Consider the following 70,958-nt stretch of genomic DNA (forward strand, 5'->3'; position numbering starts at 1 on the left):
CTAAACCACTTTTCTAAATTTATTACATTTGACCTTGATGGTAACATGTTAACAAATCCTAGAATTGTGATCAAGTTAGACTACCACTTCTCCTTACGTTGATTCTGAATGGTGGTCAGTCTGCTAGCTTCTTTGACCTACTCCACAGCCAGGAATTTAGATTTTTTAAAAATTCTTCTGGCTCTTGGGGAGATCCACTATTACTGAGATGAGTGTGTAATGCTGGTACCTTCTCGTAGTCAGCCGTATTGTCGGAAACTAATTATTGCTTCTGCTCCTTCAGTATTGACCTCCAAAGGGAGAAAACTGCAGCTGCAACCAGCCAGCCACAGCAGCCAAAGAGCAGGCGCTAGTAGCTCTCCTGGAAGCAGAAATGGTTCTTGCGCGTAAGCCAGGGTGTGGGAGGTGGGGAGGAGGCTCGCGTGCTAAGCCAGGGGTAGGGATGGGGGTGGGGGATCATATCACGTGAGGCTCTGGAAATAAATTTTGAACAGACATCAGCTCTTCTTTATACTGTTTAGAATAGTTTACACTGAGAGAGTCAGGGAGGAGGCCAGCAAGATGGCTCTGTGGTGAGATGGCTCAGCAGATAAGGGCATGTACTTACCACCAAACCTGACGCTTGGATTCCGATCCTCAGACCCTCTGCTATGACACACTCACACTCATTTGTATACACACATACACACACACCAATCAATCAATCAATCAAATATAAAGAGGGGAGCTTGAACTACATGCTGCACGCTCATGAACTCAGGAGGCTGAGGTGTAATACAGCACGTTCATGGCCTGTGTGGGCTGGGGATATAGTTTGGTGGTAGGGTCCATTCAACATGTATGGGTCCTTGAGTTTAATCCTTAGTAACACACACACACATACACACACACACATGCACACACACGCACACACATGCACACACACACATGTACCACCACTACCACCACCTCCACCACCACCACACACATCCACACCACCACTACCACCACCACCACCACACACACAAACATACACACACACACACACACCACACACACACACACACACACCACCACCACCACCACACACACAAACATACACACACACACACACCCCACCACCACCACACACACACAAATATACATACACACACACACACCACCACCACCACCACTACCACACACTCATAAATACACACACATATACACCACACACACACACACACACACTACCACCACCACACTACCAACACACATACACACCACACACACACACACACACACACACACACATACCACCACCACCTCCACCATCACCACCATACACATACACACCACCACTACAACCACCACTACCACCACCACACACACAAACACACATACATATACACTACACACACACATACACACATATCACCACTACCACCACCACACACACACAAACACACATACATATACACCACACACACACACACACCACCACCACTACCACCACCACCACACTACCACCACACACACACATACCACCACCATATACACACCACCACCACCACACACACACACATACATACACACCAACACACACAAATACACCACCAACACACACACCACCAACACACACACAAATATACCACCACCACCACACACACACACAAATATACCACCACCACCACACACACACAAACATACCACCACCGCCACATACACACTACCACCACACACACACACACACACACACACACACACACACACACACCGAGAGGATTGAGTCAGGAAGGGCCTTTCTTCTGGTCAGTAGCTGGAGCATCCTAACAGTCCTTGCTTCCTGCCTGCCTCAGGGTTTTCCAGCAAGTTCCGGGAATGCTCCAAGTGGGCCCCTGAGAAAGACTTGGGATGTCAGGAAGTGCATCATGAGCATCACTGATCCAGGAGGAAATGGGAGGCTCCTCCTCATTTCCCTTTTTTGCAGGCCTGCTGTGGTTTTTCATGATGTCATCCATTCATCATTGTGAGCTGACTGGCTGCCCCTCAGGCCTTGGCCAGCTGCCCATGATCAGAAGGGAAGAGACAGATCCCAGGACAACTGTGCAGAGGGCCCCTGAGCATGTGCAGACATAATGACATCAGCTCCACCTAGAAAGTCTTGGTGGAAATCGAAGAAGACAGTAAAAGTGATAAGATCTTATCCACCCTTCCCTTCCTTGAATGCCTGGGAAAAATTCAGGGGCCTCTTGCCTGTGGATGGGGAAACGAACCCTGGAGTGGGCCTGGGTGTGCAAGAAGGACTCCTCTGCCAGATGGTTCATTCTCCAGAATTCAATCTGTTTCCTAACTCCGTGGTGTTTGAAAGCAACTTTGTCCAGGTACTCTTGCGTGTGATTTGGAACAGCACTCCTTGATTCTTCTAGATCTGTTCCCAAGATGCGACCAGAAGAGGGTAAACTGAGGCAGGAAAGCTAGTGGGCTTGAGACACAAGGCTAACCAGAGTTTCTCTTGTAAGGGTCCACTCGGTGAGAGAGGTCAGGCGTTCTTTGCTGAGTGAGGAATTAGGCATTGGAGCTCCCAGTTTGTCTTTCTTTGGTCTGTCACCTGAGGCCAAGCTAAGGCAGTCAGTACTGATTGGCAAAGAACAGGACCTAGGGGCCCAGAGAAACCTGAGCTTAGAGTCCAGGCTCTGCTCACCAGTGGGAAGGTGTCGTGCATGGAACCTGTACAAATCTATTTAAACGCAGCAAGCAAAGTGCACGGTCTAGCGAGTGCTTGGCTGGTTTTTAATCTCCCTTTATCTCTGGGCTCCCCTTGGACCAGACCGAACCTACAATAAACAGAAGGGCCAAGAGGATGAATGGTCTCTAAGCAAAGTGGGGAAGCTGCCAAGGGGGTCCACAGACACAAAGTAGATGCTGGGGAACCTCTGGATTATTGTTCTTGCTCTTGTGTTGATCGTGGGCCCTTTAAGTCCTATTGGAGAAATGCACATTGGTGGCTTAAGTCTGTAATGCCAGCACTCAGGAGGCCGAGACAGGAGAATGCCCTTGAGAATGAGATGAATTTGGGCTATAGAGTAAGACCCTTTTTGTTTAAATATAATATAATTATAATAATATTAATATTAATATTAATATTATTATTATTATTATTATTATTATTATTATTATTGTAAAAACACAGAAGCCCTTCTAAAGTTTCTAGACCAATACAGGTTAAAACACAGGTCAAAACACAGCAGTATCCCTCAATTCCAAGGGACATTGGCAATGTCTGCAAACATTTTCAGTTGTCAGAATTTGGGTGGGAGTTTACTGTAAGCATCTAGGAGACAGAGGCCAAGGACACTACTAAACTCCCCACCATACAGCATAACCTTCCTCCCACAAAGAAGCTAAGTGGCTCCCACTAAATGCCTTTAATCCCAACACTTGGGAGGCAGAGGAAGGCAACCTTTCTGGCCCTGGTATACAGAGTGAGTTCTAGACCAGGCAGAGCTATCAAAAACAAAATTAGTGCTGAGTGGAGTAGCCGGGCTAAACCATCCTGCTGCCTTTGCCAAATGTTCAGGCTGGGCCTGGGGGCTGCATTGCAGGTCAGAAGGAGCAGACACTGGAAAGAGATCTATAAGGCTTCCAACACCATGGCCCTTGGGGTGACCTCCTCCGTGCCGTGCCTTCCCCTTCCGAACATCCTCCTTATGGCCAGAGTCACATGGCATCAGGGGCAGAGCCAGACGTGGAACAGACCATCCACAGCGCCAAGGATCAACCTGAAGAGGTAACACCACCGAGGGGAACGAGGGACGAGACGGGCAGATCGAGGGGGAGGCTACGTGACATTGATTGGGATTTTTGGTTTGTTGGTTTCTGTTTTGCTTTGTTTTGGAAAGATTGCAATCTCTTATTGCTCAGGCTGGTGTGAACCCACTATGTAGTAAAGGCTGGCCTTGAACTCTTGACCCACCTGCCTCTCCATTCTGAGTGCTTGGATTACACATATGCACTATCATGTCCAGCTCCTAATGGCTCTAGACTGCAGAAACCTGAGATAGGTGGGGGCTGGGGAGACAGTTCAATCAGTAAAGCGCATACTATGCAAACATGAGCTCTATCCCCAGAACTCATGTTAAAAACGGGATGGGTATAGTCGTGCACATGCGTAATCCCAGCATGGGGGGAGGTAGAGATGGGTGGATCCCGGGGTTTGCAGCCCACCCAGTCTAACTAACGTAATAAGCTCCAGGCTTAGTGAGAGCCTGATTTAAAATCCAAGGTGGATAACACTTAGAAGCAACACTTGGGACTGACCTCTGAACTCCACAGGCATGTGCATACACACCTCCCCAAACATGGAGGTACGCAGATAGGATAGGGGTGGGGAGACGTCTGAGTGGGACAATGGCACAGTGCACAGGAGCATCTGCATTTAGGACCTCAGTATCCATGCAAACACCAGAGTACAGTGTGTGTCTGTAACCCCAGGGTGAAGGGGTAGGTAGAGGAAGAGAGGTGGATTCTAGGGACTGGCAAGTACCAGCCAGCCTAGACAAAAGAAAACCCATGAAATGTCCCAAAATTTTCTGGTGGAGTTTTTTGAGTGGCTGTCTCCCCAATTCATTGGCCTACTTGCTTCCTTGGGGTGCCTTTCTCTTTATTTATTTTTAATATTTTAAAGCAATTTGGTAATTTTATTTTATGCATGTGACTGCTCTGCCTGCGTGCACATCTGTGTGCCAGGTGCATGCCCAGTGCCTGTGGTTGTCAGAAGAAGGTATCAAATCTGCTGGAACTGGAGTTACAGGTGGTCATGAATCACCTGTGATTGCCAGGCCCTCTGCAAGAGCATCAAGTGCTCTTTTTCTTTCTTAAGAAACTGTCCCTATGAAGTACGGTGGGGGCTGGAGAGATAGATGGCTGAGTGGTTAAAGTCATGGCTTTCTCTTGGTGGCAGTCAGTAAGTCTCTGTAACTCCAGTCTCAGGGGATCAGGCATTCTTTTCTGGGTTCTGTGGGTACAGCATGCATGCAGTTTGCAAACATACATGCACACAGAATCCCCATGCACACACTCACATGTACACAGACTCGACATAAAATTTTAAACTGGGCGTGGTGGCACACGCCTTTAGACCCAGTACTCAGGAGGCAGAGGGAGGTGAATCTCTTGTGTGTTCAAGGCCAGCCTGGTCTACATAGTGAGTTCCAGATCAGCCAGAGAGCTCTCTAGAGAGACACTGTCTCAAAAATAAAAATAAACATCAATAGAGGAAGGCAGTGATGTTGACCCCCTGCTTCTACACACGAGTGCATGCACCGGCAAACATGGCAAGCATGCATGCATATAACACACACGAGTCAGGTGAGACAAGGCAGGTCTTTCGCTCGAAGGACAGATGATTTGGTGCGAAGGGAAGCTTTGCATGGACAGGGGTGGGGACCTGTTTCCAAGCACATTTACCGTCTTGCCTCAGTCTTCTGATTTAGCGGGAAACCTCTGAGCCTCTGGTTAAGGGGTAATGGGGCAGTGAGACCTGGCTTGGGAGAGGCATACTCTTTTCAGTCCTGGGTGTACAACTAACTAGATTTGACTTTTGTATCACAAGTCACTGGTCACGGTTTTTCCTCTATAAAGCAAATGGACTAAGTCCTACGTAAGTCTGTAGCGTACAGTAGCGTGCTGTTTGTGACAGAACTGCCCTTCTTGGATCTTGGGTCTCATTTCAGTCTTCTTTCTGTTGCTGTGATAAAATGCCCCAGCCAAAAAAGCAGGTTAGGGGAGAAAAGGCATAATTGGGCTTACAGTTCTGGGGTGGCTAGAGTCCATCATGGCAAGGAAGGGGGGACATGGCCGCAAGAGCAGGAAGCTGACCAATCACATTGCATCTAAACAGGAAACAGAGAACAGGAAGTGAAGCCTAGCTATAAAACCTCAAAGCTCTCCCCCACCCCCCACCCCCCACCCCCATCCCCACCCTCCAGTAAAGTACTTTCTCCATCGAGGCTTTGCCTTCTAAAGGTTCCATAACCTTCCTAAATAGCTCCACTAGCTAGGGGCCATGTTTTCAAACAAGTAACCCTCTGGGGACATTTGATATTCAAGTCACAAAAGGCCTCCTTATACAATCTGCAAACCATCTCAAGAATCTCTAAATGTTGCCAGAGGTCTAGGAAGCCCCTTATTCCTCAAGCTACCTCCTGCCAGAGCTCCCCATTATGACGCTGGTATACCTGTAACAAGTACTGCCCACTGCAGGTGACTAATACTAGATCTAAGGCAGGTCCTTGAGCCAACTCTTTTGGGCAGTCTAGGGTTAACGGAGGTTAATGAATGAACAAGCTCTGCAGGTGGGATTTTCAAGAAGGAAATAGCAAGACCCCATGTCTCCAACCACCTTATTCTTGAGCTGCATCTGTGGCACAGGACCCTGGATGCCGGCCTGGAGACCATGGCCTGGTAAGAGAGGCAGGTGCCAGGGCCACAGCCCAGATCGTTGGGATTGTCTTGGAGACTACATGTTAATTAAGTGCCCCAGGGAAATCTCCTTTCCTCAGAGTTTTGAGCACCACTAGCCAAGAACTCTTTCCACCCCTAAAAGTTCCCCATCCTTGAAGAGATGTATCAAAAGTGATGGGGTGATCCAGGTACCATCTTCTATGCCTTTAGCATGCTCCCTTTGAAGTTTGTGGAGCTCCAGATCTGGGACCACCGCGAACGCATCCTGCGGCTGAGGACAGTCACTGAGAAAATCTACTACCTGAAGCTCCACCCTGACCATCCTGAGACTGTCTTCCACTTTTGGATCCGCCTGGTTCAAATTCTGCATAAGGGTCTGTCCATCACCACCAAGGACCCTACCATCCTTGTCACTCACTGCCTGGTACCCAAGAGCCTTTGCAGCCCAGGTGGAAAGACTGAGGTAAGAAATCCCCATTGCTAGTCTTCAGCCAAGATCCGGTTTGGAGAAGGGTGACCTTTGAACCGCTGAGTGTCTTCTGTAGGTGCCCGCAGCTTTAACTCTGTTCCAGACACAGTAGCACTCATAAGCATGGAACAACCCATTCTAAGTACATATGCTTCAGTAAATGTACACAGTTATGCCACCATCAGCTATGGCCACAATTCAGTGAAAATGGACAAGAGACAAGGGGTCTTTTTTTGTTTATTTTTTGTTTGTTTGGCTTTTTGAGGCAGGGTTTCCTATAGTCTAAGCTGGCCTCAAACTCATTGGGTAGCCAAAGCTGACCTTGAAATCTCGAGCCTCCCTTCTCCAGCTCCCAAGTGCTAGGACTGCAGACAGGTATGTTCTACCAAGCCAGGCCAAAAGAGACTTCTGGGGGGGGGGAGAGAGAGAGAGAGAGAGAGAGGTGTGGTTGTATGCACTGTGAAGAACATGCAGAGGCCAGAGGAAGACTTCATGTATAGTTCTCTTTGCCTTATTCCTCTGAGATAGAGTAATTCGCTGAACCCGGAGCTTTGAGGGTTTTTGCTAGGCTGGTGGCCAGCAAGCCCCAGCAAGCCTCCTGTCTGCTCGCCCACATCCACCCCATGCTGGGGTTAGAGGTGTATCTGGCAGTGATGGATGCTAGGGATCTGAACTTGGATCCTAACTCTTTAACAAGCGTGTTTACCCTCCTGACCATCTCCTTGCCCATGAGAGAATGTTTTAGTGTCTTCATTTTCTGTTCTTACCTCTTTTCCATCTCTATAAAGTCATCTTAGACATTTCAGTTTTTGCTTGTTGTTTTTGTAAGAATGGAGTCTTAGGAAGCCAAAACTGCTTTCAAATTCCCTGCCTCAACTGGTCTTAGTGTTGGGATCATAGGACCAACCCCCGACTCGTGTGTGTGTGTGTGTGTGTGTGTGTGTGTGTGTTGGTGGTGTGTCTTGTTTGAGACAGTGTTCCTTGTTGTCCTCTGTGCACCCCAGGCTTTTTGTGCACCCTCAAACTTTGGGGGATTCTCCTGTGTCTGGTTCCCATCTCACCTAGATGCAGGAGCTCTAGGATTTCATACGTGAGCTACTGAGTCTGATTTTACATGGCTTCTGGGGCATGAGCTCTTTACTCATTAACATCATTTCTACATCGTCCATTGTTGTTGTTAATTGTAGGAGGTTTGTTGTGAAACACGATCTTACCCTAGAATCCAGGATGGCCAACACCTCCAGTTAGTCTCCAAATGATTAGATTACCGACACATACTACCATGTGTGGCTTTTGAACTATGGAGGTGTTTTGTTGAGTCAGGGTATCATTTATTTGTGCCTTTTGAGCGATGGTCGAAGAAATCGGGCATGTACAGCAATGGAGATTGGCAAATAGCTTAAGAAAGGGTTTGGGGAGGGGAGATAGAGTCTTCACAGAAACCATGAGAAAACCCAGAGTTTGGGGCCTTGTGCATAGGCTTTTGGTACACAAAAACAAACAAACAAAACAACAACAAAAACAGATGAACAGGAAAAGGAAAGGTTACATTTTCTGAGGTAGAATTTGGAGACCTGAGTGAGATCAACAGTAAAATTTTACAAGCAACCGTGTCAGGAGGGGCTCTTCTAGGAAGTAAAGGTACATTATTTATTATTGGGATAATTATTCTCCCAATCTTCTTAATATGTCTTCAGGTGAATCAGATTTTCTGATAGGTGGACTCCTGGTCAGGGGATTCGCAGGCCCCACTGGGGAAGATCGCTGGAACTTGCTGCCCTGCAGAGCCAATGAGAACCAGGTTCAGGGGCAAGCCTGCCTTAAAGTATGAAGCAGAAAATGATAGAGGAAACACTCAGTGTCGACCTGTAGCCCCTACATGTGCTCTCATGTGTGTGCATGTGCACCTATACACATTAACAGCTACAAATTCACTACACATCCACAAAGCATATAGGGCTTTTCTTAGAGGAATTGGCATTTCAAACATTAGCTTCTTATATACATTTGAGCATAAAAACAAGTAGCACTCACTGTTAAAATTTGTATTAACAAGTTAACTATTCTAAATCCACTCCAAGGCACTAAAGGATGCTGATACCAAACACCAACAAAGGAAACAGCTTCCATGAGTGACGTGAATGGCTGCCTAGTGGGAGAGTGTAGGCCCCAATGTTTGAGTTTAGATAGAGTTTGGTGTTAGGAAAATGCTGAGAGCCCAAGGCTTAACCTGCTGTCTTGTTTGTTTGTTCTTTTTCTATATAGTTAGTGCAGAAGAAATCTAAAGGCCTCCAGCCCAGTGAGAGCCTCACACGTCTGATGGCCCAGGGGGAGAATGAGACCCTCTCCCAGATCTTTTCCGACTTGCATCAGCAGAAACAGTACAGGTACATGATTTAAATCAAGGTAGCCCATACCACCCTTTTCTGTAGCCCAGGAGGTCCCAGAGGTAAGACCCCCAGTGAAGAAGCACAGTTAGGGATGTGATATACTGTCACACAGTACCTGGTGTCACTGCCATAGTCTCTGTCTACACACAACAAGTGAGGCAGGCCTGACTCCAGAGGAGTTATATAGAAAGGAAAATACTTCTTTATCAATGAAAATGAGTAACAGACATGGAAGAATGAAAGCTAAATACTAATCCAGTAGCTGATTCTATAGAGGTAAAATTACATAACCACATAACCACATAACCACATAGCCACATAACCACTTAACCATGGCTTTAAACCCTGCTGTATACTGGTTTCATTTCCTCTGATTGGACCTCTGTCTGGACTTTATAGAGATCCTAAGGTTGTTCCTAAAGTATAGCCTCCTGGGATGCTCAAGGGTTCAGGCCTGTCTTTTCCATTCCTGAAGAAACATCCTGTGTGTTTGATGATGAGTTATGATATGTGAGACAGGAAGCCAGGTACAGTGACTCACATCTGTCATTCCAGCCCTGAAGAGTCTAAGACAAGCAGATTGTTTCAAAGTCAAGGGTAGCCCAGGCTGCAGAATGAGTTCCACACTAGCTTGGGCTACAAACAGAGAAGGAAAACCAAAAATAAAGTAGTAAATATCACCAGGAAAGAAAAATGAAGTGACAAAAAGAAGTGTGTGTTAAGATAGGTCTCACGTAGCCTAGGCTAGCTTCAAAGTCTTTATGTAGTTAAGAATGATCTTGAACTGTTGGCCCTCCTGCCTCTACCTCCCAAGTGCTGGAAATAGAAGAAAACCTGTGCCGCCATTCCAGGCTATAGCAGGATATTCCCCACAGCTCCACCCCAACTCCAGTTTACTGGGATTAAATGCAGGGCCTCAAGCTTCCTGGGAAAGGGCTCTACCACTCAGCTATAGCTCAACCCAAGAGGAGCGGTTTTTGTCCTAACAGGCACCAGTTAGAGCAGCTCAGGGGCAAACTGAATAGTGCTGGGGTGGTCAGCTGAAAACAGCTCAGAGGCTCTCTCAAGAGTGGTTGAAGGCTCAGAGAGCCCAGTGCCTCGCTTAAAAGATAATAGTACCAGCCTCACCCGGATCCTGTTGGGATTAAACGTGCTTAGCATGCTTCTTATAGAGTTGGGAAGGAGATATGAATAGGATCTCAACAAATATCAGTGTGCATTACTGACGGTCTCAGGAAAGGTTTAACAGCTTGGGCAAAAGATCATCACTGTATAATAACATACAGAAAACTGCAATTAAGAAATAGTTACGTAGAATGTCACGTTCTGGACTGGTGCTGAATTCTAACAGAACAAAGGCATATCGAAATGAGTTTGAAATACTGGCTTTGTAGTGCAAGCTGGTCTGAAACTTAAGTAACTAGAGAGATGACCTTGAGCTCCTGATCCCCTTAAACTCTAGAATTACAGGCATGCAGCACAGTGCCCGGCTTCTTTTTGTTTTGTTTTGTCTTGTTTTGTCTTGAAACAGGGTCTCACTGTGTTGGCAGTGCTGGCTCAGCATTCAGGATCTCCCTGCCTGAGTCATAGCCACCATCCACAGCTAACTTCCTATGTAAAGGGCATTGTATCAGCTACGTTATCATTATGATAAAATGCCTTAACCAAGACAATTCGTGTAAAATGCAGTTTATTTGAGCTTATGGCTATAGAGGGATAAGAGCCTGTCATGGCTGGGAGACAGAGATAGCAGCTAGAGGCAGGAACAGGAAGCTGAGAGCTCACATCCTCAAATGTAAATACAAAGCAGAATCTAACTGAAGTAGCACGGGGCATTTAATCCCAAAGCCTGCCTGTTGTGACAAAGTTCCTCCTACAAAGTCATACCATTCAAACCTCTCCAAACAGGGCCAAGTGGGGACTGAGTGTTCAGATATTCGTCTGTAGGTGTGTGCGCGTGCACAGATATATTTCTCATTCAAACCACCACAGATCCTTTCAGATAAATATCTCATGCTGAGTTATTGACTGTAATTCAGTCCCATGGCCCCAAACAGCTGAGAACCACACTCTCCTTAAAACACAAGCCCAGACAAAGTTGAGTGTTCTCAGTCTGAGATGGTGGTACATGCCTGTACCCAGCACTCTCAGAGGCTGGGGCAGGAGGATTCCTGTGAGTTGAGGCCAATCTAGGCTAACCTGTAACTCCAGAGTAAATGGGAAGCGTGGTTATTGAGGGTCTGCCACCAATATCTTGTTTTTATTCTGGAAGGTTAGAGGGAGCTAAGCCCCATTAGAGAAATAGGCTTTAACCAGAAAGGAATGGGGGTGCAGAGCCAGGCAGTTTGAAGAAAAAAAAAAAAAAAAACAATGACTGAGTTTTGTCCAGAGGAGGAAACTTAGGGACGGAACCTGAAGGCCACTGGGTAAGAGAAAATGTAGAAGCAGGCAGAGGCCAGGCCCAGAAGCCACAGAGGGTTTTAGAATTCCTTTGGAGCGGGGAGCTTTATTTGCATTTTACTTATGAAGGAGCTGTGATCCAGTTTACATTTGGAAAAGTCCCTCCAGGTGTGGGCTATGTGACCATAGATAGCATGGAAGGGTAGCAGCAGAGACTCAGAAAGACCAGATAAGCAGCTAAACTGGTCTGGACTGGCATGTGCACCGCACAGTGTCTCAGGGAGGTTGGAGTGAAGGGGGGCACCCCTTCTGCGTCCCTGTGGTCCCTGTGCCCGCAGTGGCTGCTTTGCACAGACATGTAGACTCCTTGGCTTCCCAGCAGAAACCCCCATGTGATGGCCTTTGCTTCCAGGCCTTTCCAGACTGGTAGCAGTTATCAGGTTTCACACCTTAGCAGCCTCATGCCACTAAACAGTAGACAGCACACAAGGCTGAGATCCAAGATCCAAGACAGGGCCACACCCCTTCTCAGACAAATCAGCGCGGTAGGCTCCGATCTCTACCCATCTCCATCACTTCCTCTTTTCCTCTTCTCTTCTGGAAACATAATGTGCATCACATCCAACCAGTGCAGCCGCAGCTGGCCTTTTTCATATTTGTAACTGTCTCTAAATCTTCTGCATTAGAAAAGGTCTATTTTTTAAAAAATTAATTTTTTATCTTATGCATATGAGTACACTGTCACTGTCTTCAGGCACACCAGAAGAGGGCATCGGATCCCATTACAGTCGTGAGCCACCATGTGGTTGCTGGGAATTGAACTCAGGACCCCTGGAAGAATGTTTAGTGGCCTTAACCACTGAGCCATCTCTCCAGCCCCCAGGGAAAGTCTTAACTACAGATAAGCTTTGAAAAATGACTTCAGAGCTGAGCATGTGGCTCAATGGGTAGAACCCTTGTCCTAACATACACAAAGCCTAGAGTTGGTCTCCAGCACAGCATGGTGGTACATGCTATAATTCCAGCACTCAGGAGGCAGGAGGGTCAGAGATTTAGAGTCATCCTCAGCTACATAGTGAGTTTGAGGCCAGCCTCAGATACATGAGACCATAGCTCAAAAAAAAAATCAAGATATAAATAATAACAACAACAACAAACTGAGTGAAATGTTTTTCTCCTTTACTTTTGATCTTCGTTTCCTTGACCCTGAAATGACTGGGGTTCCAGCAGGAGTGAAAAGGTGCAGATCAACAACAAGGCCAACTCAGGTAAGGATGTTGGGGTGCATGCTGGGAGACACAGCTGCTGTGTAGGTCAAGGACTCAGATTCCCCCACAATGTCTCCTCTGGCCTTCTGGATGCCACCAGGAGTACTAGTATCTCCATGCCACAGTCGGCATCTGTCTGGGCTTTTTGGTTACCAAAGGCAATTTGACACCATGTCCCAAGCATTGATTTAATTGAGATGTTTCTATACTCTTCATTTCCAGTTCCACAGAATGACCCAAGCCAGGCCTTTCCCTTTTACATCTGCAGTATCCATTTGTAGATTCGCCACTTAGTCAAAAGCAGTCACTGGAAGCTCTTCATGTGGTGGCCGTACATACCATCTTCCCTCAAAGGGATGGTCACGTGGGTACAGAAACTCCTTTCAAGCCCACATTCAAAGTCCATGCTGGGGTGACGGGCATATGAGGGTCCTTCACACCTTCCAGGGCATTGGCTGGAGAAGGTCGGTGTCTAAGCAGAGCCATCTATGGTAGGACCAGGGCAGATGGAGATGAGGCCATCTGCGAAAACGTGGCGCTCTAGGAGCAGCTGGGTCTCTGCTGCCAAATTCTAGTGTAGGCCAGGTCCTCTGGGTGTGGTCCCTCAACAGCTTCCCCATCTTTGCCATCTCACCTGACCCCATGCTCTCTGCCTCACGCCCACTCTGGCCACTTCTGTCACAGTCAGATTCCAACCATGCTTCCTCATACCTTAGTCATCCCCACTCACTTCCTTCCCCCGAGGAGCCCCTCTAAGCCCCCTCTACATCCTAGATCACACGCTCCTGCCAAGACTTGACTGTCCTCCCATGACCTCTCACACTATTCTCTGGTCCTCTTGTAGGTTTAAGGCTTATTTCTTAATGAATGTTAAATTGGTTCTAAATCATCTAAAGAAGCAAGTGCAGCACTGGGGACATGATGGGCGTTCAATAAATATCTGGATCTAAGACCATTGACAAGTTAATTCTCCATACTGGCTCAGGAGAGAGTCACTTTGTGATACATTTAGAATCGTAGAGGGGCTGTAGATCCTAAGAGAGCTGGGATCCAGATCAGAAGTGTTTTTATTGTTGTTTTATTTTGTTTTTTACAAACTCCTATGTTTATAGGAGGGATAAACGGATAAAGGTTTGAGGGGACACGGGCAAGAGGAGTGGTTGACTCCTACTTTATGGTAGTTAAAACACCTGCGAGCAGGGTTGGAGAGATGGTTCATGGTTGGGAACACTCACTGCTCTCATAGAGGACCTGGGTTCAATTCCCAACTTGAGTGACAGCTGACAAATGAATGTGATGCCAGTCCTGGGGAGTCTGATGCCCTCCTCTGGCCTCTGGGAGCACCCGGCAGGCATGTGGTACACAGACACACATGTAGGCAAATAGTTATACACATAAAATATAATAAGAAAAAATCTAAAAATCTTCTGGCAACTGTCCCCCGTTTTCGACATTAAAAAGACAAGAGTGGCGGAGACAGTGGCAGCAAAGACAGTGAATATTTTAGTTACGGCTTTGATTAATTCCTGCCATGTGTGCACAGAGCCTGGTGTTGTTGGTCTTGTTTTTTTTTTTTTCAAGAGTCACCCCAAATCTGAATTTTTAAATATACACAACTCACTTCCTCCTGATCCATGACTGCTTTCTCACAGGCCTTGATCTTTGACACCATGTTAGCTACATTTTCTGTCTTTATTAACATTGGAGCACAATGCTCATGCCTTAAACCGTTCGTGAGGTTAGGGGTGAGGCAAACAGAATACTCAGGAATATTTTTTTAATGATTGCTGGGACTGGAGAGAAAAATTTTAGAATTTCAGGACAGCCAGCCAGGTGCGCATACCTGTCACTCCTTAGTACGTGGAGAGCTGAGTTGGGAGAAAGACCTCAAGTATGAGGCTGGCTTGGCCTATATAGTAAGTTACAGGATAGCCTGGGCTACATAGTAAAATCCTTAACACCAAAAAGAACTTCAGGGTACCTGATGTTGGGATGTTCTTAGGTTGATTTTAATGAGCCACACTGGGATGTTCTCTGAACCCTGTTTTCTTGCTGGGTCAAGTTCTCGGCTGCAAAGGGAAGTAACATGCCAGGCTCTTGGGACCCTTGCTATCTCCTACTGAACTCTATTGGAGCTTCTAGATGGAAAAGAGGGGAGAGGGGAGGGCTGGGAACTCAGTAAAGCGCTTGTCTTGGAAGAATGAAGAACTGAGTTTGACCTCCAGAAACCATGGGCTGGAGAGACCGTCTCAGTGGTTAAGAATCATATTCCAGAGGGTCTGTCTGGTTCCCAGCACCCACTTGGGGTAGGGGTAGCTCATGACCACCTGTAATCCCAGCTCCAGAGGGAACAGGAGGACTTGATGCCTCTGGTCTCTCAGAGAACCTTCATCCACATAGGCACAAATACATATGCATGTGCTCAGGCACTTACAGCTAGACATTGTAGTGCATGCCTGTACTCCTGGGGGCGTGGCTCGAGATCAACCTTAATTATGCAAGAGCTCAGGACCAGCCTGCAGATGGGGATGAGGTTGGGGGTGGGGGAACAGGGATGGGGGATGGGGATGGTGTCTGTTCAGTCTAGACAACTAGAGGCCCAAAGTTCACCCATGTGTCCCCATTAGCAGGTGGACAAGCTGACCCTTGGTCTTGTTAAGATGTTGCTTCTAATTCATTAGACCTGGGCATAAGGCCTTGAGCCCATTTTTTTTTGTTTTGTTTTATTTTTTTGTTGTTGGTTTTTTTCTGAGACAGGGTTTCTCTGTGTCACCCTGGCTGTCCTGAAACTTACTCTGTAGACCAGGCTGGTCTCGAACTCAGAAATCCACCTGCCTCTGCCTCCCAAGTGCTGGGATTAAAGGCGTGCACTACCACCGCCCAGCTGAGCCCATGTATTTCTGATATGGTCCCAACTGATGGCAAGGTTTACGTTGCACTTTGATTATCACGGGGCAAAGGGTCTAAGAATAGAATCTGGCTTTGCTCTTCTGGTTTCAAGGCCATTGTCAGTTTAGTTGACTGAATATCCTTAGGGAGATTTATTCAGGTAACCTGTCCCAACTATTGTCTTTTCTCCATTTACTGAGGCTATTTTGTTCAAGAACATGTTGTGATCAAGCACATGGGCTGTGGAGCCAGGTTGGTTGGCTTTGCATATTAACTCTGTCTGCTTCACTATAATGAGACCATTAGTAAGTGAACTAACCTCTGTGGGCCTCAGAATCCTTATCTGCAAAATAGGGATTGTGGGAAAGTTGCCTTTACACTTTTGTCAGGAATGATAAAAGGAGCCTGGCGCATAATGGCTTTCTCTGCCTAAAACTGTTGGCTGTTAGCTTCCAGAGTGTTCTGTGAGCGAGAACGCAAATCCATTCCTTTTTTTAACTAGAGAAAGCTACTCCCTCTGAAGACAGTATCCCCTGTACCTGCGATCTCAACTGGAGGGATGCGTTCATGTTCGGAGAGTGGGAAAGAGAGAACCCCTCTGGGCCGCAGCCCCTCTCACTCCTCAGTACTCTGGCTGCCTCCAGCAGGCCACGGCTGTCCCTAACTGGAGGTATGGTGGCGATGGGGTTGATCTGGTGGCCTTCCTGGGATAGGCTGGGGTTCAAGTTCAGAAGCAAGACCCTGTCCTATGGTCCTCAGAGTGATTCCAAATGCTATGGGCAGGGGATAGGGCAGGGGACTGGCCACAATGACCTCAGCTCTACTCGTCTCCTTTGTCTTTGCCTTCAATGATACTGAGTGAATCTCTGCAGTGTGGTATCTCTTAAAAACCTCAGAGGCCCCACAGGTAGCACCAAAGGACAGACTGTCAAACTGGTGATCTTGGAACCAGAGCCTTCTCTTCCTGCTGTGTGGGGAGGCACAGGGGGCTCCTCCTGGGGTTCTGGAGTTTCTGTGGCTCTTCCCACTCTTCTGCTTCCCTATAGTTCTTGGTGTCTTTCTACCTGATGGTGCTGGAGTACCAAGAGGGAGAAGGAGCTAGCAGGCGGGGCTGGGTGAGGGCAAACTTCCCCGAGGTCCCAGCTTTTCTTGTTCCACTCTCCAAGGCTCCCCATCCTACATTCAGTCAACAAGCATTGTGGAGTACCTTCTGTGTCTAACAGAGTCCTAAAGAAGGTGGGATAATGTATGCTTTTCTAATTCATAAAAATAAAAATACTTATTGTATTTGTAAAAGAAAAAAAACTTTATTTTTTAAATGAACGTATAAAGCGATGGCTTTCTTCATGGCGTTTCTCTGGTTTTCAGTTAGTAACTGTGCAAGCAGTCAGCAGGCCACTTCACAGGTAGAGGTCACTGCACGTTGTACCCCGTCCCCACTGCTCTGTCCCCACTGCTCTGTCCCCACTGCTCTGTCCCCACTGCTCTGTCCCCACTGCTCCCCTCTTGCTGGTCCCCTTCTCTTTCCTAAATAGGCTCTGTTCTGCGCTCCTAACCCTGCACTCCATTGCTCCGCCTTCTCCTCAGGCTGTCCTCCTGCCTTCTCATGATCTCTTTGCTACTTTCATGATCTACATACAGCACACACACCTGAACCCACATGCACGCGTATGCACACACACACACACACACACACACACAGTTAAATAAATTAAAAAGTTAAAATATAAATAAGCAAAAGCATTCCCTCCTGTGGTTTCTCTACGGTGTCAGTTAGCCACAACCAAATACAGTTTGCAAATTAAATGAAGATTCACTATTTGAGAGAAAACCCACAGTCACATACATAACTTTTGTTAGGACACAATTGTTTGTTTTAATACATAGGCATGTTGATACTATCATACCATGCCTATGAATTAAACTTTATCTAATTCATGTCTGAAGACATGACATCTATGTGGTTTGGAGTGGTCTGCAGTTTCTAAAAGCCCCAAAGGGCTATTACTGTGTGTCTATACATTTATAGAAGAGTTTTTCAGGTAACCTATATGATATTGACCACTTTTCTCTTTGGCACTCACAGGAAACTCTTTATGATACTTCCTTTCCCACTGGAAAGAATTTATGTGGCCCGCACCAGCACTTCTAGTCAGCATGCAGTTTCGGGGGGCTCTATCTGGACAAAGGGAGGAGGAAGTTGCCACTAGGAGCAAACCAGAGTTATCTAAGCAGCACTGACAAGAGCACCTCCTCATCCTGCCAGCCTCTCCGCGTGTTCTCACCACCACCTCAGAATACAGCAACCCGCACCCCGTGGCCCGGGTGATCAGGTAGATTGGAATGCACTGGCGGAAAGTCTAGAGCCTGGAGAAGAGCGAAGCGGCCGGGGAAAGCTAGCCGGGAGAAGCAGGGACACAGAAGCTGGTGGGACACGGAAGCTGGTGGGACACGGAAGCTGGTGGGAGGGAGTCGGAGAAGAGAGGCAGAAGGAAAAGAAGTAACACAAGGAAACAGAAGAGACCTGGGAGAAAAGCTGAAGAGAACTAGACAGGAAGTACATCTCTGAGAGATGCCCCGCCAAGCGTCTATTTATCTAATTTAAAAAGTAAAGCCATAAACCAAGGAGAGAAGTGTGGTTTCCTCTCTGCTCACATCGCTCTGGGACAGCTTCATCCTTCCGGTGCCTGGCTCCCAGTTGAGGCTGTTCAACCTCGCCCTGGGTTGGAAGCTAAGGAACAATCTCTCGCTTGGGTTTGGAGAGAGGGGCTCATAAATCCCACTTCATGGATGCTGGCATATTACAGGCATTTTTCAACCACTCCCGGTTTATGTGGTGCTGGGGACCAAACGCAGGCCTCATACGTTCTAGGCAAGCACTCTACCACTGAGTTATATCACCAGCCCTACTTAGGAACAATTATTATAGGAACCCGGAATATGAAGTATTAAGGTAGGGTAACTTTTCCTTTTGTTGTTCAAACTAACTAGGTTTGCGACTGTCTCTATCGTACAAGCACTGGCTCAACCTTTGGGGTTGACAGTCCCTGAAATATGGACATACCTGGTTGATGTGCCTTGCTAGTTGCTCATTAAATTCACCAGTCCACGTCAAACGCAGGGTCATCTCAAAATTACTCGATACAGTAATATACTGAATTTTATGCCTTCTCGCTTTTAAAATCTTGTCTGTCGAGCCTGCTCCTAAAGGTCCAAATGTGAGCACTGTGACAGATTTCACCCCCTTTGCTCATGGCTGTGTTCACAGTGCCCAGAGCAGCGCCTGGCACGCAGGAAACGCTTCATCTATTTGTGGCTGGTGCAATCATACCACCGAGTAAGGATGTATCAGCCTTGGCAGATCAGAGCACCATGCCTGCCCACAGCAGACCCTAAGTGCCGTTTTCAGAGGCAAAATGGACTGGTATGCCCTGGGTGTAGGTGGTGTCAATGCTTAAGTGTGGCACTCCTAAGTCATTTTCTGATGCTGGGGTTGGTTTTTTTTTTTTAATTTTTTATTTTTTATTAGATATTTTCTTTATTTACATTTCAAATGCTAACCTCTTTCCTCATTTTCCATTCGAAAACCCTCTAACTCTTCCCCCCTCCCCCTGCTCACTAACCCACCCCTCCCACCTCCCTGACTTGGCATTCCCCTACCCTGGGGCAATGAGCCTTCATGGGTCCAAGGGTCTCTTTTCTCATTAATGTCCGACCAGGCCATCCTCTGCTACCCATGTGGCTGGAGCCATGGGTCCCTCCATGTGTACTCTTTGGTTGGTGGTTAAGTTCCTGGGAGTTCTGGGGGTACTGATTAGTTCATATTGTTGTTCCTCTTATGGAGCTATAAATCCCTTCAGCTCCTTGGGTCCTTTCTCTAGCTCCTCCATTGGGGACCCTGTGCTCAGTTCAATGGTTGGCTGAGAATATCCCCCTCTGTGTTTGTCAGGCACTGGCAGGGCCTCTCTGGAAACAGTTACATCAGGCTCCTGTCAGCAAGCATTTGTTGGCTGGGTTTGGTAACTGTATATGGGATAGATCCCCAGGTGGGGCAGTTTCTGGATTGTCTTTCCTTCAGTCTCTGCTCCACACTTTGTCTCTGTATTTCTGATTTTGTTAATTTGGATATTGTCACTGTGCCCCCTGGTTAGTCTGGCTAAGGGTTTATCTATCCTGTTGATTTTCTCAAAGAACCAGCTCCTGGTTTGGTTGATTCTTTGTATAGTTCTTTTTGTTTCTACTTGGTTGATTTCAACCCTGAGTTTGATTATTTCCTGCTGTCTATTCCTCTTGGGTGTATTTGCTTCTTTTTGTACTAGAGCTTTCAGATGTTCTAGTCAGCCTACTCTCTCCGGGTTCTTTTTTTGCATGCACTCAGAGCTATGAGTTTTCCTCTAAGAACTGCTCTGATTGAGTCCTATAGGTTTGTGTATGTTGTGGCTTCATTCTTTCATTCTAAAAAGTCTTTAATTTCTTTCTTTATTTCTCCCTTGATCAAGTTATCACTGAGTAGAGTGTTGTTCAGCTTCCATATATATGTGAGCTTTCTATTGTTTTTGATGTTATTCAAGATCAGCCTTAGTCTGTGGGGATCTGATAGGATGCATGGGATTATTTCAGTCTTCTCTTATCTGTTGAGGTCAGTTTTGAAGCCGGTACCATGAGGTGCTGAGAAGAAGGTATATTCTTTTGTTTTAGTATAAAAAATGTTCTATAGACATCTGTTAAATCCATTTGGTTCATAGCTTCTGTTGGTTTTATGTTGCTGCTTTCTTTCCAACCCAATTCCCCGGTAAAAGAAATCTCAACTTAATCAGTTAACAACACAAGCTATAAGCTGGGCAGATCTCCTACTACAGTACTCTATTCCCATCTATATTATCCCATATAACTTGACGTTTCTCCAGGCCATGAGATTCTTTCTGCAGTCTCTGTTGATCCTCCATAGCTCCTCTCCCTCCTGTTTTTTCCTCTGGCTCCTCCCCTAGACTCTCAGCTCCTCCCACTTCCTCCTGCCCAATCATTGGCTCAAGCCTTTATTTGAAAAGTTAAGATGGGGAGAAGGTTCACAAGGCAGCTCCTCATCTGCAGCCCCTCTGAAGACTGGAATTAGCATCAAAATACAAGTCCAGGGCTCTCCACAACAGTTTTACTGTTTATCTGTTTAGTTTCTGTTTCCATGATCTGTCCATTAATGAGAGTGGGGTGTTGAAGTTTCCCACTATTATTGTATGAAGTGCAATATGTGTTTGAGCTTCAATAAAGTTTCTTTCATGAATGTGAGTGCCCTTACATTTGGAGCATAGATATTCAGGATTGAGAATTCTTTTTGGTATATTTTTCCTTTGATGAGTATGAAGTGTCCTTCCTTATCCTTTTTGATAACTTTAGGTTGAAAGTCGATTTATTCGATATTAGAATGGCTAATCCAGCTTGTTTCTGGGGACCATTTGCTTAGAAAATTGTTTTTCAGATTTTCACTCTGATGTAGTGTCTGTCTTTGTCACTGAGGTGGGTTTCTTGTATGCAGCAAAATGTTGGGTCCTGTTTATGTACCCAGTCTGATAGCCTATGTCTTGTTGTTGGGGAATTGAGTCCATTGATATTAAGAGATATTAAGGAAAAGTGATTGTTGCTTCTTGGTATTATTATTGTTAAAGGTGGATTTATGTTTATGTGGCTGTCTTCTTATTGGTTTGTTAATGGAAGATTACTTTCTTGCTTTTTCTAGGGTGTAGTTTCCCTCCTTATATTGGAGTTTTCCATTTATTATCCATTGAAGGGCTGGATTTGTGGAAAGATATTGTGTAAATTTGATTTTGTTATGGAGAATCTTGGTTTCTCCATCTCTGGTAATTGAGAGAGTTTCCTGTGTTTTCCTGTATTTCTTTTCTTTTCTTTCTTTCTTTCTTTCTTTTTTTTTTTTCTGAGTCAGGGTTTCTCTTTGTAGCCCTGGCTGTCCTGGAACTCACTCTGTAGACCAGGCTGGCCTCAAACTCAGAAATCTGCCTGCCTCTGCCTCCCAAGTGCTGGGATTAAAGGCATGTGCTGCCGCCACCACCCAGTTCCCTGTATTTCTTTAAGGAAGTTATTTTTGTTCTTCTTAAAGTCTTCTATCAGCATCATGAGATGTAATTTTAAATCCAACTCTTGCTTTTCTGGTGTGTTGGGGTATCCAGAACTTGCTGTGGTGGGAGAACTGGGTTCTGGTGTGGCCAAGTAACCTTAGTTTCTGTTGGTAGGTTTCCTGTGCTTGCCTTTCACCATCTAGTTATCTCTGGTATTAGTTGGTCTTGCTGTCTCTAGCTGAAGCTTAACCCTCCTGTGGGCCTGTAAGCCTCTGTCAGCACTCCTGGGAGACCAACTCTTTTCTGGCAGGACCTGTGTGCAGATGACTGTGGAGCAGCTCAGGCAGGTGCAGATGGCAACTGGAAGTATCCTGTCCCAGCTGCTCCATTGATCGTATGTCCTGTTCACTCCTAGCCGTTTCTCTCAGGACAGTTTTTGGAGAGAAAGTGGAGATCCAACCTCCTTGCCTAGAAGTAAAAGTGCTGCTGGGAGATCACGCTCTCCTGGTGGGCAGTGCAGAGGGAGGTGGAGCCACCTGGCTCCCTGGTGCAAATGGCGACTGGGATTCTGGGGTTCTTGTTGGCCCTACTTGTCTTCTCTCTCAGAATACACTTCTGTTCTCCATCAGCTACCTCCTGGACCAAGAGCCCTAAGTGTCTTCTCCAAGCCTATGAATTCTTTCTGTCGCCTTTACCCAGGCACCACTCTCTGCTCCTCTTTCTCTTCCTCCACCTTATACATCAGGATCATTTGGAGATTTTTAAATTGCTGTACTAAATAGTGAACTTGGGGTCTTATGTACGCTAGGCATGCACTCTACCACTGAGCTACATACAGCCACAGCCCAAACATTTGAGTGTTGCCTTAAATTTTTCATTGCTCTCTCTCTCTCTCTCTCTCTCTCTCTCTCTCTCTCTCTCTCTCTCTCTCTCTCTGTGTGTGTGTGTGTGTGTGTGTGTGTGTGTGTGTGAATTTCAGGGACTGAACCTCAGTCATCAGGCTTCATCATACCTCTACCCACTGAACCATCTTGCCAGCCCTCTATTTTTTAATTATATATGAAATTATATATATGTATATAGTTTTAAGTGATATATACAGATTGTGTTATACACTTTTTAAATTTTGTAATTATATTTATGTACAGAAAACTTAGTGTAAATTTAGTCCAGTTTAGTAGCAAGTTCTTTAGCCTTTCCTTTTCCAGCTTGGCAATGTCAGCCACAGACTTAGGACCAGGACGTTGCCTCCCCAGTGGCAGCAGATTTCGTCATAGCTGACATTATAATTGGTCCTAATAGCTCCCACCAGCTTAGCCAGAGCACCTTGTCTTCCGAGTTAACCTGTGTGAAGGCAGCAGTGGTGCATGTCTTCCTGGGGACCAGGCGCCCAGCCTGGCCTTTCCCTTGATGATGCAGTAGGGCAGCCCCATCTTTTGGCATAGGGAAGACAGGAAACCACCAGCTCAATGGGGTCTACATCATGGGCAATCACCACCAGCTGAGCCTTCTTGTTCTCCACCAAGGTGGTGACTGTATTGACTCCTGCTCGGAGGACGGGTGGTCTCTTAGTGGGGGCGTCCCCTTTGCCAGCAGCTTTCTTCTCAGCACGGGCCAGCAGCCTTTGCTTCTTCTCCTGCTTTGTCTCTGCCCTGTACCTGTGGGCAAGCTCAAGCAGCTGAGTCGCTGTTGGTCTGTTCAGGGCCTGGGTAACTGGTTAGTAGCAGGAGGCACCTTGAGCCGCTTTGCAGCTTGATGTAGCAGGGTTATTTGACGAAGTATGTAAGATCTTTTTTGGGTTGAATGTCCTGCCCAATGCTGAAGTTCTTGGGCCTTTTCTCAAAACAATGGATTCACTACCTTTTGGCCTCCTGTTTCTTCACGACAGGGAGGTGGGGGGGGGGGCAGGGCACCTTCTTCCCCTTGGCCTTCTTTCCTTTGGGCATCTTGCTTGGCTGGTGTAGAGTGTGTTATACCTTTTTATTATTTGTTTTTGAGAAAGGGTTTTGTGTATCTCAGATTGGCTTCAAACTTGCTATATAACAGAGAATGATCTTGATTTCTGAGCCCCCTGCCTCTACACACAGGCACGTGTCATCACACCTGATTTGTATGGGACTAGGGATTGAACCCAGGGTTTCGTGTATACATGCTCTGCTGATGAAGCTGTATCTCCTTCCTGTTGTTCTTACTTTTAAAACCTCTCCCATATGCAAGGCTTATTTTCTTTTTCTTTCTCTTCCTAGGTCAGGCTGCTATTCACAGGGCATCTCCAGCATTCACTCTGTCCAGCTTTCACTGGCATACTTCCAGGGTATGATTCCCTCCCCACACGGAAGTCTTTCCATTCACCCCAGGTAGGGCAAAAGCACACCAAAGAATTGGGTCCACTCAAGTCTAGCTTGGTGAACCAATCAATGAGTTCTTTGAGGTTACTCACAGGAAGATGAGTGAGGGGTTACCACAACACAGACCACTAATACTGGAGATCACACCACAAAGGAGTCCCCAACCCCCAGCAAATATTAACTTTGTATCTGGATGTCTTAGTTTAGGTTTTACTACTGTGAACAGACACCATGACCAAGACAACTCTTACAAGGACAACATTTAATTGGGGCTGGCTTACAGGTTCAGAGGTTCAGTCCATTATCATCCAGGCAGAAACATGGCAGCATCCAGGCAGGCATGGTGCAGGAGGAGCTGAGAGTTCTACATCTTCATCTGAAGGCTGCTAGCAGAAAATTTGCTCCCAGGCAGCTAAAACACTAGTATTAAAGCCCACATCCACAAAGCCACACCCACTCCAACAAGGCCACACCCACTCCAACAAGGCCACACCTACCCCAACAAGGCCACACCTACCCCAACAAGGCCACACCTACTCCAACAAGGCCACACCTTCCAACGGGTGCCACTCCCTGGACCAAGCATATACAAACCATCACACTGGATGTTGGAACATGAGCCCTCCCTTCTGCAAGGGAAGACCCAACATGTGAGGGTCTTCCAGGAGTAATAGCAGCTATTCTGGCTTCTGGTATTATGCCCAGAAGACAGCGTTCCACAGCATATCTTCACTCTGGGCTGCAGTTCCTTGAGAGTGTGGTGATGTCCTACTCGGTATGGGTTTACCAGGGCCTCATGCTGTGCCTCTCCTCAAGAAGGCAGTTTTAAGATTTTGAAATAACACTTCCTGTGGTAGCCTGCTTGCAGTTGGCCTTTATGTGAAAATGTGTTCCTTTAAATTTCAATCAGTCCTTCCTGTAGGCACACTTCCTGCCACCTTCAGCTTAGATTCCTCAGGTTAAGACTTTCCATTCCTCATACAAATTTGTCGGCCATGCTTTCCCGGAGGGTCCACCATCTTGTCCTTCGCTCCCTCCTTGGTCTCAATGTGTACCTTCTGCTCTCATCACACCCGAGACTCCTCTATAACTTACTGCCTCCTTAGTCCAGCCCAAGTCTCATTCCAGGAAGCTCTCTATCAGTGATGGCCAATACCCTTTCATTTTGTTAGAACTTCCCAGAAGGAAGCTGCCCCCTTCAAACTGAACCTTCTACACAGCTGATTAACTCATTAGAATATCAAGTATAATTGCAAGTCCAGAACCAAATTCTTTTGAACCAGTCTTAGCTTTTTTAATAGCCATTTGTTTAGTGGTGGTTTGCTGCTCTTCTGTGTACCTGACCTAACGACTTCCTGGTCGTTAGCTAAGCCATATGGACTGTAGAAACCGAACTAGTTTCCGAGTAACTTAGCAGGCCTCTGGCTTTCACAAAACAAAAGCTGAGAGCGTCATCAGAAGGCATCTGAGACCTAAAACAGAATTTTCCCACTCTGTTCAAGTGTCCCCTGTTCATGAATAGCAAGGAGGAAATGTATTCAGAAAGATACATGTAAGGGTTTCATTACCCAGTGTCTTGAGACATGCCCATTTCTGTAAACAGATAATCTGAGGTAACCCTGAGCTATAGAGGGAAAAGATAAGTCTCCAGGCAAAAATCTGAGAAAAATAACCCCCAAAGCAGAACATAACCTAATCCCAAACACACATCCCAGAAACAGCACACTGAAGTTTGAGATTTCCAGGAGAAACAGTTTCCAAAAAGAAGGAAGCACTGAAGCTCACCCACCATCCAACACTGCAGCAAGCTTTGTGTGTGATAATTACGAACTTTTATCTAGTATTAGGGAAAAATAGGGAGAGCTAATCAACAATAACTTAGTTTTACAGTTCTCTCAATGAGAAACATTTAATATTATAAATGTATTTTTGCATATGAAACCAAAGTGCTAGGCATCAAGAGATGATGAATGGGCAGCCTGCTTTAATTGAATCAATTTCTATCTTAGATTACCTGTTACTATGACAAACACTGACCAAACCAACTTGGGGGAGAAAGGGGCTTATTTGACTATAGGTTACAGGCTATAAAAAATACAGTCTATTAAAAAATGGCACCAATAAATTGTCATAAATTAAAATTTTTACTTTCTTGTAAGATTTACTCATTTTAGAAAATATTTCTTATAAAATAAGTACTTGGTTGCAACAAAATGGCTGTCTAGACAAGACCTGAAGAGTGACACCGGTTCACATGCCAACATGAATTCAGGAAATCTCATGGGGTGCTATCCCTATGTGAACTACCAGCAATTGACAATTGCCATGAGTGGGAGGAATTAGCTACCAAAATGATAATCCAGTGCCAAGTGGTAATCCCTAAAAGTATACATGCAAGCAGCATTAAACACTACATTAGTAGTATTCTTAGGAAAAAGATGTATCTTAAAACTTTGATTTATACCAAAGGAATCTTAAAGATCAAGAAAATGTCTCATATCTTTTTTCTAATTGTGGATTTCAGCCTTGGATTTTCAGATATGTATGCTTCATTTGGAATACCCTTAGAAATCAGTGCCTCTTTCAACACTGAGGAGCTTCTATTTGCAGTAGATGCTGATAATAGAGACCCACATCTGGTCAGGGTGCTGAGAATAAGAGACTGATGAATTATCAGCCCTAAATTCTCTTTAGGGCTGAGAATATATATACACATACATACATACATACATGCATGCATACATATATTTACCTCCACCCACTTTAATAGTTCAGGAATCATTTCAGAACAGGGTGGAAAGAGTGTGAGAGCTACAGGCAGTTGGTAACTTCTGGACACACCAGGGAAGCTGCATATATGAGCTCACAGAGGTTGCAATAACAGGCAATCCAGGCCCAGTCCCAACGTGGAGAGGGGATTTGTGCACACGGTATTGCTTCCAGCCATTCAGTTATTGGCAACTGTTAGCGACGGAGAGGAAGAGACCATTTTCTCTAATAGTGTAGCCCCTGGTAAGTCAACCATGAGCCAGTGAAGAGTGAACATTCAAGATATTTAGGCAGCACAAATGGGTCTTGAGAGGACCTAAAAGAAAAGAACTCAAATTCCAGTGGGCAGGGAAGGAGGGGGTGGGGAAGAGTTAGGGGTGGAGGCTGAATATGATCAAAACATGTTCAACAGAACTCTCAAAGAACCAATGAAGTGTTTAAGGTACTTGACATTCTATTTAAAAAAAAGAAAAGAAAAGAAAAAGTACATGAACCCTCTCCATTAAAGAAAAGCATATGCTAATAAAGAACCTTCAACTATGGTAGCCAAAAATTCAAAATTAGTTAGAGTCTTCCTCAGAGAATAAGGAAACAAGGTGATCCATCAACTGAAAGGAGGAAAAACACATCCCAGCAGAAACTTCATCCTGATGGGCAGAGTGCATCTAGGCTCTCTACAGCCTCAGCAACAAGGCTAGAAGCATGAATTGTTGGTCACACTTCTAAGATAAAATGTATTAAACTTCATCTGAAAACACATCAGTATGAGCTTCAGAAATGCTACATAATACTCATCTTCAAGTCCATTGGCAACTGAGTATCTATCTCAAACAACTTTCCTCCTTTTTGTTTCTTAAATCCTTTTATGATTAGTTATTTTTAGAAATTGTCTATGATACTTAGCATTTTGCTTGGCATATAACTAGATAATAAATAGCATTAATTTTGGATTTAGTGAACTTAGAAAGTCATTAATCTTTTTGTACTTGTTTGTCTGAATCCCTACCTTACTCAAAACTAGTTTTCATGTTTAAAAAAATTCAACTGCAGGGCTGGAGAACTGGTTTGGTGGTTAAGAGCATTTCTTCTTGGAGAAAATTAACTGAGTCCAACCAATTAAACACTGTAAAAGGTTATAATATGCTCAGAATTTGAGCAAATTAACTTTACCTCCATGTAGTTTAGTTGAGGCACTTGAGATTTGGTTAACTCTTTTCATTCATTTATACAGAAGACATCCACCTCTAATAACTACAACATCCTTGAAGGTCTATACCTTAAGTGCTGAAGTCTCTTCATTAAGTGAGTGTTCAAGGTATTCTACATTACAATAAGCTGGGCTTTTAAATTAAATGATATTTATATTTTGCTAATAAAAAGGAAATAGGCAAAACTCTATGTCTCATTTCCATTTCTGCCATTAAAATAAAATGTGAGATTTAGTTATGCCTGCAAGGACTTTAACACTCTGACTTCTTTTTGGGGGGCTGGGAGTAGGGCTTAAGATTGAACCGGGGCCTTGATGCAGGCTAGGCAGGCATTTTACTATTGTGGTACACTCAATTAAAACTGTGATTTCCAACAATTCTAACCTCTTTCTTCTTTTATTGTTATTACTATTTTGCACATAAAACAGATAATATTGTTAAGAGAAAATTTATGGGAATATTATAGTTATCTAATTTATTTTACAATGTGGATTTCTATTTACTTTCCCCAATGAAATCTGGTTTAATACCAATACAATAAAACAGATATATAAAAAAAAACAGATATGGCCAGTATCCAAAAAATAAGAGCTATGATAACTTGAACATTGACAATCAGTCTTTCCTAGAGTTGGAGTTAGCCACTCTATATAACCAAGACTATAGCTATCAAAACAAGCTGGCTAGAACCATAATAAACAAAAACCTCACTAGAATTAAAAAATATATTAATTTGCTTTAAAATTCCAATTACAAATAAGATAGTTCACAGAATACAAGAAACTGTAAACACAGAGGTAAATAAATATACAGTCAATCTAGGGTTGGCAGGGTTTTTTTTTTAATTTTAATTTTTTGGTTGTTTAAATATCCATTAAACTAGTTATTTTTATGCCACTGGGTCAGACAATATCCTCGGTTATCTTAATTTATTTGTGTTACTTTTAATATATGTCACGCCATGACAAATGCAGGGGACTTAAAAAATAGATCTGGAACACAATGGCCTGTAGATTTCAATGATATGATCCCAGAAGTTGTCGTCTTAACAGCTTTAACAGGATCCCCTCTCTTGAAGATTCCTCTCCTGTCTACTACTCAGCCTCATCTACACCAGATACGAGGAAGTGTTTCCTAGCAACATGGAACATTAATAATATTCAGTAATATTCTTCCCTGCATCATGCACAAAATACAATGCTTGGTTAATGGGGGAACAGTGGATGAGAGTGCAAAGATCAGTTTCACTTTCAAATGGAACCTTCTTCAAGGTTTATTAGCTGATTAGACCCTCAATGACTTGGAGAACTCAGAACGTTGCTAGTCCAGACCCATTTTTTTTTTTTTGCTACATATTTAACCTTCTTAATATCGGTTTATTTAAGAACATTTTACTTCTCTCCTCTGTAACTGACCTAACAGCTTTTTATGACCATTAGGCAAGTCATGTGGACTGTAGAAACAGAACACTAATTTTCTTTGGAATGTATGGCTTAGCAGAACACTAGCTTTCAGAACTCAAGAGCTGAGTGCATCATCAGATAATATCTGAGGGTTGTAAGGAAGGGTTGGCCACTTTGCTGTAACCCATTCTCTGATGTTTCCACCAATGTATTTGAAAAGTAATTTTCTTTGTTCTATTACTATAAAAACTTTATCAAACTGTTACTACATTGATACATGAAATCTGGGTTCCTAGTCATGGTCACTCCCATTTGACTCCAGAATAAACTCTCTTTGAGATGAGAGTTGTATTTTGAGTTGGCTGTTTGAATGCTCCAAACAATAGTTGCCACCCTTTCCTTGTCTTAAGGCAAGCTAATTTGTTTTATCTTCTTTCATGAGCTTAGTATTTGTTTTGACTGGACTTGAACTCATTAAAGTCGTTGGGTGCTATTCATTCCATATGTGCTGAAAATATAGCAGCTCTCGATGGATACATGCTTTAACTTCATGGCATTGAGTAGGTGATGGGGCTGAGGTTATAGTTCAGTGGTAGAGTGGACTGCCTAGAATCCTGCGCAGAGTCTGGGTTCAAACTCTCCCTGCCCCACCCCCAAAAAAACCCAAATTGCTAATTTCTTTTAAATCGGGCCTTCAACCCAACAGGTTTCTTCTATTCAGTTCACTTAGTATTGGTGAGAATTTACTTGGACCTGGGCTGTAAGCTGGGAGCTTCTGATGCATAAGTCATGTGGATCCTATTTTGGCACTTGGTCATAAGGATAAGCACCGTTATTTAACGACATCGGGCTGCATGCTAAAAATGCAAACAGCTAGGAAAGCAAATATGTATTATCTGTTTACCTACCAGGAAAGATTCCTAGAACTAACACCTTAATTGAGCACTAGCAAGTTCACGACTACTGCTTCCATGACTTTTTCATGACTGATGGCTTTCAGTAGTTGAAAAATGGAGAAAACATACTTCAGACAGAGGAAGCTGCTTTATGAACAAAGACCACGTGGGTGTGAAATGTAAGGCTCTTAGGAAAGGCCGGGATCATGATGGTTTGGGCAGAGGTGCGAAAGAGCATGGTGGGTGGGAATCGAAGCTGAAAGGTACATGTTGGCGGGGCGGAGAGGGACTGCAGTAGATCTGGCTTTCTAGAGTCAGAAGTTGGGCTCGCTCACGGTGGGCGTGGACATTACAGTGGGATTATTCCCGCCCCAGGAGCTTGGAGGCAGGAAGAAAGCTATCAGAATAACACTCGAAGCCTTGGGAATCAGGGTTGCCATAAATGAGGACGTGGCGGTCAGTGGGCCACGGTCAGCGAGCCGCGCCCACACATCCAAGAGCAAGGAGTTAGGATTCAGCGTCCGGACAGGCTGGGCAACCCGAGCTGGGCGGGAATCCGGTCACGCAACTCGGCGCGCTCGCGGGGACGTGGCGATTTCCAGCCAATCCAGGCCACGCGATTGTAAGACCAATGGCCTCCCGGAGAAGCAACGCGTCATCAGTGATCGTGCTGTTGATTGGTGTGAAGACCACCGACAAACTGGATGGGGGTGGGGCTAATAACCACTTCCGGTTGGGCGGTGCTTGTGCGCGGGAGCTCAGTCCCTGGGTGAGCCGCGGCCACTGTATCCTGCGGCGTGGAGCTCCCGGGAAAGGTAAGTTCCGTGGTGCTGGCTGGGTCCTCGTTCGCTCTTATTCTGTCCGTCGGCCTTGTTCTCCGTTCCTAGTGGGTCTTCCTCACTCCGGTCTCAGTGCACCCAGATGGGCCCGAGGCTCCACTCTGGCCCTCAGTGTGCAGTCCCCGACTTGCTGTCCCGCAGCTCTGCGGAAAGGGTTGCAGCCCCGCAGACACTAGCTCCCGGGCCCTGCGCCCTCCTGGGCACCGTTCTGTGCCTGGTTTCGTGCGTTCTTGTTCTCCTCCCCGCGTCCCTCCACTCACAGTGTCCCTGGGACTAGAGGGTCACTTTTGTTTCCTGAAGGTCGGAGAGAATTGGGTAGAGTGTAGTATCCGCTCCCTGCCACCTCGCACCACTCTTGGGAGCTGCCACCCCGCCCCAAGGCCACATCCCGAGAATGAGTTGCAAGTGCCAAGAAAGAAAGTGTTAGCTGTCTTACTGGGTGTAGGAACATGGAGAATGAACAAATGTCGGAACAAAACGAATGAAAACACAATGTCATTATTTTTTAAAACTTCTTGTTAATTAGAAAGGAACGCCGCAGTTTTTATGTTTGGCTGAATATTGTCATTAATGAAAATAGTTTTCACATGTTAATTAGGGAGTTAAATACCTTTAAATTATCACGTTTTTTTTTTTTGCTTGTCGTTGCCAAGTGTTCTGATTTTTGACATGTTGTATGCCGAAGTGAACTTAATTTTAATTCCCGATTACTGCTGTAATTAAGAATGGTTTGCATTTTGTAAAGTTCCTTTTGCAGGAGTGGGAAAATTAAGTGGATTTTTGCTAAAACTTTTGGTTCTTTGGTCGAAATTCCTAAGCATTCATAGCCTTAGAACAGGATTTTTCTGAGAATTGCATTCACTTCCTGTCATGACCCATCAAGTAAGCATTAATAAATTGGGACTAATAGCGCTCCAGTTTATTTAAATGAACTTGAAGGTAGAGAAACCTGGAATGGTTGATAAATTATTCTTTGCTTTACTTGAAAACTGACCCAGGACAAATATATATTTGACCTCATTCAGTTAGATATAAGTATCGAGCAATACTCACCGCTAAAGAACTTGTGTTCTTTGGTCCAAATGTGGGACCAGAGATAACTAACCTATTACTATTTGTGTAAGAGGCAAGCCTGTCTAGTCCTACTATGGGTTTGACAGGGATTCAGGGATCTCCAGCAGGATATTTTGAAGATTCAAAAGGAGTTTTGAGCTCACAAAAATCTTGAGTATGTGTGAGAGGATGGTCTTCTCAGTCATTGTTGGGCGCCATTCATATAGTGATGTGTTAAATGATGTGTTATATCATTGCTTCAGTACAGGAGACTAATGTGCTAGTATTAGCTCAAATATTTTTGTAACTCAGATATGCCAGGGATGGTTCAGAGATAGCCAGGAATAGGCATGGGAAATGTTTGACTAAGACATAAACTTTTCTCTCTCTGTTGCTTTGATTCTGTTTTGTGTGTGAGAACGTCTCACTGGGTATCCTTGGCTGACCTGGAACTCATTATGTAGATCAGTCTGGCCTCAAACTCACAAGTGATCAGCCCGGCCTCAAACTCACAAGTGATCAGCCCATCCCTACCTCCTGAATACTGAGAAGATTAAAGGAATGCACCACCACACTCAGCTTTTCTATGAACTTTGGATATAACTACCGCTAGGCTGTAACATATTAGAATTAAACAAGTGGAAAGGTACTACATTTATTTATGGGGACAGGTAAACATGCTTGTGGAAGTCAGAGAGATGACTTGTGAAAGTCCATTCTCACATTCCACTATGTAGACTCTTGGGTCCAACTCAAGTTGTTGAGTTTGGTGGCCATTGCCTTTGCCGGCTAAACCATCTTGCAAGCCCCTAAACTCATATATTTGCCTATACCTGGCTTTTGGCCAGATCTGATAATAAAATTGGAAGTTGGAAAGCACATCAAAGCCAAATTACTGCCAGATATCACCTATTGGTCCAATACAATGTATTGGTTTCTAAAAAGTACAAAACTTTACATTAGGAGCTATAGAGAGATTTTTAATTTTTATTTATTTTATGTTCATGAGTACACTGTAGCTGTCTTTGGACACGCCAGAAGAGGGCATTAGATCCTATTACAAATGGTTGTGAGCCACCATGTGGTTTCTGGGAGTTGAACTCAGAACCTCTGGAAGAACAGTGTGCTCTTAAATGGTGAGCCATCTCACCAGCCCTGGAGAGATAATTTATATTAACTTACTTAGCAATTGTTTCAAAACTGCAGAATCTGGTGAGTGTGGTGGCTCATGCCTGGAATCCTGGCATTTAGAAAGCCCAAGTGGAGAATTGCCTCACTGAGCAACACATCAAGTTCTGGGCCAGTATGAGACTCAGTGAGATCCTTTACCTCTGCCTCTACCCCACCCTCACCCACACAAAACCGTGAAAGTGAAATGTTGTAGCCACCAAAGGTATTTGCTGCCAAGTTTGACAACCTGGGTTTCAGATTCAGGACATAAATGGTGCAAGGTGAGAGTTGTCCTCTGATCTGAGCCCACCTGTGCTCACATGCATGCGCGTGTGCGTAAAACAGTGTAAGTATAGCATGTGGTCATTATTGTGGAGTAATACAAATGAGTTTCAAGAAAATTAGTAATAAACTTCTCCCAACTAGAGTCCTTAGCCCTGGTAGCAAGGTCTTTTGATCTAAGATCTTGTTTGATTGCTTTTTTTCCCCCCAAGATCATAAAATTATTTAGACATTGAAGGAAGATTGGGCTAAAATAATTACACATTCTCTTATGCATATTAAATATACAGCAGAATCCAGTAATAGACACCAAAAGCTTTTTTATATCAGATGTTTTGCTAGAATAAGTTGGCCAGTGAGTCACATATTAAAATTTTATCCCAGAGAACCTTTCCTACATACACAATTTCTAGAAACTTTTTCTTGTAGTTTTTGTTTTTGAGGTGGTGTTGTTTGAGATTTGTTTTTATTTTATATTTACGGGTATTTTGCCTGCAAGTCTGTGCACCATATATGGCAGGTCTAAAGAGGCCAGAAGAGGGCATGAGTTCTTCTGGAACTCCGGTACTGAGAATCTAAGCAAGAGCCTCTAGAAAAGCAGTCAGTGCACTGAAACACTGACCATCTCTCCAGCCCCATAAGTTGATTGCATGGCCAGAGAATTTTAGTTTGTACTTGATTGCTTTGGTTGTAGAACTGATGGTTTCAGCCTTCTTGTATTTCTTCCACTTGATTTATTAGAACGTATTGGTAAACTAGTGTAAATTGACTGCACTAGACAAGTGCAAAATGATTTGTCATTATCATGCCTTCCAAGAGATCAAGGATGATTTGACTTGTGTGTGACAATCATTCAGTGGTTCTTCTACTAAACTCTGCACTTGAAGGATGCCAACAGCAAGGTCATTTTTATTTCTTGATTTCACAACCCAAGTTTCAATATAGTTAAGAATAATGCTATCAAGTTATTACCCTTGATTTACATTAAATAGAATAGACCCTTAAGCATAGAGTCCTCTGCTCCTGGGTGGAGAAGTGCCTTTCTGCTGAGTATCCTAATTCAGAAAACTGGAATTTTATCACCACACCCATTTCTCCCACTTGCTAGCATTGAGCAATGGGTCTTTGGTCAACCAGAATAATTGTAGGATCTCTTAGAATTAGTATTTCTGAAGGGAGGAATTTAATATAGACATCTAAGTTGCCAGAAAGGATGGGTGAGGTTTGTGCTAAAAGGAAACTTTATTTTTTCAAACAGGGTGCATATAGTCATTTATATGAAATGCAGCACATCTAATCATGCCTTTGTTTCCACTACCCACATTTTAAATGTTTATTAGTCCATGTGGCTAGTGGTCACCATACTAGCTAGACCTTTTGGGTTTGTTTAGAGACTTAATCTCAGCCATAGCCTAGGCTTGCTAGAGTGTATGACTTACTATTGCTTTGTTTTATAGAACTCTGTATCTGTGTGTCACTTTCCACCTCCTTGTTCCTTTTGAGACAGGCTCTTTGACTGAACTTGCAGAACTCCCACTCATCCTCCTGTCTTCATTCCCCACAGTGCTGGGCTTTGGGGGACAGGGTCCACATGCTGGTCCAGCAGGTACCCTTACCCGCCAAGCTATCTTCCTTACAGAACTTGTTTTTAAAAAAACAAACATTATTCAGAGTACAAGCTTCTTATTGTCTATTGCAGAGAAGACAGAGCCCTTGCCTTTGCCAGTTGGCTGGTCCTGGTTAGGCACTGTATTGAGTGATAAGATTGAGAACCAGATTGCAAAGCAACTGCAGATAGTGAGGAAACAGAACCAGGTAGCAGAATACAGTGTGGGTGAAGATGAGCTTGAAGTAATGGCTGTCTAGGAAAGTCAGAAGAGTGTCCTATTCCTTGGGATTGGAGTTACAGCCAAGAGAGCTATCCTGTGGGTACCTAGATCACCCCCCACCCCAGAAGAACAGCAAGTGCTCTTAACTCTCCAGCCTTTCCTTGTTCTTTTTTGGTTTGTTTGTTTGGGGGTTTTATTTGTTTGGGTTGTTTGTTTGTTTGTTTGTTTGGGGCTTGGGTTTTGTTGTTTTGTGTGTTTTTGTTTTTGGCTTTTTTGTTGTTGTTGTTGGTGGTGGTGGTTTTTTGAGACTGGGTAGCCCTGGCTATCTTGGAATTCACTATATAGACCAGACTAGCCTCTAACTCTCAGATCCCCTTCTCTCTGCCTCCCCAGTGCTAGGACTTAAAGCAAATGCACCATGCCTGGCTGCGGCTTTTATTTTTAAGGACTTAAGCATGGTCATTATTGGCTCTGCTAAGCATTTTCTTAGTTTTTTAAATCCAGAGGGCTCTAAAAAGCCAAATTAATTGGTTTAAATTCATTAAGCCACTATTTGAGGATAGGGGGGAAATGGACATATTGAAGGATGTATAATACATTGACATTTAATTTCCATGTTCCCTAACACAGCTCTCTTCCTTTGTTCTACTTCCCAAAACTTTGAAGCAGAACCAGATAGAGGTGTTCTGGGGATGCAGCTTGATTAACAGCTTCTAAGTTAGATGCTTTGCTGAGAGAATTTTCTGATTGGATAGGTATTTGCATATACTTGTGAGTTTCACTAGTGATGTCCCTAGGAAAGGAAAACCATTTGTTGCTGAGGTTTAATCTTCAGATTAGAGCAGAGTGATATATTTAGCCTTCAGAAGATGTAGTGTCCCTGACTACAGTAACTTGTATTCATTTCTTGCGCATGTGGTAACAAATTGCAAACAACCAAGTGGTAGTTTGGTTTTCTTTTAATTACTACTTGTGTAAGTAATATGGGTATGTACTTGTGGAGGTCAGAGGACAGCTTTGTGTGGAGTCAGTTCTTTCTCTTACTTATGTGGGTTCTGGGGATCAGATTCTAGGCTTTAAGTAAGAGGCACTTTATTCTTGAGCCATTTCACCTGTCCCTGACTGGGTTTTTAAACCAAAATTTATATCCTCTGGCAGTTGAGAAGGTTAAAAGTTGAGGCACAGGTGTTGGTCAGGCCATCTTCTCTTTGAAAGGTCTTCCCTTTCTCGCCTCACATCTGGTAGCTGTCAACAGTCTTTGACAGTCCCTGACTCACGGCCATATCATTTTCTTCTCTGCCTGTCACAGCACAGCCTTCTAATTCTGTGTCCAAATCTCCTTTTTTATAGAACACCCGTCTTTGGACCCACACTAAGTATATGACTTCATTTTAACTTGATTACATCTACAAGGACTGTATTTCCAAATAAAGGCACATTCAGAAATACCAGGGATTAGGCATAATAGAGGAAGAATAAGAAGTATTGTGAAATTGCTAAGAAACTTATTTTCACTGTTAGAATGGGAGCATAGACTTTCAGCATTCCTGTTCCACAATGAAAAGATTGATTAACATATGAAAGCTCAGAGCTGGAGAGATAGCTCAGCGATTGAGAGCCCTGACTCTTCTTCCAGAGGACCTAGGTTCAGTTCCCAGCACACACATAGCACTTCACACTGTCTTTAACTCTAGTTCCAGGGGACCCCACACCCACACACAGACATGTATGCAAGCAAAGTACCAATGCATGTGTTAGATGTATAATAAATGTAATAAAAAATATGAAAGTCCAGGAAAACTATTCTCTTTGTTTAATGTTAAGGTTTTGTTGTTGTTCCTTGAGACCTTAGCCTCTCTAGTGATAGTATAAGTTGTTTGTAAAGTATATATGAAATTGGTTTTTGTATTTTTATATTTATTTATTTATTTATTGACAAGGTTTCTCTGTATAGCCCTGGCTGTCCTGGAACTCACTCTGTAGACCAAGCTGGCCTCAAACTCAGAAATCCGCCTGCCTCTGCCTCCTAAGTGCTAGGTTAAAGGCATATTTGCTTCCATGCCTGGCATGAAACAGGTTTTTAACTGACAGTGTCTGACAGTGTCTCTGGGATTTGTGCCCCAGTTTTCAGTAGTGTTCCAGCCTTGTGCTCATTAGATTCACCTGTGACTATGGCCTGAGAATCAAGTGGAGGCAGGGTAGGTCTGTGCACATGGCAACACACAGACAGACAAGTACACAAAGCTCGGGAATCAGAACTTTGTTTTGTGCCTAAGTAAGTCTGGGAACTGCAACTATGCAGATAGGTAATGTTGTTGTTACTTGTGAATGGACATCCATATGGGTTGGTGACTCAAGATTAGGCTATATGAAAGACCTGGTGCTATGGGGCAAGGCAGCCACTGAGTGTGTGAGTGGTTTCCGCTCCAGTGGTTCTCAGTCACCAGAGAAGCTTTGAAAGCCACCAAAGCTAAGATTCAACTTGAGGGATTCTAAAGGGGTGGGCACTTAACTCTGCTAGATGATATTCTAATATTCAGCTATGTTTGAAGACCAGATCACTGACAGTACAAACAGCAAAGGACCTATGTCTTGTCCTTCCAGTTTTGTTAGCATTTTGAATAAAAAGGTCAAATATTTTTGGTGTTCCTTGAAGAAAAACTATAAAGTTGTTATTTGAACTGTAAATTCCTAATTAGCCTTGAGTCATAAAGAAGACAGTCCTACAGTAACTGGAGGTCTGATAACGTACTGTACTTACTTTATGGATTAAATAATAATACTTGGGTAACATAAAAGACTTAGATAGACATACCAAATTAATAATTTCGTTGCAACATTTCTATCTCTTGCTTGTTAGTAAGCGTGCTGCCGCCTTCTGTGTTAACCACCTTCCCTTTTCCCTACGGCAGTTGCCATGGACCTGCGTCAGTTTCTCATGTGCCTGTCCCTGTGCACAGCCTTTGCTTTGAGCAAGCCTACAGAGAAGAAGGACCGAGTGCACCATGAGCCTCAGCTCAGCGACAAAGTTCACAACGATGCTCAGAACTTTGACTATGATCACGATGCCTTCTTGGGTGCAGAAGAGGCAAAGAGTTTTGATCAGCTGACACCAGAAGAGAGCAAGGAAAGGCTTGGGTATGATGTCTGTTCTTGGCCAGGGGAGGGGTCCAGAGGGTACTAGGGTGAGAAACGCCGGAAATCTAATCTTTTTCCTTTGCTGGTTCGGTTACTAATAAATCTGTGCTGAGCTCTGTCTTCTGAGTACTAAAAACAGAATTGCCACCCCTAAAATCTAATAAAATTTCTGCTTTCAGGAAGACTTCTTCACTGAATAACATTTGCACCTCATTCTTGTACAAAGCAAAATCATCTTCATAAAAGTACCCAGTAGGGCTGGAAAGATGGCTAAGAACACATGCTGCTCTTTCATAGGCCCCAGATTCGTACCTAGCACTCAACTCAGTACTTACCCATCCATCTGTAACTCAAGGTTTAGGTTATCTGATGCTTCTAGGCTCCAAGGACACCTGCACTCATGTGCAAATGACAACACAGACACACATGTACACATAACTTTAAATAATGATATATTTTCCCTAAAATACCAGTAGTACTATATTCAGCTTAAATTTATCATCTTAATTCCAGAACATTATATGGGAGTTCTTAGTTCTGCTGCTTATAATTTTGAAAAACCTTCTGTGATTTATTCATTGAGCCCAGGCCAATGAATGAAACACTGGGTAATGTTTAAGTACCTAATAAACTAGAAACTGGATTTATTATTTCTGTAAAGTTGGTGTTCTTTAATAGAAATCAAGCCAACCATTTTAACAGGGTGTCTGACCTTTCAACATTCTGATAGGATGTTGTCTTCTACGACAGAACTAGGCTGGGAGGACAGCTCAATGGAGAGCACTTTCCTGTTTGATCCCTAGTACCTAAGAAAACAAAACAGTAATAAGAAAAGACAAAAATGACTTACCAAATAGGGGCCGTATTTTCAGAATAGAACGGCTTTCAGTGTTCTTGTTATAGTCAAGTGTTGTGGTCCTAAGCAGCTTCTTAACCTAGAGACTCACTGGAGGAGCTGGAGAGATGGCCCAGGGGTACGAACACTGACTGCTCCTCAGGGGCCTGGGCGCAGTTCCCAGCACTCCTATTGCAGCTCGAAACCATCTGTAACTAGAGTTCCAGGGGCTCCATCCATGTCCCCTCTGACCCCCATGCGTGCTGCACACATGTGGAGCACAGAAAACAAACACCTGCAAGTGGAACATATTCACACACAACTTTTTCTCTGTTTTTTAAGTCTACACTTAGTAGAATCCTCCATTACTATTTCTGGAGTTCTAAACATGTCTTTTTTGGCTCTTTCAAAAATCTGATGTTTAAGAAAATGCAGGTTAATTCTGTGAAACTATTCTCCTGAATGCGTACCATTGGTTGACTTTCTAGACTGATTTCAAGAGATCTGTGAGGCAGTGCACTACACTACAGTTCTTGTGCTATCACGTGTAATGCTATGATTATAAGATATTATTCTAGAGTTTAGTTTGACAGAAATTTAAATATCAATTTATTCTTTGTGTTACCTAAAGTGTAACTAAAGTGTATACTGTTTTATTCTTCAGCGCTGATATAGGTTATAAAAAGATTTTGCTCTGTAGAATGAACTACACCTCAACAGAAACATACATCAGAAAGGCCAGTTTTCTGTTAGATTGCTTCTCTGTTTTTGAGAAACTGTGCTTGCTTTTAGCCTTAAGCTTCTAACTGTGCTAACATTTTAGGCTGAAAAGAGCAGTAGATGAGGGTGCTCTCAGGACTATATGTCATACCTATTAATATTCTATATGCCCAGCCTACATTTGATCCAAATGAGTCTCTGCAGAATTACTCTTAAATAATGGATGACCTTTAGGTTTGAGGTCACTTAGCGTATATAGGACTTTAGGGAGCCTCCTCTGGCTTTGCAGGTAGTAGGGTAATTTTGCTAGCAGTTTTCCGTGGAGAAAAAAATGTTCGTTTTTATCTTCAGCAAATATGATGATCAGCAATGTTCAGCACATTGAGTAGGCTATATACTATTGGAAAAAACTGATGAAGCCATGTTTTTAATACAATTTATAAATGAAGTAAATAATTTGTTTTTCCCAAATTTTAGAGATAGTGACAGACATCCTTCATTAATGCAATGACTGCTTGGAAGCAAGACTCTTAGGTGAAGCCAGGACAGCACACTCCAGTACTTGGGGAGGCTAAGGGAAAAGGGTTTCTAGTTCAAGCCTGGATTACATAGTACGATTCTCTTCCCACAGGAGGAGATAAACTTTTACTGTGACCTTTTAAAACATTGATTTGGTAGCTAACTGTTCATCAAAATCTATAAATCACAGAGTCATCCCTTCCCCCCACCCGTCATTCTATAATAGTAATTATTAAGGAGAAAATCATTGTTTATATATCATTAAACAATTAAAACTATTTTTGAAATCTTTAATAAGCATTTTCAGGACAAGTTTAGTACATAATTTTCAGTATCTTTTTCTGTTAGCATTAACAAGTAGAACTTGTTTGTGCTTGTATTAGCTTGGGTTTTTTGGCCTTTTGAGATAGGATCTCACTGCATGCAACAAGATGGCCTCCTTCTTGGGGTTATTTGTCCTCTTGTCCTAGTTCTAAAATTACAGGCATATCTCCTGGGTGCTAGGATTTTTCTTTTATTTGTTTGTTTTTGTTTTTTTGAGACAGGGTCTCACTGTATATCCCTGGCTGGTCTGGAACTCAAAGATTCAAACTCTGCCACCCTGAGTTTAAAGACATGTTCCACCATGCTTAGCTCAGTGCTAGAATTTTTAGGCATGTGCTATTATATCAGCTTTTGCCTACTTTGTTTTATTTAAAAGGGGGAAGAGGTATTGTGGTCTCCATGCATGCTAGGTGAGCTCTGTAGAACTGAACTACAGTCCCATTAGATCCATGTTATATGTATAAATGCCTTGCCGGCATATAGGTATGTGCACCACAGGTGTGCCTAGTGTCTGCAGGTCAGAAGAAAGCATCAGACCCCTGGAACTGGAGTTAGAGATGGCTGTGTGCCAGGATGCAGGTTTGGGAACTGAGCCTGCATCCTCTCTTCTTAACCCCAGCCATCTCCCCAGCCCTTACCTTCAGAAGGTTGTTAGTGTGTACACATGCAACAGGCTTGGGTTGGCCAACCCCTGGATTCATCCATTTGGGGTGTCTATATGGGATAGAATGCTGGTCGGCTTTAACTTTTGTTAAGAGAAGCTCATCTTGAACAGTCATATGCCTATTTTATAACTTAAAAATACCTTCTGGAGTCAGCAGGGGTTCTTTTACTTTGCCCATTTTTTTTCTTCTTAGTAGTGCCATTGGTGGCAAGTACCATATAGACAATGCAGAAGCTTTCTCAATCTGCTGCTGTTACTAAAATTCTCTGATAAAATTTACCCTGTGTCCATGCAGGCAGGGGGAAGCGTTTAGGAGAAGCCATCTTGGGTTCCATTTCTGTCAGTGTCGTAGGGCTGAGGTTAGAAGAGCGAACATTCTCTGAGGGAGAGCGCTGGAGTCTAGAGTTAGGTAATGGGGTTAAGGCTGTTTCAGTGTCAGTCTGTTATAGTTTTGCTGGGAGAACTCTGACTTATAATCACTTTCTCATGCTCCAGTCATGAGACACAATAGCTAAGAAAATGCATTTGATACCGACGTGTAGTTTTCCATCAAGCATAGGAGTCGCTGATTGTTCCTGAAAGCTTTGATACAGGGTCCGTCGTTAACTGGGCTGTTCCTGTGTGGCTTACAGGACGGCTGGGCCCTCTATACACAGGAAGTTACGTCCTGGGAGTTTTTAGATCATGAGCATGTACATAGTGGTGCTAGAGGTCAGACTCAGGCCCTTACAAATGACAGGCAAGTGCTACTCCTGAGCCACACTCAAAGTAGCTTTGACTTATTTTAAAATCCTTAATTAAAATGACATATATAGAAGAAAGAAGATTATACAGGATATAGATCCATTTTTTATTTAGCTTTATTGCTTTGCTTTATAATCTGCTTACTAATAACCCTCTAGCTTATTAACAGTCTTATAACCAGGAATGCATTTTCTTTCCATATCATTTCCTCAGAGTATTGTTTTCTCCATCCAATTTGATATAATTCATAAAAGCTACTGTTATTTTGAAGATTAGTGCCTCTATATTTATTTGTTTTTCTTTTTACAGTTATCATGCCATAAAACATATGTAATCTGTGTTTGAGTTTTTTTGTTTTTGCTTTTTTTTGTTTGTTTTTGTTTTTTGTTTTTTGTTTTTTTGGTTTTTGTTTGTTTGTTTGTTTTGGTTTTGTTTTTTGTTTTTTTTTTTTTTGAGACAGGGTCTTGCCAAAGAACTTTTTGAAAAAAAAAAAAAAAGATAGATACCTTAACAAAAGTATAGCTCTTTTCTAAAAGCAACTAATTTTTTTAAAGTCTGATTTAGATATCTTAAATTCTAAGGAAATCATTATTAGTGCTTGTGATTATTCACCAAGAGATATACCTGCTCTAGTAAACAGGTAGATAAATAGGAAAGAAAAAATAAAAAGATTTACATCATGTTTGATGCAAAAGTGAGAACTCAGGTGGACTAGGTGTTCAGATCCGCTCTCCTGACTGTGAAGAGAGGCTGGATCACTGGCCGTGGTCTGTTTACCTTTTCTAGATGGCTTGTGTCAAGCTAGGAACAGGCCACCAAAGTGCAAAGTATTCCATTGTCTGTTTTGGAAACTTTTTTTTTTTTAATTTCCTTATGTTAGACCTGGGTCACACTCCTGGCTATGTCCAGAGACCTGTAGTTTTTTAACCTCTTGCTGGATTTCTCTGCATTTTCTACAGAAAGATTGTAAGTAAAATAGATGACGACAAGGATGGGTTTGTCACTGTGGATGAACTCAAAGGCTGGATTAAGTTTGCACAAAAGCGCTGGATTCACGAGGATGTAGAGCGGCAGTGGAAGGGGCATGACCTCAATGAGGATGGCCTCGTTTCCTGGGAGGAGTATAAAAATGCCACCTACGGCTACGTCTTAGGTAGGTCCCTTCTATCTGGGGGAAAAGCTTTGTGGACCTGGCCCTTGAAACACAACTGTTTTGTCTCGTAGAATGATTGTAGATAAAATAGACGCGGATAAAGATGGGTTTGTGACGGAGGGGGAGCTGAAATCCTGGATTAAGCACGCCCAGAAGAAATACATATATGACAATGTTGAAAACCAGTGGCAGGAGTTTGATATGAATCAAGACGGCTTAATCTCCTGGGATGAGTACAGAAACGTGACTTATGGCACTTACTTGGGTAAGGGGCGAGATGTCAGGCTGGCCGAGACTGTGTGGTCTTGAGTCAAAGAAACAAATGGGTCAGACAGGAAAGAGGGATGCTATGCTAGACTTCAACAGTTTGATTCTGAGTTGACTCCCCTTTTTTCATTATTTTAAAATTTGTATATTATATGTTTTAAATTTTAATTTTAGTCCTCTGAAGTCTGACATGTATGTCTTGAGCACTGCAAATGTATTTGCCATTTTTTCTATAAAGATATATATATATATACACACCTCTTTAGAGTAACTTTCATGAGAAAGACTATTGTTCCAGCAGTGCAGAGCAAGAGGCCTTGCCTTGAGGTTTCTTACCATGGTTTGGGGCTGAAATTCAAATCAAATTAGATTCTTTTGTAACGTGAGAATACAAAGAAAGTACTGGTAATGAATGAAATAAAATTCAAATAAGATAGCTGTCACTATGTCACGCTAACTGAAGTTTACAAGTGAAAATCTCCCATTTGTTTTCTCTGGCACGTGAGTTTATATGAGCCTGCTTTGCGAATGCTTCAGGGCCGATGCTGCTTTGATTGCTTTATTGATTTGGTAGCCTTTTTGTGGTTGGGGCCACTGGTTAATAATTTTTTCTTTAGCTTTGATGCTTTTCTGCTCGCCTGCTACTGAACTCCAGGTGGCAGTCTTACTGAGCTGATGAGCAGGGTACTTTTTATTAATAGAGATTCCTGCATTGTAAATAGTTTCCACTTGAGATGTGAATATATAAATGGTCCTTTTTGTACCTTAATTCTAGAATTAGGCAAATTAGAATTACAGGAAGCTGACTGACAAGGAGTGTGTAAAGGTCCATTCCCTCTCAGATAGCCAGCTGTCTATGTTAATTACAGGATCACATATATTTCTGGTGAGGAGACTTATTTCTGTCTTGTTCTCATTCCTAAGACTAAAGTGGCAGTCTATCAGGGCTTGACATTTAGCCAAGAAGCAAATATACCCACCCAATTAAGACCGTGTGTGTTGAGAACCCAGCACAGATGGAGAGCCTTCCATGTTTCTTGCCCTCTGGCTGAAACCCAACACCCTTCTGAGTCAATCAGAATTAATTATAAATATGAAGCAAAAGATAGACTAGACTATCTGTGATCTCAACAAAATGGTTTGCTAATAAATCTCTGCTAGGCTTAGGTACTCCCTTGCTGTCCAGGGTTCTGCTTCAGCTGTGTATAATTATGTGCATAAAAATCTGGTGAGAGCTTTCTTGCATCACAGGGCTGATGATTCAATGTAGTGGGTATTTCTTCAGCCTGAGACAAAGCACAAGGCAAAGCACTGGCTGAAGAAATAATGTCTTTATAAGGCCGCTTTCCCAGGAGGGCTGTGGGGGATTAGCCCTCAGGGGGTAACAAGTTGGCGTTAGAAAAGTGCTGAGGAGTTTTGTGAGAATGTGTTATTGATTCAATTTGAGTTTGTGTATAAATCATCTTAGCTTTTAAAGGCTATTCGGTGATTCCACTTTCCACAAAAGGAACATTTGTACTGTATGTACTGTCTCTTTATTAAGTAAAATAAAAGATACCAAGATTGGCCAGAGGCCACAAGCAAGGCCAGCAGGACTGTAAACTGGTGCTTGGGATAAATGCCACACTTAAAGTAGTGTGCCTTCCTTTTCCTGTTCTTTTATAGAAGTGTGTTGCTGTCAGGCTACTTGATTCTAGTCTCCATGTTTGACTGCTAGGAAGGGGACAGAGGGCTGGCCCTTAAAGAGGAAGTCTAGTAAGAATGCATAAGTTGACTTAGGTTACATGATTTTACTGAAACTTGGTATTTGTTTTAAAACTACAACTTAGTATTTGAGAAAGATGTTACTTTCTTTCCATCCTCCATAGCTAACATGTTATGGTTTTGAGTTTACCTATGCAGAGTTCCACAGCCTCATGTGAGTCAATGCTAGTGCTGTTTACTACATTTTTGACAATTAGCAAAGAAACTTCAAGCTACTTAGTTTTCAGGATAGGGCAGTTTTTTATTTGTTGTTGTTGTTGTTGTTTTTTCTGTAGTGGCTTGGGTGTTTGTTTGTTGTTGGAAGGAGTTGTGTTTGTTTTTGAGACAAGACCTCACTATATAGCATTAGATGGCCTGGAGCTTACTATATAGACCAGGACTCACAGAGATCTACCTGCCTTTACCACTTAGCCTCTGGAATGCTAGGGTGAGAGGCTTGAGTCACTATGCCTTTTGTTGTTTGTTTGCTTGTTTGTATGTTTATTTCCTTGTTTGAGTGTGCTTAAAATACAGAAAGAGTGCCTCTAATATCAAAAGTCAACGATGTGATATTGTTCAAAGAGACAAGTGAGCTTTTTGATAAGTAGTACCATGCCTTTTTATTTAGTGTTTAAGGAACAATAACTTCTTACCTTTAACGTGGTATTCTTTACTTCTCAAAGTATCTCATACCTCTAAGATCCTTTATATTTTTTCAGTTTATAGAAATTAAATTTTAGTCTCCTAGATACTTCTGTAGAAACCAGCTGCTGCTTGTATAACTTAGATTGTATAACAGTTAGATTACTCTAGATTCCACTCGGTTATATTTTGATATTTGTTTAAGTATGTATGTCTGTTTCTGTGTATGGGTATGTGCCAGAAGAGGCCAGAAGAGGGTGTTGGATCTCCTGGAACTTACAGATAGTTATGAGCTGCCATGTGGATGCTAGGACTTGAACCCAGGTCCTCTGGGAAAGCAGCAAGTGCTCTTAACCACTGAGCCATATGTCTAGTTCCATATTTTAATATTTATTTTCTCATAAAAGCTTAATCAAGGCCGGGCAGTGGTGGCGCACACCTGTAATCCCAGCACTCTGGGAGGCAGAGGCAGGCGGATTTCTGAGTTCAAGGCCAGCCTGGTCTACAGAGTGAGTTCCAGGACAGCCAGGGCTATACAGAGAAACCCTGTCTCGGAAAAAAAAAAAAAAAAGCTTAATCAGAGTATAATTGACATCTAGAATGTATCATTTTCCAAGAATTCCTTGTGTGCTAACTTTCCCTCTGCCCTTGTTCCTGATACAACATTGACCTGCTTTCTATAACTCTGCATCTTTTACTTGTAATTTCCAGTAGATTTTGGTGGGGGTGGTGTTAGTTGGACCATTCAAAATGGTGATGTTCTTTTTGCGTGAGTCTAAGTGTCTTTAAAATGAAATGGGACAAAGACCTTTGATATCTAGAGTCTTAATGAAAGTTTAATAAAAGTTGTTTGATAAAAATGGCGATAGCTGATAGTTACTGGGTGCCAGCTATACATACCAGATGCTGCTCGAGCCTTTAGTTTGGCTTCTTTCTTCCTTCCCTCCCTCCTTCCCCTTCCTTCCTCCCTTCCTTCCTTCCTCCCTTCCTTCCTTCCTTCCTTCTTTCCTTCCTTCCTTTCTTTTCTTCCTTCCTTCCTTCCTTCCTTCCTCCCTTCCTCCCTCCCTCCCTCCCTCCCTTCCTCCCTCCCTCCCTCCCTTCCTCCCTCCCTCCCTCCCTCCCTTCCTTCCTTCCTTCTTTCTGCCAGGGTTTCTCTGTGTAGCTCTGGCTGACCTGGAACTCACTCCGTAGAACAGTCTAGCCTCAGAGATTGACCTGCCTCCCAAGGACTGGGGCCAAAGGCCTGCACCACTGCTGCTGCCACTACCACCAGCTGTTTGTTTCTTATTTAAACTTTTTATAGCCACCAGTAAGGCAGGTGAAATCTCACAGATGAGGAGACTGAGATACAGTTAAGTTTCTTGCCCAAGAGTTGGAGAGTCAACTGGGCAATTGAGAGCACTTGTTGCTCTGGAAGAGGACCTGGGTTCAATTCCCAACAACCAAATGGTGGTTCACAATCATCTGTAATTCCAGATCATAAGTCTAAGGCACTTAAGAAAAGGAGATTTGGTATCCTATTCTGACCTGCAGGCAAAACACTCGTGTGCACATAAAGTAATAAAAGAAGAAAAAGAAAAATGCCCCTCGCCCAAGACCACACACAGCTAGAGGTGCTGATTCACACCCAGACAATGTAATTTAGAGTGGCCACTGCTTCCCAGATAGACCCAAGACAGGCAAGTCTTCTGCTAACCTTAGCCATAGTGATGAGACAGCACATACTGAGTTAGGTCGTCAGGAGCCAGTTCCTGTTGAGTGGCAGGCAGCCCTTTTCCTTCAGCTTGGGCCTGATTTGGAGGTGTGCTCACGGAAGCTTTAGTTCAAAGCAAAGTGTCTTTCAATTGCTGCTTCTGAAATCAAAAATCATTTCTTCATGCTTGGTTTAACTTCACCTGGATATTCATTGTTTGGTTTATCTTTTTTGAAATCTGTCTGTTCCCTTGACTTTTTTGTGTTCTCTAGGAGCTTTTTAAGATTTTTCCTGAATTTTTGTTTTCTAGATGACCCAGACCCTGATGATGGATTTAATTATAAACAGATGATGGTTAGAGATGAGCGGAGGTTTAAAATGGCTGACAAGGACGGAGACCTGATTGCCACGAAGGAAGAGTTTACAGCGTTCCTGCACCCTGAGGAATATGACTACATGAAAGACATAGTCGTGCAGGTGGGTGGGGGCGGGGTCCCCAGCAGCCCAGCTTCTCCTGTGCTCATGCACTCACTCTGCCCCGTGCTTGGTCCCGTGCCTCACTGCCAGTGGCTACATGCAGAAGCTAAGGCGCATCACTGCTGCTCCTCAGTGCCTCAGGCTTGTCATAAAACTGTCTATCAAATAATGTATTTTTCCATTTCATTGGTATGTCATAAAGTTAAAAATTAGAGGAAGTCTTATGCCAAATATCCTATGATTGGTGTTCAGAAGCCAAGTAATGATGAGATACTGAACAACGCAGAATCATCTCCCTAATTAGCAAGGGTTCAGCATAGCTAGGGCTACAGTCTTTGTCATTTGGTAGTGTCCTAAAGGACTCAGCTAGTAGATGTAGAAGTAAAAGAAATTGCCAATATTTAACTATTTTCTAACTAGAAGAATATGGGTTTCCCTTCCTTCCTTTGTTTTTTGTTTTGTTTGGGTTTTTGTTTGTTCTTGTGTGCATTTTTGGCTGCAATGTAGGCTGGTTTTACCTGCAACTTGGGAATGAGCACTAATCCTCTCTGATCCTCCTGTTTCTGATCTCCCAAAAATCTGGGATTATAGGTGTTTGTTATCTTGTCTGGTTTTAACCATACACACAATACTGTCTTCCAGGCAATTCAATTAGAAACTAGTGGTTTTCTTATTCTTTCCTATTTAGGAAACCATGGAAGATATAGACAAGAATGCTGATGGGTTCATTGATTTAGAGGAGTATATTGGTAAGTCTCCTGTTTCTCATGTCCTTTAATAACAAAATTCTTTGGATGTTGTACTCATCAATAGAAACGATTTACCTCATGGGTCAACTCTTAACAGATGGTTCAGCCAGACAGATGTGATAAATAATATAACGTGAGCTGGAAAGATGAGTACATCTCAGTTTAACCCGAGGTCTTGAGTTTGATTTCCAGCACCCACACTGGGTTTCTCATAACTGCTATAACTCCCACTCCAGAGAAGCTGATGCCTTGTTCTGGCCTGTATGTGAGTGTCACCCACACTCATACATGCACATACTTCACAGGATGCACAGATACAGTCATACATGCATAGTTTTAAATAATTTAAAAAGAAAGTCTAGATAGACTGATGGGAAAGCCAAGTGCATGGTGATACATTGGGCAGGAACTGCAGGAGGAGGAGGAGCCCAAGGCCACTGGACTCCAGGAGACAGAAAGGCTGAGTTGGTGGATGACCAGCCAGCAGCTCACTCACTGTGTTGTGCATATTTTCTGGCTGAGCCCTCTGAGAAGTTTCCATTTTATTAGGGGATTTATTTTGGCCATTTTCCATTTTAGTTCTCACTATAAGGGAACAGGAGGTGGGAGCTACAAGTGAAACTGGAGAGAAAATTGAAAATATGTTCTTTATTCTTTGAAATTATATCTCTACAATGTATCATAATCATATCTACTCCTGGTTCCCTATGAAACTTGTTTTTATTATCCTTAATTAAAATTGCTTTATAATTGTTACAAGAGGCATTCTGTTTTGAAACATACTTTTTTTTTCTAATACACATCTTTTGGTGTATTGAGAACAGGGGCTAGCCATGAATTCCTAACCATTTGAATTGTTCTATATCTGTTCCTAGTTTTAATACCTTATCAAATGAGTAGTTTGTGGCTACTGGCTCCTGTCCTCCTGGTTGTCTCTTTCCTCTAGTGATGCTTCCTCTACTAGCAGAAACTTTGTAGTTTGTATGATTTCATGTGTGTCCTTATACTTTGTTGCCTGTGCTAATGCCCTCTTCTGATGTGTCTGAAGACAACTACAGTGTGTGTGTGTGTGTGTGTGTGTGTGTGATATATATAAAATTACAAAGTAGGTGTGGCAGCCCCTGCTTGTTATCTCAAGCACTTAGGCTGAGGTAGGAGGATTTTGTGAGGTTGAAATACACCAGCTCTTAAAAAGTAATTCAAAAGTTTAAACTTGGAAATTAGATGATGCACAGAATTGGCTTTATAAACCGTGGTGATGGCATCATGGTTATATAAGAAATGCCCTTCATTTGGAAAGCTATACTCTAAAGGACATGGGGATATGTGGTACCCAGTATTTGCCCTAAAATAATCATTGGGGAGGAGGTGTCACGTGAACATATGGCAGAAACTGACAACTGTTGAGTTGATGGCTAAGTGGTGGGTCTATGGACTTTGTTTTCTACTTATGTTTATGTTTGAAAGTTTTTTTTTAAATTATTTATTATTATATGAAAGTACACTGTAGCTGTCTTTAGACAGGAGGATGCTGGTCTTGATGCCTGAATACGTGAGCACTCAGTAAATGTTGATGGCTGGTTTTTGAGGCAGGGTGTCACTTTGTAGCTCTGGCTGTCCTGAGACTCGTTATGTAGACCAGGCTGGCCTCAAACTGAGAGCTCTACCTGCCTCCTGCCATCTGATTAAAGATGTGTATCGTCACATCCAGCTAATTGTTATTTTTGCATTCATTAGTTGTTAAAGGGAAAATAGTGCTTTGAGTTATATATGCATGTATAGAGGCAAATACGTAAAATATACACATATTTTTCCTTTATTAAACTGGAAACACATTTATTTTTGTTGATGTGTTTGTGTTAGGTACTGGAGGCCAGACCCAGGCTTTGGTGTGTGTGGTAGGCGCTCTCCACTCAGCTCTATCCCAGCTCTACATAACTTCAAATGCCAGTATTTGGTTGGCAACATTTAACCATTTTCAGTTGACTTTTTGTTTAATTTTGTAGGGATGTTCATCCTATTTACCAGCCACAAAATGGACAGAAATAGTGTTGTCTTGAGAAAATTAAAATACAATCTATTCTTTACTATTTGGATTTTATTTATTTTTATATTTCACAAACATGTTTGTGTTTTTTCTTGATTTGTTTTATCTTGGAAGCTTTAATTGTCCTTTTATACACTTTATACACTTGTAAGTGTATTATATATTTAAAGTATTGTATTCCAGAGTAAAGCTTAGTGTTTTAAACGCCTTACAGATTAAATTACTCTTAAATTGTTAAAACAGAGTTGAGTGGCTGAGGCAGGAGGAACTTCTCCATTTTGAGGCCTATCTAGACTAAAACCCTGCCTCAACACCACTGGAACAAAGTAGCACTTTCTGTATGCTTGTTACCATCAAAAAAACCAAAAATTTACGTGTTAATTTTTTTCCAGATAGCTTTGTATTCGTAAATGACACTTGTGTGTCATTACCTGAAGAGACTGCTCTCAGGGTTAGAGCTGTTCTACAGAGGCTCAAATTGGTTCCCAGCACCCACTGCAGATAGCTCACTGCTGCACAGCACTGAAACTCTAGCCACATGCACACACGCACGCACACACACATGCAGATAGATATATGCATACACAACACAGTTAAAAGAAGCGGAGCTCCAGAAGCCCTGTCTGGAGTAGAGATGTGTTGCAGCCATGCTTTGTTCTCCAGCTGTTTATATGCCAAAATTTGTGATGTAATTCATCATCAAAATTGTTTTTAATGATTTCATAGCTAAAATTTAGACTGTTTTTGTTTTATTTACACACAACAAATTAAAGTATTTGTTAACAATTTTCCTGCCTTTCTGCTTTCTAAAGACCAACACCAATGTTTTCAATCATCTCTAGAGCTTCTTATACTTTATTAAGTTTCATTATACGTGAAGAAGTAGGAAGTTCTAAGAAGAGAAACGGAGTAGAAGCCTTAAGAACCGTGCCACATTGTAAGAAAGTTATGTGTGTGGAGCTGAGAATCAGGGATCTGTCCCTTCTCAGTGCACTCGCGGTGCTCTTCACTGCTTGTATTGATTGAAGACCATGGGCTCAGTGCACTTATGTAGGTGCTACTTAGTAAGTGTAGTTTCCATGAGAATTTAGAATTTTACCTCCTTACACCAGGTCCAGTATACTTAGCCACTTGGGTGAGATGCAGTGCAGTAAGAAACTTGGTGCCAGTTAACTTAATTACTTTGTATTTGAGACAAGTTCTCATATAGCCGAAGCTAGCTTTGACGCCCTGCCTCAGCCTCAACGTGCTGGGCCTAACAAACATGCACCACCGAGCTCGGCTTCAACACACTCAAAGCTGCTTTAGAGAGACAGAGACGGAGAGACAGACTGTTTTCCTTCCCTCAGTCAGAGCTGGAAATACTCTTGTTGAAAAATGAACAGTTAAACCACAGGAAACATACCTTGCTTTCTAAAGTCTCTCTGGCCTAAGAAAACTGTGACTGCTACTGGGTGCCAAGAAGAACTAAGCCAGATGAACAGAGGCAGCCTTTGGAACAAGACTAATTCTTCTGTTGTGTGTCTGTCTGTGCACACAGGTGACATGTACAGTCATGATGGAAATGCTGATGAGCCAGAATGGGTGAAGACAGAGCGAGAACAGTTTGTCGAGTTTCGAGATAAGAACCGGGATGGGAAGATGGACAAGGAAGAGACCAAAGACTGGATCCTCCCTTCAGACTATGACCATGCAGAGGCAGAAGCCAGGCATCTAGTCTATGAATCAGACCAAAACAAGGTAAGTTAGTCCAGGCCCAAGCAGTCTAGCAGTGTCCAAAGTCTTTTTCTAGGGGGTTGCATTAAACAGATGTCATCAAAATATACGGAGTATTTTAGAGTCTTAATTACTGCAAGTCTGCAAGGACCTAAATTTAAGGACCAGAAATCTACGGGTAGCACTGACTGTCTAGTCTCATTTTGGAAATCTCTTGCTCTGCTCATAGTGATGGAGAAAGCTGGACTTCAGCAAAGAGCATTGGTGTAAAAAGCCTGACCCAGCATGCATCGCCTCTAAGTGTTGACTCCCCAGGAGATTTTCTGTTTTAAAAATTGTTATTTCCTGCATTCTTTTACCTAGTGCAGGCTCATTCTTTAGTGCCATCTTAAATCAAATATATACACACGTATTTAATTTTTTAGAACAGGACAGACAGACTGACTGGAGGCTCTCAATATAAAGCCCTTGCTGTCTAGCCTGAAACTCCAATGTAGAGCAGCCTAGCCTTCACTCACAGAGATACACTTGCCTGTGTTTCCCCAATGCTGAGATTAAAGGTTTGTGCCACCACTCCCAGCATCAAATAAATTCTTACAAATTAAACCCTTCACATGGGGTTATAAGCTTGCTTTTCTCTGGACTCTCTTAAAATTGAAAATTGTGTGAGGTGCTTAGGTAATAGAATCTTCACTAAGCCCTGTCACCTTTTCAGAGAGCTGCGTACTGAAGACCAGAGGGTTTGCTGCCCCATAGTCACCTCCAAAGGGAGCAAATCTGCAGCTGTGTCCTCAAGTTGTTGAATATATTTGGCCTGTCATTTCACTTTTGAGGGTTTTTTTTTCCCCTTTAACATAGAATCTCCCTCTGTAGCCCAGGCTGGTTTTGAACAACCCTTCTGTATGCCTTTCCAAATTCAGGGGTCAAATCTAGGACCTCAGTCATGTAAGACAAACACTTTACAGGGAACCATATCCCCAGCTCACTAATGACTTTTTTGATGAAAAAAGTGTCTGTGTGTGTGTGTGTGTGTGTGTGTGTGTGTGTGTGTGTGTGTGTGTGTGTGTGTATAGAAGGGATAGGGGATAACATGTTCACATGTAGAGGGAACTAGAACTTTAAGTTATTGTAGTCTCTATTATTTTAATAGCAGCCTTTCTGAATTTGGAATGGCAAGTATATACGGCCACAATTCACTGTTCACTCTGGTTTCAGGATGGCAAGCTCACCAAGGAGGAGATTGTCGACAAGTATGATTTATTTGTGGGCAGCCAGGCCACAGATTTCGGGGAGGCCTTAGTACGGCATGATGAGTTCTAAGCTGCAGACAGAGGAACCTACATTTCTTCAAAAGTAATTTATTTTTACAGCTCTGGTTTCACATAAAATTGTTTGCGCTACTGAGACTGTTATTACAAACTTTTTAAGACATGAAAAGGCATATTGAGATAGTGAAATCACCCGTCCCCGCTCCTCCTCCCTCTGAGGGGCAGGAGGGGCCTGTGCTTCTGAGGAACAGCTCTGATTAGTACACTTGTGTCTGTAGGTTTACACTTTGTATAATGTATACCTGGTGTGTTTATTTTTGTATTGTTCTCTAGTTGGGCATATACTAGGAAGGCTCACGATCCTCCGCCCACACCTGTAGACAAACGTTAGCGTTCGCACTTGCTCAACCCCGTACTGTAGGGTTTTATAATTCTCACTTAACTCATTTTTTTTAAAGCCTGAGATCAATAAGAAATGTTCAGGAGAGAAAAAGCAAAAGGAAAAACCTGTACTTCATGATTTATGTTTAGAGAGAGAATGCTTTATCTTGCCTATTGAAAAGTCTCATTTCACGAGGAGCTGGTCATAGGCCCAGCCACTGAGCCTGGGCAAGGATAGAGTCCTGTGCTGTAAGGCAGCTCGATGCAACTCTGTGTCGTTCTTTTTTCCCTTTAGGACTAGCTGTTTGCTAATTTTGTCAAGCACAGCTGTGGTAGGAAAAATTAAGGCCAGTGTCTTGAAAAATCAACCAAGTAGTGTATATGATGTCTTTATGGGGCTATTTCTAGCTCTTTGTAGAGCTGTTTCCAACTAGAAACAGCTGGAAAACAAGAGGAACAAAGTATGCAGGGCATACATCTTACTCTTCTTTGAAATCACTGTAAGGCCCCATCCAGCCCCTTTCCTAAGAATTAACTTTGGTTTTACTGCAGTTAAAGTTGATTCTTTTCCAATCATGACATTGAAAGTGCCTTTAACAGGAAAAATGGTCACTGAATGGGAATTGGACTAAGAGAAATGATTTGGGCATCTTATATGAAAGCATTGAACCTCCTGACACGGTGGGTTTTCTCCCTTTTTCTCTTGAGAACAAGAGCTTAATAGCAGTATTAGTTACGAGCTTGGTTGCAGTGTTCTTACCTTGTTTCTGAAACCTCATGCTGCTGATTTGTCCAGGGATCCTCATACCTCAGAAGGCAAACCACTCTTCTACCAGGCCTCTGTTCACCAGAGCTTGAGCGTTGCCTCAAGGCTAGAAGGATGTACAGAGGGGCTCTTTGGTTTGAGGACCACTGCTCACCCTTCCTGCCGTTAACCCATCACACCCCATTTCATCATCTCCCTTTTTCTCTGACACAAAAAGGTGGGGCAGGTAGGAGGGTTATAGATCAAGTTGCCATCCTTATTTAAAAAAAAAAAATCATCTGTTGCCAACTCCATTCGCCCATCTTTTGTTCTCTTATTGAAGGCCTCTTAAGAATTATGTATCCCAAGTCTTTAACCCTCAGGTTACTAAGATGAATATACATCTGTATAATCTTTATTACTTCCTATATCTCTGAATAATACATTCAGGTGGTGCTGGGTGATGGCCATATCTGAACCTAGACCTACCCTTTGGTCTTCCACAATCCTGTTGAGGTGGGCTGCCTGATGTGATAAAAAGCCCTGTTGTGGTGTAATTTTACCTTAGCCATTGCATCAAGCTCTTGATAGCAGATACACTCCTAGGTTTTAACCCCAGTATCGGAGTGATAAACAACACTGCCTTCCAGATCCTCAACTCTATTGTTAAGGAGACCAGAGATAATTAATGCTACCAGCCCTGGCTTAGAAAGGGTATGTCACATACACTGTGTGACAAGAGGGCATTACAGCTCGTTAGGTGCACAGAGCCTAACGCTACCCAGCAAGCTGAGTCTGCTAGGATGGCATCTTCTGGGCATGGGTGCTCTAATGTCCACGGGCCCCACAGTGTTGGGGTTTGGGTTTGGGTTTCTGGTTTAAATCAAGTCTGAGGCAGTGAGCAGTGGTCTCATGTCTATAGAGTGTGCCCTGTGAATGCTAAGCTCTCTTGAATATGAGTATTGGTTCTTTTTTTATAGAGTGTAAACCAAGTTTTATATTCTGTAATGCAGACAGGTACCTATCTGTTTCTGAATAAAACTGTTTACATTCATCAGGGCTTGTGTGTCTTTTATTCTCTGGAAATGGGATTATATTCCAGGTCAGCCAAGGCTGCATAGAGAGACCCAGTCTCCAGAAATCGATGGGGTTGGAGCAATGCCTCCGCAGTTAAGAGCACTGTTTGCTCTTCTGCAGGACCCAGGTTTAATTTCCAGCACCTACATAGCGACTCCCACTGTCTGTAACTCCAGTTCCAGGGGATCCAACACTCACACAGTCACACATGCAGGCAAAACACAGAAGACATGGAATTGTAGCTTAGAGTTGTGTTATAAAATGTCAGAAAAGGAATTTTCTCAACTCCATTCACCCATCTTTTGGTCTCTTATCGATGGGGGCCTCTTAAGAATTATGTCTCCCAGTCTTTACCCCTCAGGTTACGAAGATGGACAGCCATCTGTGTGGTCTTTATTAATTCCATTCTCCCTCACAGAGAGTCCTTCTACTCCTGGCATTTCTGGCTCCTTCTCACAGCTACGGCCTTCCTACCTTCCAGTGCCTGACAACACCCAGCATTCCTTGTGGATAATTCAACACACACTTATCTTGGTCTTCGTTTCAAGGGGCTCATTTTGCAGGAGCAGCGGATGTAGGGAGAGTGTAAGGTAAAATGTTTTTAGCACTTGGGTTTGATTTATAAATGCCACTGAAACACATGCAAATTCAGTTTGAGGACATCAAGAGATTAAAACTCTAACTTTAATCAACGTATAGCTTTAAATGGAAACATTTAGCCAAAGGAGGGGGAGAACACCTAGAATAACTGTCAGATGAGTGAGGTGGGGTGGTTCTGGCCGTGGCAGCCAGAGCCCAGACTGCAGCCACTGGGAGGGGCCGCAGAGGAAAAGCTCTTCAGTTCACTGCAGGTGCTCTGTGTCTGCTGCCTTTTCTTGGCACCGCCCCTGTGCCAAGCTTATTCTAGCAGGATATATCTCAGATCCCCAGCAGGGAGGGAAAAAATGACCAAAAAGGATAGTGTTAACCATACACCAGAAATAGCCCTTTCACAGGACTCCAGAGGTGAAGGCACCTCTTAGAAACGAACTGTGGCTGTTGAATTGGTCCATTTGGCCCTGCAACTGGCAGAGAGTAACAGGAAGAGGAAACTGACCCACAAGAGTGCTGCCCCATCCTTTCCCTGCATTGTTAATGGCTAGGAGTCTAATGGAGATGTAGATACTTAAATGTGGCATTGTGTTTGCTGCCAGCGGCCAACTGAGTGTCCTCAGTGAGGGCCGACTTTGCTAGAAGAAGCAGTAGAAACTTCTGTTTTCTGAGAGCCAGACAGGTCAGATTCGTCTACCATGGGCTTCCTGCACACCATCTCCAGGATGCAAGCCCGGAACTGGAAAGAAAAGTGTATATCACCCTTATCCTGAAGACTACTAAACTCCACCCTTAACTACTTGTTCCTATGGGCTAGACTTTAAAGGGATGGATTAAGAGTTTGCAGAAGGCTGCACTTACATGGTGGTACACTTAACTTTTAACAAGCACTCAGGGGAGGGAGGGAAGAGGTAGGATCATCTCTCGAGTTCAAAGACAGCCTGGTTTCCCTAGGAGTTCCCAGTGACCCTGTCTTTAACCCTCATGGGACTGCTGATGCTGTTCTTTCGCCAAGACCGAGTAGGGATAATGTATAATTCAGTGATAAGGGTATTTGCCTAGCATGTGAAAGGCCCTGTGTTCCATTTCTACCATCCGGTCCCACTCTTTGAAAAATTTGATCTTTCTGGTTCAAGGTTTAGCCTCCCCATGTTCCAGTATTTTAGGAACCACACTCTGTGTCCATGTGCCTACCAAGAGCATCCTGGCCTGCTTGGCCAACCCCATGGCTTTCCTCATCTATAAGCCCAGTGTGGACGCCAGGGTGCTGAGTCACAAAGTCATCAACGGAAAGAACCAGAGCCTCGTGGGAATGTAGATAGACCGCATTACCTGCTTATTCATGAAGCAGTAGATGATGGGGTTGTAGACACATGAGCTCTTGGAGAAGAAGGCAGGGATGGTGACAAGCCGTAAGTCCAGCCCGTGGTTCCGATTGTTGACCATGTACATGGCCAGGGCGGCGTAGGGCACGTAGCAGAGACAGAAGGATCCCACCATCACCACCACCATATGGCTCACCTCCCGTTCGGCCTTTTGCGTCGTCGCTGACTCCTGCTGCTGAGCCGCCACCTGGAATTGAGCATAGGGTCCCATCCCTCTCTCCCTTGAGGGAGGCATCATGGAGGGGGTCCTCAGCTCTGACACCAGAAAAGATCCCATCCTCGCCCCCTCCTCTCTCTGATCTTTTACTCCTTCACCCACTGCCTCTTGTGCAGGGGATGGAAGCCAGTACTCACACCTACTAGGTAAGTGCTCTACCAATGAGTTGTAACTCCGAATTTTCATTCCCCCTTTCCCAATACTCCTATCTGACCATGGATAGTCCTGAGGCGGACATGTACTGGCTCTCCCGGGGCCTCCTGAGTTACTCCTACCTTCCCCTCTCAAAAACCACTCACAGCTCTGAGAGTCCTCAGCAATTGGGAGTAGGAGAAGCAGATGAGGGAAAGAGGGATGATGAAGCAGAAGATGAAGAGGAACCAGGTGTAGTACTCGCTTTGATACTTGGTGCCCACGGTGTACCAGTCCGGGCCGCAGGAGCACTGCAGGCCCTCAGGGATGAACCTGAAAAGAACTAAGGGTTCGTTCCGGGCTCGCCCTGCGAACTCGAAGAGTGGGGTTAGCTTCTGGATTGGCTTCTCCAGTTGGAAGAATGCCAGGAGAGACTACAGTAATTACAACGGCGGAGTGAGCATTGGTGTTTCCAGCCGCCCCTCTTCCTTACTCTGCCGACTCAGGTCAAAGAATAAAAGGTCATACCCAGCCTCGTCCCACACCAGAGCCCTGCCCTACGCTCTCACCTGCTCCAGCCAAAGAAGGGTGGGATGGACACCCCGATACCGATGGTCCAGGTACTCAGGACCACCATCAGGGCATGCTTGGAGTTGAAGCGAATGTTGCCAAAGGGTTTACAGATGACAATGTAGCGCTCAAAAGCCAGGAAAGCCAATGACCATCCTGTCACTAGACCTGTGGCAAGTGTGAAAAGAGCGAGGTAGACAGACTCCCTGAGCCTGGGGTGGAATATAGGTGTAATTGAGCAAGTCCAGAGAGTTGGAATGGAGTGGAATGCTCACATAGCCCATTGTTAAAGGCCGAATTGCTCAGGGTAGGTCATTAAGGGCCCTCTCTCCAGCCCCGGTTGCCTTCAGTACCTGCTACAGAGCCCAAGAAGGCCTCCAGAGCACAAACGTGGCGACCAAAGAGGAAGTATCCGTGACAGCTGGCGATGAAGACTGTGAAGACAGAGAAGATGCAGAAGAGGAAGCCCCCGAGAGATACATTGACCAGAATGTAGTTGAGGGGCTGCCGCAGCTTTTTGTAAATCAGGGTGGCCACCAGCACTGTGGCATTGAGTGGAGTCCCTACAAAGAAGACAAATCCCATGAAGGCTGCCTGGAGGTGGAAGGCCCATGCGGGAGCAATGTGGTATTGAGGCCCATCCCAGGGCCCCACCGAGGAGATATTCTGAAACAGGTAAAACTCGTCCTCTCCCGACATCTTGCACTTGGGATGCCCTCACCACCACCTCCTGTCCCTCTTATGGACTGTTCTGCTGTCACCCCTCCCCACGGCGCCCTCCTTTAAAGATACAGTTGAGACGCTGAACTGTCCTAAGCCTCCCAAAGACAAAGTCCGGGATTAGAGATCTCTTAGTTCTCACCTAACCCTTTCATGAGCCCAAAGCTGATTGTGTTCTTCAGAGGATAAGAGATTGAGGTCAGAAGCCAGGATAGCAAGGCTGGGTGCTTTGGGGTCAGTATCGGTTTCTGTGGCCTGGAAGACACTGACCTATATTCTCTGGAGATGCTGCCATGTCTCATCCCCACCTCTGCCTTTGGCTTCAGACTCCTCTGCACCTCTCCTGGCCCTTTGTGAAAGACGCTCATCTGAGGGCCCCTATCCAGAGAGCTGGGAAGAGGATGGGTGGGGAGCTCCGTTGGGAGCATTTAAATCACCACTGTGGGGCAGTACAGAAGCAACTGCACCCTGCCTTAGGTCCTGGGGTATGACATACCTGAGCCACTACTGCAGAGTGCTGGGCCTCTGCAGTGAGGTCTTAGGTAGACCTGTAGCCAGTCGGGTTAGGCTGCTTCTTAGATTAGGCTTCTTTTACATTAGAACCGAAGAGAATGAAACTTCTGAATAGCACGGCTTCACTTATAGGTAAGGACTTCAAGAATTAGTCTCTTATCCGCATCACCACACCCAGCCTCAAACAGAAAGCAGAGAGGAGTGGACTTGGGTACGGCTAGAAGCTCTTAAAGCCTGCCCCGGAGTGACACGCAGCGTCCTACATCCTAAAAGTCCCATGACCTCCCCAGTCATCAACAGTGGACCAGGTGCTCATACACAGATGTCTATGGGGGCCATTTCTCATCCAAACCATCACAGCAAACTAAAATATGAGGGCCAGAAAGATGGCTCCGTGATTAAGGACACCCACTACTCTTACACAGGACCCAAGTGTGACTCCCAGCTCCCACATGGTAGCTTCCAACTGACTAACTCTAGTTCGAAGGAGATCCAGAGAACTGCTCTGGCCTCCGCAGGCACCAAACATACATGCACACGGTATGCATACATACACACGAGCAAAACACTCATACACATAATTTTTAAAAGAAAGTTTAAAAATACTTTGTTTTTTAAGAAGGTGTTAGAACACAGATACCCTGCACAGTGAACAATGCTTCTCCCATACTCTAGGGGTTATTAAGTGAACACCTCAGTACGGGCCATGAGATATCTCCATACAAGTTACCAGTCAGAGGGGGCCCAGGGCTCCCAGAAGCAATGAAAGCTATCGCCATTGCTCCTGATTGCCCATCATTACTAGATGGTGAAACCTTAGTCCTGAACACTGTGTCATAAGAGAAATCAAGCTGGACCTCACCTGAACACGTTTCTGCAGGCTAACTCTTATAGTGCCAGTAGGTGCCAGACAGGTGGGGGGTGGGGGTGGGGCAGAGAAAAGTCAATGTTATCCAGTAGTGATCCCTAAAAGCATGGAGGTTATAGGGCTAACTTCCTGCATGGATTTTAGGCCTGGTCCACAGGAGGGGCCTATGTTTTGTAAATCTTTTTACAAGATTGTTTTTTAAAAGCCCATAGCTTGGGGAGGCCATGGGCCCTAGCCAAAATTACTATTGTTTGATTAAATTGTGCATGCTGTCAAACTGCCTTTTAAATATTTATACTTATACACACAGATTAGTGCCTCTCTCAGCCTTAGCCTGAGAAGCCTCTTTCTGCAGTGGGCAGCAGTTAGTGAGGAGGCTCAGCTGGTCAAATGGCTGAGAACAAGGGACCGTTAAGTGTTCAACTCTAAAGGAAGATTCTCTATCAGCTCTCTCACACACACTCACACACACTCACACTCACACACACTCATACACTCACACACACACACACTCATACACTCACACTCACACACACTCATACACTCACACTCACACACACACACACTCATACACCCACACACACACTCACACACACACTCATACACTCACACACACTCATACACCCACACACACTCACACACACACTCATACACTCACACACACTCACACACACACTCATACACTCATACACACTCACACACACACATACACTCAAGGCAAAGCTCAGGGAGAGAGAACAGAAGGAATGCAGAAGTCAGAGGATCAGGGGAGTGTGTGAAATGCATCTTCTGGCCATGACCTGGCTGTGACCTGGCCATGAGCTCACAGCTGCCATGGTTACCTGCACAAGATCAAGCCAATAAGATAATCAGCACCCAGCAGGCAGTAGTAACAGGACTCAGTGGGTTACTGAAAACTAAAAAGGGATGGTGGGCATGGGGATTGTGGGAGGAGGGTGGGTCCTGGGATGCTGAATTCAGGTCCTCATGCTTGTGCAGCAGCCATACCCCCCCCCCCCCCGGGCCATCTCCTCAGCCACCTTTTCCTTCTTCTATACTCAGAAAAGTCTAAAAGTGGAAGTGTGTGTCCCGTCCAGTAAGCACGCTGTGTGAGTTGGATCTCACAGGCATGATCTGTCTCTGTCTCTGTCTCTCTCTGTCTCTGTCTCTCTCTCTCTCTGTCTCTCTCTCTCTCTCTCTCTCTGTGTGTGTGTGTGTGTGTGTGTGTGTGTCTTAATCCAGAGCTGGAGAGATGGCTCACTGGTTAAAAGTACTTAACTCCATCTTCAGGAGATCCAATGCCCTCTTTTGGCCTCTGCAGATACTTGTACTCTCATGTGTGTGTGCACACAACACACACACACACCACAGCCCTAAATACAATTAAAATAACAAAAATACATTTTTAAAAACTCTTTAAACAACAACAACAAAAAAAACAAAACAAAACAAAAAACAAAAAAACCAAAGAAAGAAGAGATGGCTCAGGAGTGCTCTTAAGCACCGTCTGCTCTTCCAGAGGATCCGGGTTCAATGTCCAGGACCCACGTGGCAGCTCACAGCTGTCTGTAACTCCAGCTCCAGGGGATCTAACACCCTCACACAGAAATAATACAGGCAAAACACCAGTGCACATAAAATAAAAATAAATCAATCATTTAAAAAAAACAAAGCAGTCCAGGCGGTGGTGGTGCACACCTTTAATCCCAGCACTTGGGAGGCAGAGGCAGGCAAATTTCTGAGTTTGAGGCCAGCCTGGTCTACAGAGTGAGTTCCAGGACAGCCAGGGCTATACAGAGAAACCCTGTCTCAAAAAAAAAAAATCAAAATAAATAAATAAATAAACAGATAGATAGATAAAATTAAATTAAATTAAAAAAACAAAGCCAAAGCCAAAACTTAGCCTAGCCAGGATATTTGTTGCAGTCTCTTAAATCCTAAGTCAAAAGCAGTGGACAGAGACTAGTCAGCCATTTTGAAAAGACTGACATTCCCATGTGCACGCACGCACACACACACACACACACACACACACACACACACACTACCCAACACAAATGTTCACCCACAGGCAGGATCCTGCAGAGGGTCCAGAAACCACCTGGGCAGGGCCTGAGGACAGAGCCAAAGGCCACGTGTCAAGCACTGTGCAAATTAGCCTCAGAGTTTCACATGGTTTCTGACTGTCCTGGACTCAAGACACCGGGGCTCTCCTACTCCTAATGTAAGGCTAAGTGGCAGATGCCTCTTTAGCCTCACGGATACCCAGACACGTGCTCAGACAGTCCCCTCCCATGTCAGAGGGATTGGGACAAAGGAATGGACCTGAATTGGAAGGAACCTAGACCCAGTTAAGATGTGACAGATGATCCAGTGAGGTTTAAGCCAAAGAGTATCACCAAAGCACACATTCTCGCCAACACCAGGTGCACCTCTCCAGACATCTTGAAGCCATGCGGTAGGGGGCAGATGGGAGATTCTGAAACTAGGGCATGAGGCAAAGGAGGAAGGAGGAACCATGACGCTAAATTGGAGGCGCTGTCTTTGGCTTCTTCCCGGGCTCACTAGCCCACTCTCATTCTTGGGAATGCTTTTCCTTTCTTTAAAAAAAAAAATTGGGCCGGGCGGTGGTGGCCCACGCCTGTTATCCCAGCACTCTGAGAGGCAGAGGCAGGCGAATTTCTGAGTTCGAGGCCAGCCTGGTCTACAGAGTAAGTTCCAGGACAGCCAGGGCTATACACAGAAACCCTGTCTCAAAAAAAAAAAAAAAAAAAAAAAAAAAATCAAATCCAAAAGACCAAAAAAAAAAAAAAAAAATTGTACCTATGTATATGTGTCTGAGTGTGCACATGCGTGTGTGGGTCTGAGCAGAAGCCTGAAGAGTGTGTCAGATTCCCCTGCAGCTGGAGCCACAGAGAGCTAGCTGGCTGTGCGCTGCCTGACATTGGTGCTAGGAATGGCCTGGTCCTCTACCAGAGCAGCAAACTCTAAACTGCTGAACCCCTACTTTTCCTTTCTCAAGACGCTGCCTGCATTTCTATTTCTAAATATATTCTCCCTGACAGTTTGAGTTTTCTCAGTTTCTCTGGTCTTCATGGCCTCCTCCCTAAAGAAAAGCACCCCCTCCTCCCATTTGTGAACAACAGATTTAGCTGTACATTATAAACGTTCTGCATCCTAGGATAGGGGGATGTTTTCTTAACCATTTCAGGGATTTTTCTTCTATTCTCATCAAGGGTTCACAGACTCTTACTCCTAAATAGATTACAGTGGACTCCGAGGAATCCATGAATCAACAGCAGAGGCAGAAGAAAAGCAGCAGCAGGGTTAAAAGTCTGAAAGTGAAATATGATCGCCCTGTGACTCGGCAACCGGGCACCCGGGGCCACACAGTTAGCTTCAAACATCCCGGAAATTACTCCTTCACATAGTGAAGGGTCTATGCAAGAGTTAATGTAAAGCAAGGCTAACTACCCATTCTCAGGGTCATGACAGGTAAGACTGCCTCTCTGGGGGACTTCACAGGCAAGACATTGGTGGGACACAGTAAACAATGTCCTCAAGAGCAGGCACGAGAAGTCATCACGGTATCACTGACTCCCAAGATGGACTCACAGTACATAAGCCAGAATCCCTGGATGAGGCAGAATTCTGGAAATCCATGAGGCTCTGCTGGTCCAGGGAAAGTCTGGTATCTGGAGGTTTGAGATGCATTCTCCTTATCCTAATCATTCTTCTTCTCTGGTCAGTATTTATAAAATTCAAAAATTACCAAAAGAATATACAGGCTCTGGGCTGGAGAGATGGCTCAGCAGTTAAGAGCACTGACTGCTCTTCTAGAGGTCCTGAGTTCAATTCCCAGCAGTCACATGGTGGCTCACAACCACCTGAAATGGTGTGTCTGAAGACAGCTACAGTATACACATCATATTAAAAAGAACTGTAGATGTATCACTGTGGTAGAGCCCTTGCTTAGCCCGAGGGAAGGGCTTAGGTTCGACCTCGAGTGCTTAGGGTGAATAAAGAAGTACTAGGGCGGTTAGAGTGTTGAAGGGGCAGTTGGAAGGTGTGTGGCTTTGATTTGGGGACACTAAACTTGGGAGGGACTGAAGATCTTTTGGGTTTTTTGTTTGTTTTATTTTGTTTTTCAAGACAGGGTTTCTCTGTGTAGCTCTTGGCTGTCCTGGAACTCACTCTGTAGACCAGGCTGGCCTCGAACTCAGAAATATGCCTGCTTCTGCCTCCCAAGTGCTGGGATTAAAGGCATGTGCCACCACTGCCCAGCCAATAAAATCTTTTAAAAACCGAATATACAGGCTCTAACTACTTAGTTAACCCTTTCAAAGACAACTAGGATTAGCGTGTGTCCTGGAACACATGTGGAGGTCAGAGGACAACTTGTGGGAGGTGATTCTGTCCTTCCACCATCTGGGTCCATCAACCTTGGCAACAGTCACCCTCACACACTGGGCCATCTCACCAGCCCACTTTTGATACACAGGTGACAATGATCTATCTTGACGTGTATTGTGACAATTCTGCTGGGTATGGACCCACAAGATTCTTCAGACACGTGATCGGAATCAGAACGGTCTGACATACTTTACTGGCTATGAGGGGTTGGGGGGGGGTGCCTGTACTGGCTAGTTTTGTGTGTCAACTTGACACAGGTTGGAGTTATCATAGAGAAAGGAGCTTCAGTTGGGGAAGTGCCTCCATGAGATCCAGTTGTGGGGCATTTTCTCAATTAGTGATCAAGTGGGGAGGGCCCCTTGTGGGTGGTACCACCCCTGGGCTGGTAGTCTTGGGTTCTATAAGAAAGCAAGCTGAGAAAGCCAGGGGAAGCAAGCCAGTAAGAAACATCCCTCCATGGCCTCTGCATCAGCTCCTGCTTCCAGGCCTGCTTGACTTCCAGTCCTGACTTCCTTTAGTGATGAACTGCAACGTGGAAGTGTAAGCTCAATAAACCCTTTCCTCCCCAATTGCTTCTTGGTCATGATGTTTGTGCAGGAATAGAAACCCTGACTAAGACAGTGCCCAAGGATTTGCCCGTCTGAAAGCCATCCTCACCCTTGAGAGAAAATGAGGGCACTCCAGAGGTACAGCCAGAGGTACGAGGCACAGCCAGAGGCACAGCCAGAGGCACAGCCAGAGGTAGAGCCTCTCTAGAAAATTCTGTCTGTAGCTTTTTTGATGTAGAAACTCTGTGAACAATGACGGGCCTGGAACCTAACAGCATGGATCCAGGGCGCAGCCATTTTAGTCTGGCACTAAACTGAAGGCAGGTGCTGGTAGATTCCACCAGGATGCTCTCTCCCCACTCCTGCCCTTCCTCCCGTGCAGGAAGCATTTGAAAGCATGGGAAACTGCAAAGATGAGACAGCCAGCGTTCAGTGGGCCACAGAGAACAAGCCTGCCCGAGATTCAGAGCCCTCCCCACCCAAAAGCTCCGCCTGAGACCTAGGTGGGGTTTCAGATCAGAAACATCTTCAGCAAAGACACTCCCCCCCCACCCACCAAGGAGAACCATTTCAAGCATGTGCGCTGAGGTCATGGGATGACATGTTAGTAGAGTTTTATTTATAAGCCAGTTGAAACACTGGAGAATAAACGAGCCCTCCCCCTCCCCTCCCCCCTCCGCTCCCCACAGTGACTAGTGAGCAGAGTGCCCTATGTATAGAAACTTCTGAGTGGCAATAAGAAAACTTTACAACCTGGGAGCAAAGGAAAGCTGGCTAGTCCACTCACAGAAGTGAGACCAGTGCTCATTCTTCAAAGATATGACTTCACAGGGCGGGGTTCTACTCTGGACTTCGCTGGACATCTGGTTCCACTTGTAATTTCTTTTGTGTGTGCACATGCCTGGGACTTTGATTTATTCATTTATTCCTCCCATAGACCTCTGCTAAGTGGCAGCTGCAGGCACAGTGAACATGGAGAATTCAGTAAGGCTGGTCCTGTCACGTGCTCAAGCACATTAGGCATACAGATCTGCTGGGAGCCACCGGCACCGTCAGACTTGCCGAAGGCAGCCATCAGACTTGCCAAAGGCCAGACCCAGGGTTAGACTCGAAGATTGCTAAAACGGATCTCTGCTCCCACAGAGCTCCCTGCTCACAGGAGTCCCTGCCAAAAGCAAGCAAGGGTCCCATGTATACCAGGTGTGAATCAGGCTTGCTGAGACCACTGCTTCTCTTACCGAGCCCTCGCATCTGAGCCATGATCTCACCTCCCTGGGGATCTTTCCCACCTGTCAGGCCCCCACGGACACCACCCTTAGGCTGGGGGTAGATCATTCTCTAGGGAATGGAAGTTCTCAGAAACAAACTATGCCTATGTCAAAGGTTCTGTGGGACTGACAGACTGATTAGAATTTCGTAATTGTGTTAGCTGCCAAAGCAGCTCAGCTGCAAGGACGTTGGACTGAAGAGTTTAATAATTGTGGGATATTGGAATGTTGCAGATCTGGAACCAATTATCTTGGGCTGTCTTGTTCTATATTAATAGCCATTCATTGTCCACCTCTGTGTCTGACCTGGTATCCTTGTGCCTGCCACTTGAAACATTTGAAATGTATTAACAGACCACTAACTTCCAGAAAGAAAGAAAGAAACGCAGCTCCTCGGAATTGTCAGCGACAACTCCTAAGAGAGAGAAGAATCTGCTGAGGCCTGCATGGCTGGCCCTCCCTTGACAGTGCGTTGGGAAGCATGAGCCCTGTGTGAAGTCCTAGGCAGAGGAGTGACTGTGTGGCTGAGGAGGGCAGGACAGAGCCCAGGAGCAAGGCCTGCTGGAGCATTGCCTGCCTGGGCTGGGAGCCAGCCTAGAGGAGAAGCAGAAAAGCTGTTCCTAGGAACCGCAACTGCTGCTGTTAATGATGATGATGTGGTAGAGAGGACACATCTGGCCAGAGGTAATTGTCAGTGGCTCGTTGGTCTAGGGGTATGATTCTCGCTTAGGGTGCGAGAGGTCCCGGGTTCAAATCCCGGACGAGCCCTTTTTATCCTTTTTTTGTTCCCCCCTGGCCAACTTCCACATGCACAGCCTGCTCTTGCCAGAGATCTGGCTAAAGGATCTTGATGGCCAGTTGTCAGCCACCCCCTATGTATATAGTGTTCCCATGTGGTCAGACAGGACAAGCATGGTTTTAAATCCACTGGGAGTCCTGGGTGAGGGAAGTCGACTTTGGGTCATCTGTAGGGTGCTGGGGCCTTGCAAAAGCACATGAAAGCCTGGTTCCTCCAAATACCACATAACTACACAAATGCAAGTAAGAGTCTTACAGCAGTGGTTCAGAAAGAAAGAAGGAAGGAAGGAAGGAAAGAGAAAGAAAGAAAGAAAGAAAGAAAGAAAGAAAGAAAGAAAGAAAGAAAGAAAGAAAGAAAGAAACAAAGAAAGAAAGAAACAAAGAAAGAAAGAAGAAAGGAAAGAAAGAAAGAAAGTAAGAAAGAAAAGAAAGAAGGAAAGAAAGAAGGAAAGAAAGAAAAAGAAACAAAGACAGACAGAAAGACAGAAAAGAAAAGAAAAAGATAAAAAAGGAAATAGGGAGATGAGGTGGAGAGAGGAACACAAGAGAGAAATCTACTGAAGAACCAACACAATGCTATGATTTGTGTAGGATTTCCCAGCTTCTGCTGTTTCTAAACAGGAAGTGCAAGATGCAACGCTGTGATGCAATCCATGTGTTTCTTCTACAGACTCCACCATCCCAGGCATGGATACAAGTGTTTATTTAGGTGCTTGCTCAGAACACTGCGGGTCACCTGGCCCCACACCTTGCTGGGGAGCTATTGGCAGTTGGTAGGTGCAGGGGAAGGAGAATCAGTTGTGTTCTGGCTTGGAGCCCCTGGTAGGCTGCCCGTGCTCCAGTGCAGAGCCCCACACCCATGCACACACCAGCAACACTAATGCAATTCAATGAGTTATGTAAAAAAGATGGGGATGGGGACAAGCTGGGGCAGAGGCTGTGGGGAATGGGGAGTGGATATGATCAGGACATATTAGATACATGCATGAAATTGTTAAACATTAAATTAAAAATGTAATTGAAAAAGTCAGATAACCAAACAGCCCTATCTGCAGCCATTACTTAAGCCATAAGCTCTTTACTGTGGCCATACCCAGGCAGAAGACTCCCCCTCTCAGCACCTGTCCTGACGGTAATCAGCAGCCTACGCTGCATGTGCGCCCCCCCCCCCACCACTTGCCAAGGAGAGCTGCTTTCCTTAAGATCCCTACTGGAAAAATAAAATAAAAACAAAAAACTGGCTGGTGGCATTGGCACCTGTCTTTAACGCAGCACTCCGGAGGCAGAGTGGGGTGGAGCTCTGAGTTCAAGGCTAGCCTGCTCTACAGAGTGAGTTCCAGGAAAGTCAGGGCTACACAGAGGAAACCTGTCTTAGAGAAACAAAACAAAACAAAACAAGAAGCCCTTCTGGTCCATCATTTACATGTGCCCACTAAGAGAACCCTATGACTAAGAGAGCCTCAGGGTGACTCCAAGATGGAGTAAAATTATTCTGTGAGGCAATTCCTCCTAGGAGACTGGGTAGAACACAGCAAGTAAGGATGCTCCAAGAGCCAGGGCCGCAGGACATGAAAACTGCCACATAGTAAGCACACTCCAAATAGTAAAGACTAAGGCAAGAAAGTAATGAGAACAGGGCACAGTAAGTAGAAAGAAATTGTTGAGAGATAGAACAAAACATTAAGAAATGAAAAACGGGGGGGGGGGGGGGGAGGATCCTACACTTTTTTTTTTTTCGGCTTCCACAGGAACCAGACACACAAATGGTGCACAGACATACATGCAGGGAAAATACACACACAAAATAGACACAACTCTTAAGAAGGGTCGGTAATGAAGCGCGGTTAGAGCGCTTGCCTTGCATGCACAAAGGAATGTGGACCTGTAAGCTCAGCACCAGGGAGTGGAAAGAGAAGGGACCAGGGGTCCAAGGCCCCCATCAGCTACACAAGGAGGACAACCTGAGATATGAGACCCCGCCAAGAAACAGAGTCTGGGTGGAGGTGGGGTGGGGGCGGCAACAAGGATGCACCAAACAGACTAGACATGGAGAGAGGTAGTGACCGGAAGACAGAACTAGTAAAACCATTCAGAAATGTCAGCAATAGGGAAATCATGTGCAGAATGGTGACAGAATAGTTAAAAGGCTCAGCTCAGGGGCAAGGCTAAACAAGTACAAGAAGTGCACTGTTAAAAAAAAAAATGATGCTGAGAGTCTACCAAACCCCAAACACAGACATAAATCCTCAGGTTGGAGAATCCTGAGCTCACTTGGGTGAGAAAACTATAGAAACAAAGAGAAAGAAAGACCTTAAAACCACCCAGAAAG

At 44.2% G+C, this 70,958-nt stretch overlaps 3 protein-coding genes and 1 non-coding gene across 5 annotated transcripts; 3 read left to right on the forward strand and 1 right to left on the reverse strand.

Annotated features, from left to right (window-relative positions):
* The first annotated feature begins 2,096 nt into the window (after nt 1-2,096).
* On the forward strand, nt 2,097-23,663 carry Garin1b (golgi associated RAB2 interactor 1B). The gene is made up of 7 exons (XM_052172833.1): nt 2,097-2,342; nt 3,564-3,748; nt 6,634-6,886; nt 9,158-9,279; nt 12,910-12,950; nt 16,342-16,509; nt 23,434-23,663. The coding sequence occupies exons 1-7, from the start codon at nt 2,097-2,099 to the stop codon at nt 23,661-23,663; spliced, it is 1,245 nt and encodes a 414-aa protein (XP_052028793.1).
* Nucleotides 23,664-31,267: 7,604 nt separating this feature from the next.
* Calu (calumenin) lies at nt 31,268-56,583 on the forward strand. Of its 2 annotated transcripts, none has more exons than XM_052173341.1 (7): nt 31,268-31,346; nt 38,617-38,842; nt 43,608-43,801; nt 48,457-48,623; nt 49,312-49,372; nt 52,960-53,159; nt 54,351-56,583. In XM_052173341.1, the coding sequence occupies exons 2-7, from the start codon at nt 38,622-38,624 to the stop codon at nt 54,453-54,455; spliced, it is 948 nt and encodes a 315-aa protein (XP_052029301.1). In that variant the 5' UTR covers nt 31,268-31,346; nt 38,617-38,621; the 3' UTR covers nt 54,456-56,583. The 2 variants fall into 2 exon arrangements, with proteins under 2 accessions (XP_052029301.1, XP_052029302.1); XM_052173342.1 differs by lacking the exon at nt 43,608-43,801 and adding an exon at nt 43,873-44,066.
* Nucleotides 56,584-57,816: 1,233 nt separating this feature from the next.
* Opn1sw (opsin 1, short wave sensitive) lies at nt 57,817-60,200 on the reverse strand. The gene is made up of 5 exons (XM_052172456.1): nt 59,855-60,200; nt 59,501-59,669; nt 59,099-59,264; nt 58,530-58,769; nt 57,817-57,936 (listed from the first exon to the last, which is right to left on the reverse strand). The coding sequence occupies exons 1-5, from the start codon at nt 60,198-60,200 to the stop codon at nt 57,817-57,819; spliced, it is 1,041 nt and encodes a 346-aa protein (XP_052028416.1).
* An 8,327-nt stretch (nt 60,201-68,527) lies between these two features.
* On the forward strand, nt 68,528-68,599 carry Trnap-agg (transfer RNA proline (anticodon AGG)). Its single transcript has one exon. It is a non-coding gene; the product is annotated as a tRNA-Pro (tRNA).
* The last annotated feature ends 2,359 nt before the right edge of the window (nt 68,600-70,958 follow it).

Source organism: Apodemus sylvaticus, chromosome 2, assembly GCF_947179515.1.
Source record: "Apodemus sylvaticus chromosome 2, mApoSyl1.1, whole genome shotgun sequence".
Taxonomy (NCBI): domain Eukaryota; kingdom Metazoa; phylum Chordata; class Mammalia; order Rodentia; family Muridae; genus Apodemus; species Apodemus sylvaticus.

Coding starts and splice junctions, on each gene's coding strand:
- Garin1b (XM_052172833.1), top strand. CDS start 2,097: ATGACATCAGCTCCACCTAGAAAGTCTTGGTGGAAATCGAAGAAGACA. Junction 2,343..3,563: donor TTGAAAGCAACTTTGTCCAG/GTACTCTTGCGT, acceptor GCTGCATTGCAG/GTCAGAAGGAGCAGACACTG. Junction 9,280..12,909: donor CATCAGCAGAAACAGTACAG/GTACATGATTTA, acceptor CTGGGGTTCCAG/CAGGAGTGAAAAGGTGCAGA.
- Opn1sw (XM_052172456.1), bottom strand. CDS start 60,200: ATGTCGGGAGAGGACGAGTTTTACCTGTTTCAGAATATCTCCTCGGTG. Junction 59,265..59,500: donor CCCTTCTTTGGCTGGAGCAG/GTGAGAGCGTAG, acceptor AGTTCTTTTCAG/GTTCATCCCTGAGGGCCTGC. Junction 57,937..58,529: donor ACTGCTTCATGAATAAGCAG/GTAATGCGGTCT, acceptor TTTTCTTTCCAG/TTCCGGGCTTGCATCCTGGA.
- Calu (XM_052173341.1), top strand. CDS start 38,622: ATGGACCTGCGTCAGTTTCTCATGTGCCTGTCCCTGTGCACAGCCTTT. Junction 43,802..48,456: donor CACCTACGGCTACGTCTTAG/GTAGGTCCCTTC, acceptor TTTGTTTTCTAG/ATGACCCAGACCCTGATGAT. Junction 53,160..54,350: donor ATGAATCAGACCAAAACAAG/GTAAGTTAGTCC, acceptor CTCTGGTTTCAG/GATGGCAAGCTCACCAAGGA.